The sequence below is a fragment of the Coccinella septempunctata genome, chromosome 5 (genome assembly GCF_907165205.1).
Source record: "Coccinella septempunctata chromosome 5, icCocSept1.1, whole genome shotgun sequence".
NCBI classification, from domain to species: domain Eukaryota; kingdom Metazoa; phylum Arthropoda; class Insecta; order Coleoptera; family Coccinellidae; genus Coccinella; species Coccinella septempunctata.
Window position 1 is genome coordinate 9,976,597 of NC_058193.1, and position 72,089 is coordinate 10,048,685.

The 72,089-nt window shown below is 39.0% G+C and overlaps 3 protein-coding genes across 3 annotated transcripts; all 3 read left to right on the forward strand.

Moving 5' to 3' along the window:
• The first annotated feature begins 10,056 nt into the window (after positions 1 to 10,056).
• Positions 10,057 to 11,304, forward strand: LOC123313990. The gene has a single exon (XM_044899103.1). It carries the CDS (start codon positions 10,057 to 10,059, stop codon positions 11,302 to 11,304), a length of 1,248 nt encoding a protein of 415 aa, XP_044755038.1.
• A 3,344-nt stretch (positions 11,305 to 14,648) lies between these two features.
• On the forward strand, positions 14,649 to 15,868 carry LOC123313991. Its single transcript, XM_044899104.1, has 2 exons — positions 14,649 to 15,764; positions 15,845 to 15,868. The coding sequence occupies exons 1-2, from the start codon at positions 14,649 to 14,651 to the stop codon at positions 15,866 to 15,868; spliced, it is 1,140 nt and encodes a 379-aa protein (XP_044755039.1).
• A 27,953-nt stretch (positions 15,869 to 43,821) lies between these two features.
• Positions 43,822 to 46,150, forward strand: LOC123313992. Its single transcript, XM_044899105.1, has 2 exons — positions 43,822 to 44,127; positions 44,589 to 46,150. The coding sequence occupies exon 2, from the start codon at positions 45,374 to 45,376 to the stop codon at positions 46,148 to 46,150; it is 777 nt and encodes a 258-aa protein (XP_044755040.1). The 5' UTR covers positions 43,822 to 44,127; positions 44,589 to 45,373.
• The last annotated feature ends 25,939 nt before the right edge of the window (positions 46,151 to 72,089 follow it).

Here is a 72,089-nt window from a genome sequence, read left to right on the forward strand (position 1 = left end):
CATTTACTGCTGAAATATCATATATTATTTGTGAATAAATTATTCAGACCACATATCAATAGAAGAGAGGCAGTCAGCAGTCACCCCAAAGTACGGATATTGTAATTTTATATAAATCAAAGAGCGTCGTCGTCAGATGTTCCACTACCTGACCTTTTAGCGTGGGTGCTGATTCATATACACCATCAAAACTAACTCATATTTAATTATGATCCATTACAAATCTTTTGCCGATTTTCGTCGCCAGCTCTCGGAATATATGTCATTGTGATGTGTATGGCAATCGTATATTGGGTTCCAAGCAATGCATCCAAGCTCCAGTTTGCTCGTCACAAATGTATTGAACAGCAAAATCATAGTTTCCGGATCAGAAAATATCTGCAGAAAATACGCACGATGAATTCATACAATCTTGGCCTCGTACCAAGTAAATGATTAACATGAGGAACAAACTTTGATCAAAACAACGCCAAGATCTTTTATCTCCGTTTTTTTGCTCAGGACGCTGCCATCAAGACTATAACTATACAGTAAATAGTTCTTTTTCCTGGTGTACGTGGCGACATTGCACTCAAAAATGCTCAATGGTAGTTGATTTCTGCCACACCAAATCAAGAATGAGTCCACAAAGCACGCTGCAGGAAACGCAGTCTTCAATAGAGCCTATATCACCAAAGATTTTAAAATTGTCGGCATGAGCCCATACACGAATAGGATTAATTAGATGCATCCTCACTTGTTCAAACTTCCGGGGGTGGATAACTGGAGTGGAAGGCATCTAAAATTCCCTGATCGACTTTTTGTTCCAGATCGTAATGCGAGAGGTTTGGCCAATTAGTTTCGAACTGTTGTAAGTTTTGCTTCAGATGGATCTTAATGGTGGATCAGTTCCTCTTCTGTTATTTTATATTCGATTATCCTATGGTCAGAGATTGATGGTTTGGTCACCATTTCCCAAGCTTTAACACTTCTTCTGGAAGCTGCGTTGACCATTGTCACGTCCAGAACCCCTTTTCTTGCCCTAGTGACAGAACCAGGTGTTGTCCCCACGTTCTTGAGATAGTTCTTCATTCTGCCAGAGTTCTGCAGGCCAGAATAATCTCCAATTCAGTAACGTTATTAGTTCTCAGATCTAAAAATTCTTCAATCAGATTTACCATTCAAACTTTATGCCCTGGGTATGAAGCCCCCTGTTCGAACATTGATCCTTTTTATTTTTCACTTTTCTGTTCTTCGTTCACTACCACATTATTTTTGGCAGCGAAGGGAATACAACACAAGAAATTCTTTGAGTTTTTTTTTTCTGGCAGAACTTTATCGAGCTTTATTGCGTGTATATACACGCTTTTTCAACAACTTGGCATATGCCAAGTGGTTGAAAAAGCCTAATTGCAATATATGCGAGCTTTATCATTCTCGAAAACTGCTTTGGTCTCTGGAGGTACAAATGAGAGCTTCGGTTATTTGTCTATGCCATAAACTTCTCTCAGATGGAAGTAAGGAATTCGCATTGTGTCTCTCTATATACCCTGATAAAGTATGAATTCTGCAAGCAAACAAGATGTGCATAAGAGTTTTCGTCGATCACGACTAGCCCTGCAAGATGTTGAGGTGACCACTTGCATTATATTCTTCTTATACTACCTAGTATTCTAGTATCTAGTATCACTCCATCTTGATGAACAAATCCTCCCGTTTCCGACATCAGCTCAGACGACTCCAGAAGAGCAGAAGATGCTTTTTACAGCAAGTCATGGTCTTTCAATCTCTCGAAATATATAAAGTATATGTTTACTCATATGATATTCGAATGAAAACTTCAGTTGTGCTTGTCTAATCTGGCTTTTTAATATCTTTTGTTCTGCTGGCGTGATAGATTTTCCTACTAGCTTAAGATCGATTCATATGTCGGATATAAGCTTCTCCAAAGCACTCCAGCTCTTTGACTTTGATTTTATTATGAGCTACTATTCCCTTGAGTGGGTCTTGACCTCTCAATAATCTTATTCCATTTCCCACTTTTGTGTATAATGTTGGTATTGCAAACTTTGAAACCCCTGTCTTCCTGCATTCGAGGAAAGTATATCCTTTGTATCGAAGAGTTACAGTTATAGTTTGTTCGGCGCATCTGTCGAATCCTCCATACCTGCTACCGCGACCAAAGCGGTCTATTGTGGCACACAAACAAGCTCAAAGAGCTAAACTTCTACCTCCAGTACCATCTTCCAAAGGGAAGAGGTGATAACAGAGGAGTCCATGAGTTCCCCTAGAACCAGCCTGAGCGAACCTTGTCTGCCGCTGGGCAGTCACTGGGGATATGCTCAATGGTTTCGTCCTCGTATAAGCAAAGAGAGTCCTTGTATATCGAAGAGCTAGGATGCTCTTCATTCGCCGTCCATTTAACTGCCCTGAGAGAGTGGTTGACTCTCCAGACTGCCAAATTGTTCGTAGGATAAACTAACAACTGTGCAGTTAATGCATTACTCATTTAAGTTATCTCCAGAGCACCACTCTCTCACATTCATTCGTTATAAAAAAAAACGAAAATGAAATATATAACTTTTTAAAAATTATTACATAATCACTAAAGCTCTTCTTGACAAAAAGACACTTAAAGAGTGTTTGAAACATTCTGAAATACGATTCCCCAAGTGAGCAGTCGACAAACTAAGAATGACAGCCATCATAAATATAGAGGTGTTTTGAAAGATGAAAGTTGTAATAACTGAAGCCAATGTTATAATACGATCACGTCATCGAGTTCGAATAATCCTGCTGTACCAGATTCTAAAACATATGTGGCAACTACGCTGGACGCAACAACATGCTAATGGTGAACGATTGAATAAAATTCGGACGCAGCATTGTGCTACATATGAAAACAAAATATACGCCGGACGCACTAATGGTAGGACCATGAAAGGACGCAATAATGTGCGTATATCAACTTCTTTGTTAATAAAGATATTTGAGATCTGAAACGACCAAACTACTTAATTTTTTGCGTAGATTAATATACTTCGATCAGATTCCACCTAGGTAGCGTATTTCTGGGAGACGCAATAAGGTTGCTTTTTGAAAGGACGCAATAAAGTATGCCAGATGTAAATATATATATATATATATTTTTTTAATTTCACACAGTTGTGGGATTCACCAGGTTACCCGGACCCGTGAGCCAAGGGCAACCTTGCTAGTTACTAATAAGGATATATAACCTGTCGGATTATGCCAACCGTTCCCAGTATTACGGCCTTCTGCATCCATGCTATGGTGTTTGGAGGCAGGTTAAGTTCTTCTATATGTGCGGAACTTTTTCGGTGGACCAGCCCATTGGCGCTTATGATCAAGGGAATTATTGTGACCGACTTCAACTTCCACATGTCTCTGATCTGACGAGCGAGGACGTTATATTTGGTGATCTTCTCCCCATATGCCTTCGACAAGTTGTTATCCAGGGGCACCGAAAAATCGATGATATGTGCGGTTTTCTTGGTCTTATTCCACACCACCATGTCTGGCCTGTTGTGTTCCGCACCCCTGTCAGTCACCACGGTCAGATCCCAGTAGATCTTCGTTTGGTCATTCTCTAGTACCGCCTGTGGGCTATACAAGTGGTGAGGGGTGAAGTGCGGTAGTAGTTCTTCTCGGAGACATATAAGTTGGTGCACTACCTTCCCCATATCGTTATGCCGGGCCAGGTATTTTGTACCAGCTATTTGTGAGCATCCTGAAGAGAGATGCTGAATTGTTTCTTCAGCAATGTTGCAGAGGCGGCATTTAGTTGTTTCAACCTGCAATTTCATTATGTGTTTCGCGTACACTCTAGTTGGCACTACCTGGTCTTGAATCGCCATTAATGTTCCTTCGGTTTGTGGGTATAAATAGCCTTGCATGAGGTAAGTATGTGATTTTGTTCTGTCCACTTCTTCCTGTTGCAGGCTGGCATAGAATCTGCCATGAAGTGATTTAGACTGCCAGCTCTGTTTGAGCCTTTCTAACCTATTTTCCATTTCAGGTTCTACCGGTGGCGATGTTCCTGCTCTATTGGATGTTTGCTGGTAAGTAGCCACCCATTGGTGTACAGGGTTATTTCTCTTGCGAAAATAGTCTATAATGTTCCTCTCTTCTCTCTGACAGGTATCTTCAAGACTGCTCAATCCACGTCCGCCCGTTCTTCGAGGTAGGTATATTCTTTCCACGGCTGAATTAGGGTGGAGCAAGCCATGTTTGGTGAGTGTTGTTCTAATCTTTTGGTCAATTCTTTGTAAATCTGTTTTTGACCATGACAGCACACCAGCGGTATAAGTGAACGCTGGTACGGCCCACATGTTGATTGCCGTTATAATGTTCTTTGCCGACAGCTGTGTCCCGAGTATTTTCCGCGTTCTTCTGAGGAGTTCACTTTCGGTTTCACGTTTATTTTCTTGCTGACGTATTTCATAAGTTTGTTGGATGCCCAAGTATTTGTAGCTGTCCTCAACTCCTTAACTTCTTACTTCCCGACCATCTCCCAGTTTAATGTTTTGTTGTCTAACCAGCTTTCCTCTCTTGACTTCCACAACTGCACATTTCTCCAACCCCAACGACATACCGATATCGCCGCTAAACTTCCTTACCAGCTCTAGTTCTCCCTCCAACTGTTTTCGTCCTCTGGCGAAGAGCTTTAAGTCATCCACGTAGAACAAATGTGAAAGGATAGTGTTACTATCAATGGCGTAACCGTATGCTGATCTGTTCAGCATACTACTGATGGGGTTCATGGCTGCACAGAACCATGAGGGACTGAAGCTGTCACCCTGAAAAATCCCTCTTGCTATCCTGATCTCACCAGTTTGGTAGGACAAGGTTTCGTGTTTAACTGTCAGCTTTGTGCGCCACGTGGTCATAAGGTGTTTCAGTAGTTGGATTGCTCGAGGGTTGATTTTATATATTTGAAGCACTTGGAGTAGCCAGGTGTGAGGGACGGAATCGAAAGCCTTGCGGTAGTCTATCCAAGCCACGGATAGGTTTTTCAACCTTTTCCTTGCCTGTTTCGTGATCGCATTGTCTATAACAAGAAGTTCCTTAGCTCCTCTGCCGTTTTTGTTGCAGCCATTCTGTTCCCAGGCTAGTAGTTTGTTGTTCTTTAAGTGTGTGACTATTTTGAAACCTATTGTAGATGTTAAAATCTTGTACGCTGATGGAAGACACGTGATTGGTCTGTAGTTCTTGGGGTCAGACAATTTTTCTGTTTTGGGAAGCATGCAGGTCGCACCTTGGGTGAAGTATTTTGGGATGCTCTCCGGACTTTGCAGCGACTCTTGAAAAAGTCTGGCCAACACTTTATGTGTTGACTTGAGGGACTTCCACCAATAGTTATGTATGTTGTCAACGCCCGGGGTGGTCCAGTTTTTCATTCTGCGGATAGTGTTATTGACGTCTTCTGTAGTTATTGTTATTGGTGCCATTTCTTCTAGATCAGTTTGTTCTTCGATTAGAGTTTTTATCCACGGTGCATCCTTATTGTGCACTTCGCTTCGTGACCATATATTCGACCAGTACTCTTGCATCTCTGTTGGTTTCGGAGGGATATCTTCGGGATGTTTTTGTTGTTCATCGAGGCTCCTGAAGAACTCTTTCTGGTTATTCGTGAATAGGTTATTTTCCCGGTGTCTCTGAGTTCTCTTATGGTATCTTCGCATTCGGCTCCCCAAAGCTGCGATCTTCTGCTTCATGGTCTCCATGTGTACTTTCAGGTGTTGGTGGTATTTGTCATCACTTTTCTTCAGTTTTCTCCTATCTGCGTACTTCTGTACTTTCTTCTCAAGTTTTTTGGATGGTTTCGTGGTGTTCAGGTAGCTGTGTATGACTCCTATCTCTCGTCGGATGTTCGTGATCTTTTTTTCGATTCTCTACTCCCATGGGGGCTTGTTGTTTCGTTGTTGGTGCGTTATTTTGGGGTTCGTCGTCTTCGTTGGTTGGATCACGTTGGCTACGGTGGCTGCACAGTATACCTTGTGGCACAAGTCTTCCAAGTTAGTCGAGTTGCTGAATGTTCTGTCAAGGGCTTCATCAATGGCTTTCATCATTGTGGTGGTATCTTTACTGTTGGTCAGTTTGGTTATTCTGGGTCGTCTAGTTATCTCAACTCCATTCCATTCAAGGTCAGCTGCCTGGAACATAGTGAGTATCTCCAGGGTTGTCTCATCATCTTCGATTCGTTCGTGCTGTGATTGTATATTGGTTCCTTCCTGTTGTGTGTTACTTTCTTGCTGTTGTTGTGAGCTGTTTTGTTGTTGTTGTGAGCTGTCTTGTTGTAGGTTCAGGCTTCTTCGGTGGATGCTCCTTCTTATGTTGTTGATTGCTTTGACTGGTGATTTTCTGATCGATTCCGCCTTTATCATCTCGAGTTCGTCCGGGGAGAGAAGCTTTCTCGTCTTTATGTTCTTGACCTGTGCGACCAAATGTTTGCCGGTAAATATTTTGTCTGGGTAGTTTTCTGTCCAGAGTTCCACCAGTTTCTCCGCGTACTTTTTTGTCTGTGTTTCTCCTTCGGTAACTTTGTAATATGCATTGATGAGACTTAAGTTCATTGTTCTAGTCCAATGCTGCCTACGTGCACGGGTTGAAGCGGGATTGTTTTGTGTAGGCTCTATTGAACCTCTACTCGACACATCCAAGCTGTTACCCTGTGTGGATGTCCTCGACGTACTTGGCCTTGTGGTTCCGTTTCGCAAAGAGGCGCCTCTTGCTTCACCTACATCTGCTAGGGGTTGTATCAATCTTCCCCTCAGCGCAACCTCGACGCTGGGGGCGGTATCCGAGGCTTCGTTAATTTTGTCGTAAGCGAAAGGGTTTCACGGTGGAAGGGGTGCTAACTCTTAACACCGGTTGACTCAGGTACGCGGGGACGTCACTCCCCGAAGGCCGAAGCCCGTATATATATATATATATATATATATATATATATATATATATATATATATATATATATATATATACATATATATATATATATATATATATATATATATATATATATATATATAAATAAATTAGTTTTATCGGGTATGTGGTCTAATTCCAAGTAAAACAGCCAATAAGTTCTGTATTTATCTTTACTTCTCAATATTTCGTTGACAGTTGTCAACTTCTTCAGGAGAAACTGCAAAATAATGAAACGTGAAAAACAAGACAAAAACACAAAACGGCATTACTTACAAGATGTACCAAAACATTAATCAATAATATCGACTGCAATTAACATTAATAATGACAAATTTCTCAGAAATCAGCTTAAAAAACATGAAAAATCCCCAGTCATTATACATTACATAGCTAACGGTGGAACGATACTACGCTGTAGGCACAATACGCCATCTCATGAGAAGACAACAAAATGAAGACACAGAACCATCTATGTTTTAATTTTTAAATTACTATAAAATATTCAAGAGGTCACTATAAATCGCACTCATACGGTCCGTGTCCGATTTAAAGTTCACTGCATTTTGCTGCTTGCCAATCTGTAACATTTCGAGGAATAACCTATTTCTGTAATTCGAATCTGTCTCCAACACTCTGATATCATCAAACCCGAAAGCAAAACTGTGCCCAGTTTCTTGGCAGTGTCTAACTAAAGCACACGAGTTCTTTCCAATACGGCAATCACTTCTATGTTGAGTGATTCTTTGTTTCAACCATTGTTGCGTTTGGCCCACGTAACAACCATCACAATGTTGACATGAGATCTTATATACTGCATTAGTGCATAATTCTATTGGTGTCCTTTCCTTGGTCCTCGAGAACAGGTCACCTACCTTCGTTAAATTATATTTGGCGAGTTTGATGTTTTCAAATTTGTTCAAAACTCCTATAAGGTTGGGTGTCAAATCTTTAACGAATGGAATCCTCATGAATTTAAAACTGTTTGTTTGTTCAGTTGTTGTTGTCAACCTTGATTCCCTATTGTGTATCAATCTGTTGAGGGTATTTTTAGGGTAACCGTTATTCTGAAAAATCTCAAACAACCTACGAAGGTTCTTTTTCAGCAATGATTCATCTGAGATATAGCATACTCTATTTTTTAATTCTTTAATCATGTTTATTTTTTGATTATAAGGGTGCTGGGAGTGAAAATTTATGAATCTGCCCGATGCAGTGGGCTTCTGGTACCAATCCAGAAGAATCCTATTATTTTCACTCCTAATTACTCGAGTATCTAAGAAGGGTAGGCTGTTATCCCTTTCAACTTCCATAGTGAATTTCAAATTTGCGTTAAATCCGTTGAATGTATCCAAAATGAATGCTGTTTTATCCGCTGGGATTGCACAAAACAGATCGTCAACAAACTTGTAAAAGAAGGGTATGTGGAACCAAATTGTTGGTAAAACCATGTCTAATAGATAGTCTAAGATGATGGTTGCCAAAATGGCGCTCAACGGTGACCCCATTGGTGTGCCGAATATTTGCTCATAAAATTCACCGTCAAAGACAAAGTATGCGTTGTTGAATATGAACTCAATGATCTCAATGAAGCTCTCCCTGCTTAAGGTAGTGTGGGGTTTTATCAGATCCCAGTTTTTTCGCAGAATTTCTAATATGAGATCCAACGGGATATTCGTAAAAAGGGATACTACGTCCAGTGAAATCAGGATATATCCTTCTGGCAGGGTTACATCCCTCATTTTGTCAACAAACGCAAACGTATCTTTAATGTTATATTCATTTCTATCATGGAATGAAACTTTCAAGATGTCAGCGATGAATTTTGAAATCTTATATGTTAAAGTATTAACAGAACTTACAATGGGGCGCATAGGTATGTTCTCCTTATGAATCTTCGGTAGGGTATAGAGTTTCGGATGGGCAGAATTATATATTGTCAATTGTTTTAGTTGTGGGTCAGTTATTTCCTTCAATCGGTGTAATCTCCTTAATAATTCATTCAATTTCTTCTGTGCAGCTGCCGTAGGGTCCCTTCTCAAAGTTCTGTAAGTCCTTTCATCAGCAAGAAGGACTTTAGTCTTTTCGATGTAACTTTGTTTGTTTATGGCGACTGTGCTGCCACCTTTATCCGCCCTAACAATATAAAGTTCAGGATTATTCTTCAGAAATTTTTGTGTTTTCCTAAATAATCTTTGTAAATGAGTCTGCTTGACGCCGTCTGATCTATGATTGAAGTTTGTTATGATGTTAGTGGTTTGTGCTCTGGTTATATCTCTCTGTTCTTGAGGAACCTCACTCAAAATATTTTCCACGTCCATTAACACGTTTTTAATTAATGATCTTTTGTTAATGTATCCTACACTGAAGTCTGGACCCAACGATAAAAAATCAGACACATCCCTGGGGATCTCTATATCAGACAAATTCCTAAACCAATTTGAATTGTCTTGAAACAGGACGTTATCTCTTAACTGGGCTCTACACAACTTCTCAAATTTGATCATGTTAACAGATTTGACTTTCTTGAATAATGTGTTAAATGACCTATTAATATTATAATATATTTTGAGTGAGGTTCCTCAAGAACAGAGAGATATAACCAGAGCACAAACCACTAACATCATAACAAACTTCAATCATAGATCAGACGGCGTCAAGCAGACTCATTTACAAAGATTATTTAGGAAAACACAAAAATTTCTGAAGAATAATCCTGAACTTTATATTGTTAGGGCGGATAAAGGTGGCAGCACAGTCGCCATAAACAAACAAAGTTACATCGAAAAGACTAAAGTCCTTCTTGCTGATGAAAGGACTTACAGAACTTTGAGAAGGGACCCTACGGCAGCTGCACAGAAGAAATTGAATGAATTATTAAGGAGATTACACCGATTGAAGGAAATAACTGACCCACAACTAAAACAATTGACAATATATAATTCTGCCCATCCGAAACTCTATACCCTACCGAAGATTCATAAGGAGAACATACCTATGCGCCCCATTGTAAGTTCTGTTAATACTTTAACATATAAGATTTCAAAATTCATCGCTGACATCTTGAAAGTTTCATTCCATGATAGAAATGAATATAACATTAAAGATACGTTTGCGTTTGTTGACAAAATGAGGGATGTAACCCTGCCAGAAGGATATATCCTGATTTCACTGGACGTAGTATCCCTTTTTACGAATATCCCGTTGGATCTCATATTAGAAATTCTGCGAAAAAACTGGGATCTGATAAAACCCCACACTACCTTAAGCAGGGAGAGCTTCATTGAGATCATTGAGTTCATATTCAACAACGCATACTTTGTCTTTGACGGTGAATTTTATGAGCAAATATTCGGCACACCAATGGGGTCACCGTTGAGCGCCATTTTGGCAACCATCATCTTAGACTATCTATTAGACATGGTTTTACCAACAATTTGGTTCCACATACCCTTCTTTTACAAGTTTGTTGACGATCTGTTTTGTGCAATCCCAGCGGATAAAACAGCATTCATTTTGGATACATTCAACGGATTTAACGCAAATTTGAAATTCACTATGGAAGTTGAAAGGGATAACAGCCTACCCTTCTTAGATACTCGAGTAATTAGGAGTGAAAATAATAGGATTCTTCTGGATTGGTACCAGAAGCCCACTGCATCGGGCAGATTCATAAATTTTCACTCCCAGCACCCTTATAATCAAAAAATAAACATGATTAAAGAATTAAAAAATAGAGTATGCTATATCTCAGATGAATCATTGCTGAAAAAGAACCTTCGTAGGTTGTTTGAGATTTTTCAGAATAACGGTTACCCTAAAAATACCCTCAACAGATTGATACACAATAGGGAATCAAGGTTGACAACAACAACTGAACAAACAAACAGTTTTAAATTCATGAGGATTCCATTCGTTAAAGATTTGACACCCAACCTTATAGGAGTTTTGAACAAATTTGAAAACATCAAACTCGCCAAATATAATTTAACGAAGGTAGGTGACCTGTTCTCGAGGACCAAGGAAAGGACACCAATAGAATTATGCACTAATGCAGTATATAAGATCTCATGTCAACATTGTGATGGTTGTTACGTGGGCCAAACGCAACAATGGTTGAAACAAAGAATCACTCAACATAGAAGTGATTGCCGTATTGGAAAGAACTCGTGTGCTTTAGTTAGACACTGCCAAGAAACTGGGCACAGTTTTGCTTTCGGGTTTGATGATATCAGAGTGTTGGAGACAGATTCGAATTACAGAAATAGGTTATTCCTCGAAATGTTACAGATTGGCAAGCAGCAAAATGCAGTGAACTTTAAATCGGACACGGACCGTATGAGTGCGATTTATAGTGACCTCTTGAATATTTTATAGTAATTTAAAAATTAAAACATAGATGGTTCTGTGTCTTCATTTTGTTGTCTTCTCATGAGATGGCGTATTGTGCCTACAGCGTAGTATCGTTCCACCGTTAGCTATGTAATGTATAATGACTGGGGATTTTTCATGTTTTTTAAGCTGATTTCTGAGAAATTTGTCATTATTAATGTTAATTGCAGTCGATATTATTGATTAATGTTTTGGTACATCTTGTAAGTAATGCCGTTTTGTGTTTTTGTCTTGTTTTTCACGTTTCATTATTTTGCAGTTTCTCCTGAAGAAGTTGACAACTGTCAACGAAATATTGAGAAGTAAAGATAAATACAGAACTTATTGGCTGTTTTACTTGGAATTAGACCACATACCCGATAAAACTAATTTATTTAAATAATATATGGTCGATAAGAACACTACACACTATATATATATATATATATATATATATATATGTATATATATATATATATATATGTATATATATATATATATGTATATATATATATATATATATATATATATATATATATATATATATATATATATATATATATATATATATATATATATATATATATATATATATATATATATCTCATCCTCATCCTGCAAACAAAAATGAACGAGAAAGGAAGGAAAGAACAACGACAAAAGCCCCCTTGGGAGGAGCGCTTGGAAAAGCGGATCACGAGGCTGAGAAAGGAGGTAGGCATTCTTCACCAGTACCTAAACAACGAAAAGGTGAGCAGGAAAGTACAGAACAAGCTGAAAAAATACACGAAGAAAATGGGGTTGAAAGAAAGGGACGCACAATACAAAATGAAATTACGGACACATTACGAAATGCTCAAGCAGAAGATAGCCGCCTTGGGAAATCGCTTGAGAAGGTACCACAAGAGGACTCAAAGGTTCCAACAGAACAACCAATTCACCAACAACCAGAAAACGTTCTTTCAAAGATTAGATCAAAAGAGCCATAACAAAGATCATAGACCCCCAAACCCAGAAGAAATGAGAAAGCACTGGTCGTCCTTATGGTCAACAGAGAAAGAACACAACAGAAATGCCCCATGGATTGAAGCCGAGAGGGTGACGCACCGCGGTCTACAGGAAATGCCTAGAGTAACAGTGAGCGAGGAAGATGTGAAGGAAACAACAAGGAGGATGAAGAACTGGGTATCCCCCGGCATAGACGGAATCCACAACTATTGGTGGAAGGCGCTGACATCTTCTCACAAGGCTATGGCACGTCTTATAAGTGAGGCACTCGAAAACCCTGAGAACATCCCCGCATATTTCACTAAAGGAAAAACAATTATGATACCCAAAAAGGGAGACCTGACACAACCTCAAAATTATAGGCCCATCACCTGCCTACCGTCCGCCTATAAAATTTTGACTTCCACGTTGGCCCATAAGATCAACACTCACCTCAAAAATAACAACATTATGTGCTGGGAGCAAAATGGGTGCAAAAGCAAGAGTCGTGGCAGCAAAGAACTCCTAGTTATAGACAGAGCGATCACCAAACAAGCAAAGAAGAGGAACAAGAACATAAACATGGCCTGGATAGACTACCAGAAGGCTTATGACTCTGTCCCACACACTTGGCTGATCGAGGTATTTGAAATCTACAAGATTGAAAAGAGGGTGATAAACTTGCTGAAACTTCTAATGACCACATGGAGGACAACCCTTACAATGAACGATGGCATCAATACATACGAAACACCTGAGATAAGAATCAGAAGAGGCATTTTCCAGGGAGATGGTCTGAGTCCTCCCTGGTTCTGTTTGGCGCTTAATATTCTGAGTGGGATACTGAACCGATCAGCATACGGCTACGCCATCGATGTTCGAACAAAGATCACACATTTATTCTATATGGACGATCTGAAGCTCTACGCAAGGGGAAGAGCACAACTAGAGGGGGAGTTGGAGCTGGTGAGAAACTTCAGTGAGGACGTGGGGATGAAACTAGGATTGGATAAGTGAAGAAAGAGCTAAAACAGAATTACTTAGAAGGGTTAAACTGATTCTGAAGTCACAGCTGTCCTCAAAAAATAAACTAATGGCCATAAACATCTGGGCAATTCCATCGTTCACCTACACAGTAGGAATACTCACCTGGTCTAAAACGGATCTGCAATTGATGGACAGAAAAATTCGAACTACAAAGACCCAGTTCGACCTGCTTCATCCTAACTCGGCCACTGAAAGACTGTACTTACCGAGAAAAGAAGGAGGACGAGGCCTCAGCTCAATTGAAGAGATCTGCAAGAAAGAAAAAATGAACATCAAGAAATATTTCCGAAACAGCAACTTACCGGTGCATCAATGGGTAACAACACAGGAAAGCATGACAGAGGGAACGAACGATGATGAGCAGGACTGTACGGAATCAGCAGAACATCTAAGGCAGAGCTGGCAGAACAAACAATTACATGGTAGGTTCTATGCAAGTCTACACCAAGAAGAAGTAGATATAGCAGCATCCAACACGTACCTGACCCAGGGTTACCTCTTTCCACAAACTGAGGGAACTGTTTTTGCTATCCAGGATCAGGTAGTACCCACCCGAAATTATTGTAAAATAATTTTGAAACAACAAGTAAACAACACAAACTGTCGGCTGTGCAATAAAGCAGAAGAGACCATTCACTATCTACTATCAGGTTGTTCAACGATAGCTAGCACAAAGTATATGTCACGACATAATAATATGGGGAAAGTGGTACATCAAAACATATGCCTGAGTAAAAACCTGATCAAACATTTCACGCCGCACCATCTCTACGTCCCGGAAGCAGTGTTAGAAAACGACAGAACAAAGGTGTACTGGGACCTTACGATAACGACCGACTTGGGAACTGAGCACAACCGACCGGATATGGTCATATGGGATAAAATAGGCAAAACTGCAACGATCATCGACTTTGCAGTCCCACATGATCAAAACATGAGCAAAACGTACGCGGAGAAGATCAGAAAATACGAAACATTATCAAGACAGATGCGAGATATGTGGAGGTTAAAAAGAGTGGAGATAATGCCACTAATCATAAGCGCCAATGGACTGGTCCTAAAGAGAACTGTCAGTCATCTTGAGGAACTTGGAATGCACCCTTCGACTATATCATGGATGCAGAAGGCGGTACTACTGGGGACAGTCAACATCGTCCGTCAGGTCATCTTCCCTCACTGAGACACAACAGATTATCTCTTGGCATGAAAGTGTCCGAGATGCTCTGTAGGATTTGCCACTTACGTGTGAACTTTAAAAAAAAAAAATATATATATATATATAATTACATAATGAAACGGCTGAAGATTATTTAATGATGTTCGCTGACCCCACATCGAAGTATCAGACAAAGAACAACAGCCTTGTCAAGGATCTCAAAGACCAAGCATACATCAGCGCCACCACGGCGAGACAATTGAATAACTACAAAGGCATTTCTCCCACTATCTACGGTCTACCAAAGATCCATAAAGAGGGAACTCCTCTCAGACCTATCGTCTCCACCATTAAATCCCCAACAAGTGAACTCAGCAAGTTTGTTGCCGACATCCACAAGTCAGCTTTCAAGGACGACTTCCACACTTGGGCAGTCAAGGATTCTTTCGATTTTGCAGAGAGGATTAATAACTTGCAGATTCCTCCAGACCATGAGATCCTTTCGTTGGATGTGATCAGTCTTTTCACCAATATTTCCTGGGAGTTAACGGAGAAGATAATAGTGGACAATTGGAGCAGGATTGAGGCTGTCACGAATATTCCTAGGCCTAAATTTGTTAACCTATTGAAGTTTCTGTTCGATTCCAACTATTTCAAATACAAAGGTGAATTTTACTCTCAAATCTTTGGGTGCCCGATGGGCAGCATCCTCAGCCCAACTTTGGCAGCTCTGGTGATGACGGTGTTGATCGGATACTGCCTTGGCAAACTATCTTTCATTCCAGCATTCTTGTTCCAGTATGTTGATGACATTATATTGGCCATTCCTTCAAATATGAAAAAAGAACTCCTAAGGATCTTCAACTCCTTTAACCCACATATACAGTTTACCATAGAAGAAGAGAAAGACAGATTTGTCCCATTCCTAGATACCAAAGTGATACGTTCTGAGGACAACACAGTCAAGCTGGATTGGTACAGAAAGCCGACCAGCTCAGGAAGATATGTCCACTTCAATTCAAGCCATGATTGGCAAATGAAGATCAACGTTGTTAACAACCTAAAAAACAGAATAATGGGCCTTACTCACATGGATTTCAAACAGAGTGCTCTGAACAAATTATATGACATCCTAAAAGATAATGGATATCCCCACGGCCTGCTTAAGAAGTTGATATTCTCGACATCCAATCGACGGATCTCACCTGATCCTCCTGAACATCCTCCTACTACACTGCCTGAACAAAGACAGGACGCTCCCCACGAGAGCTCACATGTAAGCCAAATAAAGTTTGCATCTCTGCCTTCATTGCCTGGTTTGACCAGTAAACTGGTTCACATTTTTTCCTCTATTAGCAACGTGAAAATTGCCAGATATAACGTTTTCCGCAATAAGTTTCTCTTCACCAATCTCAAAGACAGAGCGGATGTTCTTTCCAGCTCTGATTGTGTCTACTCAGTGAGATGTTTAGACTGTGATGGGGTCTATATCGGACAAACCTCCCAATCCCTAAAAAGAAGATTCGCGGTTCACAAAAGCGACGTCAGACTACACCCTGACAGATGTGCCCTTGCTTTGCATGCTGCGAGAGCTGGTCACGTTTTCGATTTCGATAATCCGAAGATACTGTATTCTTGCTCAAATAACACCAAGCGGGTTTTTTTGGAAATGTGCTATATTAATGAGCAATCAAATCCTGTCAATAAGCGTACCGACATTAAGGGTCTTAGCAACATTTATAATTATTTGCTCGCTTTGGACTCCAAAAGCGACATCTCTCCTCAACTCTCACAAACTTTATAATGTCATCCCACAAAATATGAGGATGGTAATTGTTCTCACTTTCGCTTTGGACTCCGGGGCGACATCTCTATTCCAAAACTCAAAACCTATTTCACTTTTAAAGAAAAAGATTTGACAGATTGTCATAGTTCTCTGTGGTCTGAGGATTTGTCTGTCCTCTGTGTCAACTTTTGGCGCCAATGTGCTTGTAACCTAGTTTAGCGATCTTTTTGACACGATTTTATTTGTGTTATTACTTAGAGAATATTCATGTAGTTTCTCGAGATTGATGTAGTTTTCTTCCTTCCAATGATTTGTAATTGGTTGGACACATGCTGATTGTTTCTTTGCCATTCTTTCCACAACTAGTCAAACGTAAGTTTTTGTCTTGATGATTTTTTAGTCTGTTAGATTTTAGAGGTTTTTATTAACTTTTTTTAGCATCCTGATGAAGGACCTAAACAAGTGTCCGAAATATAGATGTACATGACAAATGGTTGTTTGATTTGTCTACATAGCCCCTTTATGCCGAGTACCCAATAATTATATATATATATATATATATATATATATATATATATATATATATATATATATATATATATATATATATATATATATATATATATATATATATATATATATATATATATATATATATATATATATATATATATATATATATATATATATATATATATATATATATATATATATATATATATATATTTATCCAGCATACTATGTTGCGTCCATACATTGTCTTTGGGCCATACACTATTGCGTCCTGAATAATACTGCGTCCGTATACCGGACGCAGCATTGTTTTTCAAAGGTTTCTCTGGTATTTCGAGGGATTCAACGACAGGGGTGGTCGCAAATCGTGAAGGACGTCGAGAGCTATCTTTGGAACAACTATGGATTTCATTCATCTTTTGATAAAAGAGTTATTCTATGTTGAAAAACATATCTCCAGACGCAGTAAAGTGCTTCTCATGAAACCTAAAGTATATTTTTAGTTCACGCAAATTCCGCTTCGGGGGCGCTTCAAATGATGAAAACTGATATACAGTCAATATACATCTTTCACACGACGCATAATGTTACGTCCTAAATCTGGCAACTGTGTATACAAGTAAACCAAGTTGTATTTGCACAACTGAAATGATTTAGCTTCCTAGGCTCCAAGGTCATTCCGAAAGTCTGTTAGGTGAATAATTGGATTCTGTCTCTAGAGCAATAGCAGGTCAGATTGAAGTGCCCTTATGGTGTTCTTTTGACTGATATTGTCATTATTATTTTTTCGAATGAAAAAAAAAATATTTCTCACATGAATTTCATTCCACTTCAATTAGAAATCAAACGATAACACTTTCCAGAGAATTATCGGATTTATAAATTGACATGAAAGGTATCGCTTTATCCGCTTATGCTTATGTCATCTCATTTCACTTGTGAATTAAATTTTTTTTATTCCACTGGATGAATAAACGTCAACTTCCCTTGTTGCTAGAGGCAAGTGTATTTGCCTCTACATTTCCTTCAGTTCCCGAGGGACCAGGAACCTAGCTATAGAGTCATACGGTCATACAGAGCAGTTTTTGTTGATCGGTCGTCCTGTAGGCCATCTGGCATTTGTGAATTGGTGTATTCTCCAGATTCTATGTTCTTATGTTGTTATCTACTACTTTCTTCATCGTCTTCAATAGAAACGATGTTGAATTAATTGTTCTTGAAGATTGTGGGTCCCCATTTTGGTGTGAAGGGAACTTTTGTCCTTGTCCATTTTCTGTGTATATGACTCATTCTAAGCAGCTTCTGGTTATCTTCAGAAGATGAAGACGAATCTCTTCTAGGATTTTTCTTCACACTTCTGGTGATCTATATAGATTGAAGCTGTTCATTGCCCACTCCAAACATCGTCTTTTAAATATCCCAATCTTCCTTACGAGGATTCTTGGTCTATATTGCTGTATCGATTCTAGTTATGGGTTTACTACCTGTGAAGGTTGTTTTGGGAAAACTGAAAGATCGTTCCTGTTCTCCTTCGGTGAATTATCCATCTGGCTTATTGAGCGATATTGTGAGGGTTGATTACTCCTTTTGCCATGACCTTTTGTATTCTGTGTGTTGTGGGATTAGAAGTGACATTACCACAAAAATTAAAAAGTTCTACAAATTATGTCAACTCTTGTATATATGTAGTGTCCTTGTAATATATTAATTAATAAGGACTGTCTGTCAAAGTGTATATCACAAAGATGCGAGATCTGATTGAATTTAGAACAAATCAGACTGTACACATATGACTGAAACAATATATTTGTTCTGGGCGAGGTAAGCTTGAACAAGCGTACGGGTCTAAAACTTGGGCGTCCTACATGAAATCCTACTCTAGCGAGTAGATGTGCCATTCAATGGTCCATGAAGGAACCTCAAACAAACAACGCCCTTCCTGACATCAAGCTTAACTGCACCGAATTTATTCAACAAAACAGCATGATCTTACTCTAAAAAACTTCTCTGAACAGCCTCCATTAGTCCGAGAGCTGGCAACGAAATTCGGCAAAAGTTTTGTACTGGCGCATAATTTAATATGATTTAGTACTGAGGGTGTACATAAGTCAGCACCCACTCTCAAGGTCAGTTAGTGGAACACCTAGCGGCGACGCGCTTTGATGTAGGTATATGAAATTACAACACACTCTACAAGTATTTTGTAATGATTGAAAATTGTCACTAGTTCATAGAACAGAAAACTTGAAAAAGTGGTCAGATCTCATTTTAGTGAAACGCGGTGGGTCAGTACACCACATAAGTTGCTGCTTTGACGATGTTGTTTCAAAAGAATTGTATTGGCTGAAACTGCATTTACTGCTCAAATATCATATATTATTTGTGAATAAAATATTCAGACCACATATCAATAGAAGAGAGGCAGTCAGCAGTCACCCCAAAGTACGGATATTGTAATTTTATATCAATCAAAGAGCGTCGCCGTCAGATGTTCCACTACCTGACCTTTTAGCGTGGGTGCTGATTCATATACACCATCAAAACTAACTCATATTTAATTATGATCCATTACAAATCTTTTGCCGATTTTCGTCGCCAGCTCTCGGAATATATGTCATTGTGATGTGTATGGCAATCGTATATTGGGTTCCAAGCAATGCATCCAAACTCCAGTTTGTTCGTCACAAATGTATTGAACAGCAAAATCATGGTTTCCGGATCAGAAAATATCTGCTATTACGCACGATGAATTCAGACAATCTTGGCCTCGTACCAAGTAAATGATTAACATGAGGAACAAATGTAAAACTTTGATCAAAACAACGCCAAGATCTTTCATCTCCGTTTTTTTGCTCAGGACGCTGCCATCAAGACTATAACTATACAGTAAATAGTTCTTTTTCCTGGTGTACGTGGCGACATTGCACTCAAAAATGCTCAATGGTAGTTGATTTCTGCCACACCAAATCAAGAATGAGTCCACAAAGCACGCTGCAGAAAACGCAGTCTTCAATAGAGCCTATATCACCAAAGATTTTAAAATCGTCGGCATCAGCCCATGCACGAATAGGATTAATTAGATGCATCCTCACTTGTTCAAACTTCAGGGAGTGGATAACTGGAGTGGAAGGCCTCTAAAATTCCCTGATCGACTTTTTGAACCAGATCGTAATGCGAGAGGTTTGGCCAATTAGTTTCGAACTGTTGTAAGTTTTGCTTCAGATGGATCTTAATGGTGGATCAGTTCCTCTTCTGTTATTTTATATTCGATTATCCTATGGTCAGAGATTGATGGTTTGGTCACCATTTCCCAAGCTTTAACACTTCTTCTGGAAGCTGCGTTGACCATTGTCACGTCCAGAACCCCTTTTCTTGCCCTAGTGACAGAACCAGGTGTTGTCCCCATGTTCTTGAGATAGTTCTTCATTCTGCCAGAGTTTTGCAGGCCAGAATAATCTCCAATTCAGTAACGTTATTAGTTCTCAGATCTAAAAATTCTTCAATCAGATTTACCATTCAAACTTTATGCCCTGGGTATGAAGCCCCCTATTCGAACATTGATCCTTTGTATTTTTCACTTTTCTGTTCTTCGTTCACTACCACATTATTTTTGCCAGCGAAGGGAATACAACACAGGAAATTCTTTGAGCTCTTTTTCTGGCAGAACTTTATGGAGCTTTATTGCGTGTATATACACGCTTTTTCAACAACTTGGCATATGCCAAGTTGTTGAAAAAGCCTAATTGCAATATATGCGAGCTTTATCATTCTCAAAAACTGCTTTGGTCTTTGGAGGTACAAATGAGAGCTTTGGCTATTTGTCTATGCCATAAACTTCTCTCAGATGGAAGTAAGGAATTCGCATTGTGTCTCTCTATATACCCTGATAAAGTATGAATTCTGCAAGCGGACAAGATGTGCATAAGAGTTTTCGTCGATCACGGCTAGCCCTGCAAGATGTTGAGGTGACCACTTGCATTATATTCTCCTTATACTACCTAGTATTCTAGTATCTAGTATCACTCCATCTTGATGAACAAATCCTCCCGTTTCCGACATCAGCTCAGCCGACTCCAGAAAAGCAGAAGATGATTTTTACAGCAAGTCATGGTCTTTCAATCTCTTGAAATATATAAAGTATATGTTTACTTATATGATATTCGAATGAAAACTGCAGTTTTGCTTGTCTAATCTGGCTTTGTAATATCTTTTGTTCTGGTGGCGTGATAGATTTTCTTACTAGCTCAAGATCGATTCATATGTCGGATATTAGCTTCTCCAAAGCACTTCAGCTCTTTGACTTTGATTTTATGATGATCTACTATTCCCTTGAGTGGGTCTTGACCTCTCAATAATCTTATTCCATTTCCAACTTTTGTGAATAATGTTGGTATTGCAAACTTTGAAACCCCTGTCTTCCTGCATTCAAGGAAAGTATATCCTTTGTATCGAAGAGTTACAGTTACAGTTTGTTCGGCGCATCTGTCGAATACCCCAGACCTGCTACCGCGACCAAAGCGGTCTATTGTGGCACACAAACAAGCTCAAAGAGCTAAACTTGTACCTCCAGTGCCATCTTCCAAAGGGAAGAGGTGATAACAGAGGAGGAGTAGTTCATGAGTTCCCCTAGAACCAGCCTGAGCGAACCTTGTCTGCCGCTGGGCAGTCACTGAGGATATGCTCAATGGTTTCGTCCTCCTATAAGCAAAGAGAGTCCTTGTATATCGAAGAGCTAGGATGGAGGCTACAATTCATATTCAAACTCTTCTATCGAACTCGAGAATTTCATTCGCCGTCCAATTTAACTACCCTGAGAGAGTATTTGACTCTCCAGACTGCCGAATTGTTCGTAGGAGGAACTAACAACTGTGCAGTTAATGCATTCCTAATTTAAGTTATCTCCAGAGCACCACTCTTTCACATTCATTTAATATAAAAAAAACGAAAATGTCCACAAACTAAGGATGATAGCCATCATAAATATAGAGGTGTTTTGAAAGATGAAAGTTGTAATAACTGGAGCCAATGTTATAATACGATCACGTCATCGAGTTCGAATAATCCTACTGTACCAGATTCTAAAACATATGTGGCAACTACGCTGGACGCAACAACATGCTAATGGTGAAAGATTGAATAAAATTCGGACGCAGCATGGTGCTACATATGAAAACAAAATATACGCCGGACGCACTAATGGTAGGACCATGAAAGGACGCAATAATGTGCGTATATCAACTTCTTTATTAATAAAGATATTTGAGATCTGAAACGACCAAATTACGTAATTTTTTGCGTAGATTAATATACTTCGATCAGATTCCACCTAGGTAGCGTATTTCTGGGAGACGCAATAAGGTTGCTTTTTGAAAGGACGCAATAAAGTATGCCAGATGTAAATATATATATATATATATATATATATATATATATATATATATATATATATATATATATATATATATATATATATATATAAATATATATATATATATATATATATATATATATATATATATATATATATATATATATATATATATATATATATATATATATATATATATATATATATATATATATATATATATATATATATATATATATATATGTCTAATGAGGAGAAAAGACTAAAATTTCACCCCTACACGGAGAAAGGGGAATGGCGTATACCAATACTGATAAGGCAGATTCATTGGCGGACTCGAGAATAAATTACAGGATAGACGACGATTGTGAAGATTTGGAAGAACTGGTTGAAGAAAATGAAGATGAATTATCAGCGGCTGCTGAAATAGACAAACCAACATCTCCAAATGAAATCAGGCAAATAATTAGAAGTTTGAAGAAGAGGAAAGCTCCCGGAAACGATAATATAACTAATGTTATGTTGAAGAAATTACCTAGAAAAGGTATAGCTGCTCTAACAAATATCGCGAATGTAATTATGAGGACAGAACACTACCCAGAAAAATAGAAAACAGCGGAAGTCATAGTGTTCAATAAACCATTCAAAGAGAAGAAGTTCCCACAAAACTACAGACCGATAAGTCTACTGTCGGCGTTAGGAAAAGTATACTTCATTCAAATTTATTTTAGCAGTCGGTTGGCCATGAAATAATTTTCTCAAGTTTTTGTAACTAGAACGAAGTTAGGTTGGCACTCATGAAATGTCGTTAATGTCATAACGCCGTTGCCACAACTAATATCAATTTTTATTACGAAAATTCGAAAATGCCGAAAGTGATTGAAAAAAGAGACAGGGTTTCAGGAAGTGCTATTTAGAATTCAGGTCCACTCATTCAAATAGTTATACCCTGATATTCTAAAATCCACAATACGTCAGACGATAGCGAACATATTCAATGTAAGAGAATTTATATAATGTTTCATCTGAATCTAAAAGACTTATATTTCAGCTGAATATTTCCACAATCAGAAAGATTGTGCATGAAGAGTATGACAAAGAATTTCGTTCTCTTGGGAGACCCAAAAAAGTGGTGGCATTTGGGAATTTTATGTTTGAGTGAATTAATGCGAAAAGTTTACTACAGGATTTTCGATAAATGTCATCGGAGAATAAGTTCCCTAAAATGGATTTTTCTATTTTTCATTTGACTTGTCCTATACAATGTAAATGTCTTAAGGTACTAATAAATACCTAGTTATTATAATTACATCAATGTATTAAGATGAATAGCCACAAACACGCGCAAGTTGCCCTGTTACTTGTTTATTCATGTGAAATTTTTGTTCAACGATGAGGTTGCATCTTAACTGGAAACTTCCTTCAACTCCTTTTACTTATATTGATGCAAAATGATTTTTGTTGAAGAATTTAACATTCTTGTAATTATCTGTTTATCCCTTCGGGAGATACCTATTCCCAACCACTTCATCATATGCATTTCATCTTCGGGTTAATATTTTTAAGAGCCAAAGAAGATAACGAACATTAACTCTCCTCAAGCTAGTGCTTATTATGATATTATACTGATCTCTTATATTTTCCATGCAAATAACTGGATTTGGTATGCCTTCAATCAGTTTGTATAAACTTCAATTATGTTGGTCACATATTTTCCGGAGAGATTCGACATTGTGATAAAATATGTAATTACAGAAACTTTTACGTAGAACGGGCAACATAGCGTTGATTTAAAACCCAAAAATGTTTTGACAAGCTTCATAACCCCACATTTTCGTACTATACAGAGTGAAATGTGTCAAATTTCCATGGCCAACCGACTGCTAAAATAAAGTTGAATGAAGTATAGTAGAAAGAATTATTGCCACGAGGCTAAATGAGGGAACCGAAAATCTTAAACTAATACCACCAGAACAGTACGGATTCAGAAGAGAGCATTCAACAGAGCAACAATTATTAAGGCTCACATAATACATTACAGAGGGATTTCAAAATAAACAAGCTACAGGTCTTGTTTTACTAGACGTCGACAGAGTATGGCATGAAGGATTGATATATAAGATGAGATGTGCTGGATATTCGATCAAAATATGCGAGTTGATACGGAATTATCTCAAAAATAGAAGATTTTACGTGAAAGTGGAAGAAGAATGCTCCACAACAAGAGATGTAGAGGCTGGAGTACCCCAAGGGTCAGTACTTTGGCCACTTCTGTACAACATATACATTCAAGATATTCCGAAGAATCCAAGAACCATGCTAACGTTATATGATGACGACACAGGCATAGCAACTCGATACCGCAATCCAGAAGTAATAGAACGACTTCTACAAGAAACGATTGACGAAACAAATGACTGGTGCATAAAGTGGAAAATCAAGCTCAATGGACGAAAGAGCAAAGCAATATTACTAGAGAAGAAAAGACTGCGACCCACAACGAATCTAGAAGTTGACGGCGAAGAAATTGCCACATCAAAAGAATTCAGGCCACTGAAAAGAAGCTGCTACGATGTGCAATAGATGCACCTTGGTTTGTCAGGAATAAACAGCTTTATAGGCACCTAAAATGGGAAACCATAATGGAATTCATGAACAGAGAAGCAGAGAAATTATTCGAAACAGCGAAAAACCACCCGAATCAAGAACTCTGGAGACTAGTGGACTACGACCCAGAAGAAGACAAAAGGAGAATGCGAGTTTACCGAAAGGGACCAAGAGATCAATTAAGAAGAGATTAAAATAAGAACCTATTGCATTTATAGGGGTTTTCTTTATCAATTTGTCTAAGCAGAGAAACACAGTTTAAATAACTTCTAATAGCTTTTATTCAACGTCTAAAACTTCTAACTTCTAAGCCTCTTAAACTGCTCTCAGACTCGGACTCTCGATAAAAAGGGGCGATTGCTAGGTTAGCCATCGGGACATCAACTCGATCCATAGACAGTCGATACTTCAACTCATTCAGTTCACATTGCTGTGTGAGAACTCGACAAGAGCGGACGTGTTGTAAAAGAGAAAGTGAAAGAAAAAGTCGAAGTGAAAGTGTACACTAGCGAAGCTACGGAATTTTTGATTCCGTCTATGAAACTTCCGTAGTTTTTTGTAAATTCTATAAATGTATGTGTTATAGAGCGGAAATTCGTTCAAATTCAGTGTATTCAGTGTCCGAGTCCAGATCATTGATCGATGGTTCCACGGATATCACTGGTGAGTCGATTTATTTTTCTGATAATATAGAAAATATATAACCTAGCCACATAGCTTAATAGTAACATAGTAGTGAGGATTTCCAATATTTCATTATTATTCAGAAATACCTCATATAGTTCAAAACGGACAAAAAGCCATGTCGGAGGTCTCAGACAATGAGAGCTCCTACTGACACCGAAGAATTCAGCAATGGAGAAGCAGAGGAGCTTGTAAAGCTCAAAGAAGAGAATGGGCAGTTGAAGGCTCAAATAAATAAACTAACTGAAAGCGTGGCTCAGTTAGTCGGGGAGATACGCCTCTTGAGAGAGGAAGTTAATAAAAGCAAAGCCCCTCAAACCCCTAGTTTTGCTGAAATTGCAAAACAGATTGCGGCACAGAAATCCCCCACATTTGCAGAAATTGCAAAGCCGGTAGCGGTCCCCAAAAATACCTCCAAACAGGTAGTAGCTCCAGAACCGGAAATAAAGAAAAATTTCGCAACTCAAGTTGCAAAAACCCAGAACGCGCCCTCAAAACGCGCGCGTAAAGAAAGTTCATCTTCAGACGAAGAGACCGCAAAAAAAGCTAAGGAGTTGCATAAAAAAGATGAAATTCCACCCATCACGACGATGGGTACAGCCGATTGGGTAGAGATCTCAAAAGCTCTCTACATGAAGAAATTCAGCTACAACAGAGCAACCGTCGTAAAGGACGGAATCAGGATCGTAGCCTCGACTGTGGACGAGTACAGGAACATTACGAAATATTTTGACCAGATTGGTAAGGAGTACTTCACCTACCAGATGGAGGAAGAGAAAAAGATCTACGCAATCATAAGGCATCTCTCAATAGATGCTGACCTAGATATTATCAAAAATGATCTCAAAGTCTGAGGAATCCATTACGCCGAGGTGTCCAGAATGACATCCAATAAAACCAAAAAGCTTATACCCTTATACCTGGTCAAAACTTAGAGAAGGGAGATTTTCGAAATAAGACGCCTTTACAATCTCTGCATTGTAGTGGAATCAAAAAAAAGGGCAGAAAATCCAAACCAATGCTGCAGATACGGACATGCCCAAAACAAGTGCTCTTTCCCAGACATATGCGTTAAATACTTGGGCAATCATTGCACAAAAGATTGCGAACTTACCAGAAAAGGTGAGGAGAGAAATGCCACATGCATTCTGTGCGGTGAAGAAGGCCATCCAGCAAGCCACAAAGGATGTAGCGAATTCAAATTGGTGTCAAGGAAGAGGAAAAGAGGCCAGAAATCGGCTCAGCAAAGCACGATTCCTCAAAAAGTCCAGGAGAAAAAGAAGCCCACCCTCTCCAAAGTAGACGACAAGAAAAAAGAATTACCTAAACTAGTAAAGAAGAAGGAGCAACAGAAAATGCCCCAAGCAAAACCTACGATCAACAAAACAAAAGAACACAGAAAAGTCTCTGAATCCGCCGACGATGTAGACACTTTTACTGAAAAAATTTTCAACAAAATTATGTTGAAAATTGAAAGAGAGATGGAGAAAAAACTCCAAGGAATGTTCAGTAAACTGAATTAATGGAACATACAACTAGGAAAAAATTCCCTTAAAATAGTCTCCTGGAACATAAACGGGGTCAGAACTCGAAAATCCGAGATAGAAGAAATAATAATATCAGAGAGAAAACCTGATATTATAGCCTTACAGGAAACAAGAATACAACCAAATACGCGATTGAACATCATAAATTATGAGATATATAGATGTGACAGAATCGCAAAAAGTGGGGGAGGTGTTGCTTTACTGGTTAGACGAGATCTGAAACCATAGATTAAATAGATGGAACATAAGCTATTTTCCAGACTGTTCATTTTTCCAATAATTCCCACTCCATGCAACCACCAATGAAATGAATTTTCGCTTGTATTCCCCTCCTGATCGCTTCAAAATTACTAAGACGGCGTGTGTACTCGTAATTGTCAAAATATTATTTCAATCATTCACGATTCACTTATTCCGGTAAGTTTTGGATATTTTATTCTTGTTTGAGTACAGGACTTTATGAAATCAGGGGAGGGAGTTAGGGGACGCCAGGGTCGAATTCTGTTTGAATACGATCTTATGATTTGTGCTTACATTGAAATGTTGAGTTTGCACATTAAAATAATTGATTTAAATTTTAGTTTTCCAAGAAATAAAACCAGACGACCAGACCAGACTGGGTCTTGAAAACAATTTACACTTCTCTTGTAATTTACACTCCAGACTTCAGTATAATGAGAGAAATCGACTTTTACTGTTAATTTGAAAAAGATACTACCATCCAGAGTGAGGTAAGATAGGTACATTACCACTTTTTTAACTCGCTTTCTTGTCTGAATATCACTTTGTTTGGAATTTTGCAAGTGATTTCTGACAACTTCTAGTTTTGAGGTGAACTTGAAATTTGGTAGATTCTCTTTCTCCTATAATAAATCATGCTTTTTTATATAAACATCCTTCCTGGTTTCAAGATGAACAGTAGAACGAGATTTTAATTGCTTTAACAATGCTTTAATTATAGCCAATACTGTGCCTGCCATCAGTACTGGAGTTTTTGAAGAAAATGGAAGGAAAATGGGATCAAAATTATCAAACATGAATGCCAGTTCAGGATTTGCAGAAATGAAAGTGTCTTGTAGTTCAAGAATAAATTAAGTAAGATACATACCCACCCAGGGTGTTACAAAAAATTCTCTAAACTACTATGGTTAATAGAACTCGTCTTAGGAATGAAAATCCATAAAAATGAGTAAAGGTCATGTTTTGAGGCACACGGCGTTGAACCTTTTTTGATAATCAAAAAAGTTTTCTTCATTTGTAACATGTATTTCAATGGCAATGTAAAAATTATGCTACTACTGTAATTATGAACACAATATTATGACCATTCAAATGGAGCTCGGATATTCCCATTAATTATTGAATGAAAATGTCTGTTATCAGGATATTGTGAAATTTCAGTTGAAAAATTTTTGCAGGAATAAACACGCGGAGAACAGAAATTGAAAAACAGCCAATTGAAGTCGAAACCGATTTAAGACGACGAGTGTGTCGTCAGTACTTCAAGAAATAATTGGCTACCCTACAAGCCGTTGTCTATTCATTGGGAGGAAAAATTGAAGATGAAAGCTTGAAAAGCCGAGGCAAATACCTTATGAAAAATTTCTTTGAAGACAGCTGCATGCATAAAAAACATAAATATGGCGATGACCTCAAACAATTTGCTTTAGAGTAACATTATTATTCAGTTAAAGCTTACAGTTTCGTTAAAATTGTTCTTAATTATGATGCACTTCAACATCCAGAAGCACTTTTGAGGTGGTATGAAAATTTGAAGGGGGAAGCAGGTTGTTGAAGTATTTGAGTTGCTGAGAATGAAAGTTTAAAACACTGCTTATTAGTTGATATGCAATATAACTTAATTGAATTTATATCTGCCCATAAAAGAAAAAAATGATGCTTTATCACGAATTTAGGGATTCTTTCATGGCTAACTCTATGCAAAAAGAAATCATTTCTTTTTGATTTCACAATCATTGGTAGATGTTTATAGTATAACATTACTTTTTCATTCCGCCTAATCTGTTCAAAAGACTTGAGAATTTCTTCAATGAACAAACTCTTTCAGATTCTCATTATACAAATTCCATAAAATTCTGCTGCTTCCACTTCTATTGATCTGAGAATTAACCATTTTGAAGGGAATTAATTTGATGAAAGTAATTTTTAGTTTTTAGTATATACTTGGTGAATAAAATTTCAAATCTGTATGTAGGTTAAGGTCATATTGACCATTAGTGTATGGTAACATTGTATTCAAAATAAATTCTTTTTCCCACAAGGTGTTTTGGTATTACTAGTTCTATATCCCTTTGAATAGTTGTCATAAAAAAAATACTCGAAATCTTTGCATTAAAACATACTTATTTTCCATTCGATATAAAATTATTGCCGACTAGCTGAAATATTCAGTGCAAGTAGTTCTGAATCAGCCCCTGTCCAGTTCCCCCACCCAAAGAATCCAAATTCATATTTATGGCAGTATTTTGTGAATGCGTTTTTGTCGAAATGCTCTATCTCCTGTTTTATTAATCTATGTCTGAAACACTATTTTAAAGGAAGATCTGACGAGTCACAAATAGAAACAGTGACGATTGTTGCTGAAATAAATCGACAAAGAGTCGAGGTCACATCGGCATATAAAAGACCCCCAAATAACTTATTGGAAGAAGAAATCAACAACTTTCTAGATGGAACAAACCCGAACATCTGCATCGGAGATTTTAATTGCAAATCTCCAGAATGGAACAGCAGGATGGAAAACAGAAATGGCAGAAAACTGAAAGATCTCGCTGAAAAACATGAAGCTATCGTTATTGGACCTGAAGAACCAACGTACCTAGCATTCGGAAATGGATTACCAGATATAATTGATATAGCAATTATGAAAAATATCACTAGAGAATTCTCGATAAAGACCTTGTGGGACGGAACCTCTAAACACAACCCCATCGAATTAACAATAGGAGAAGGTCCAAGAAGAGAACTAAGGCAAACAAGAGAATACACCGACTGGACTAAATATAGCCATCTGATACAATCGGAGGTAACAGAAATACCAACAATCAACACACCGGAAGACCTAGAAAGCGCCGTTAATAAACTAGAAAAGAATATACCTACTAGATGCCTACAAAAAGAGCACAAAGAAAATAACGAGACCATCCACACGGTGATACACCCAGAGAAATCAAAGATCTCATCAGGGAAAATCGGAGACTGAGGCTCGGTACTTTCACGTGCGAATAACTAAATTTATTCGATAGATAAGTCTTATTCTTAGGATAAGTTAACATGCAGTCTTGTCAGTTTCAGATAGTGTTATTCATCGAACAAATCTGTCATTGAAACTGAATTAAAAGTGTTTATTTGTCATAGATCGAATGTCGGTACGTCATTATTGGTTGTATTTTTTAGATTCTTGATAGATGGTGATATTCTTTGTGTGATTTCCACGAAATATTTGCTTTCTAGTTGGAATTATGACAATTTCGACAATGCGGTGTCTTATTTTACATTAATCAGTGAAAAGTAGTATACCGTGTTTTCATAGAATTGTTATTAGTCAAATAATTTCATCTGAAAGCACCGAAATAAGATATCCTTCAGATAGGAAATTATTTGACAGATACTTATTGATATTGAATAAAATTTATTCGAAGGTGAAAGTACCGGGCCTAAGAAAAACATACAGGCTCAACAAAACAGATATAAATAAGAGAAATCTAAACTGACACAGCCAAGTTCTAAAAAATGCCACGAAGGACATGAGAACAAATAGAGGGATACTACTGGATAGTTCAAGAACTAAATACTATCGATCATTCTGCATGGAAAATGCAAAAATGTCTGAGAAGAGAAAAGACTAAAATACCACCTCTCCACGGAGAAAGGGGACTGGCATATACGTATATCGATAAAGCAGAAGCACTGGCGGACTCGATAGAAAGAGAATCGAGAATTAATTACAGACCTGATGACGATAATGATGATCTGGAAGAACTAGTTGAGAACAACGAAGAAGAAATGGACGAACCACCAGTAGACGACAAAATAGAAAAACCAACTTCTCCATTTGAAATAAAAGAGATAATCAGATGCTTGAAAAATAGGAAAGCTCCCGGAAGTAATAGAATAACGAATGCTATGTTGAAGAAATTACCTAAAAAAGGTATATTTGCAAACGGTATAATGAGGACTGAACACTATCCGAAAAAGTGTAAAACTGCAGAAGTCATAGTGTTCAACAAACCAGGCAAAGATGAAAAATTCCCCCAATACTACAGGCCGATAAGTTTATTGTCCGCTCTAGGAAAAGTAGTAGAAAGAGTAATCGGTAGGAGGCTTACAGAAGAAACTGAAAATCTAATCTTAATCTCATTCCAGCAGAGCAATTCGGATTCAGAAGAGATCACTCAACAGAACAGCAATTACTGAGACTCACAGAATACATAACAGAAGGATTCCAAAATAAAAAAGCAATTGGTCTTGTACTACTAGATGTCGCCAGAGCATTCGACAGAGTATGGCATAAAGGATTGATTTACAAAATGAGATATGCTGGATATTCAATCAAACTGTGCAAGATGATTAGGATTCATTTGAGGAACAGAAAATTCTACGTGAAAGGGGAAGGAGAAAACTCCACAATCAGATATATGGAAGAAGGGGTGCCTCAAGGTTCAGTACTTGGCCGTAACTGTATAACATATATATTCACGTTATACCAAAATCTCCAAGGACTATGCGGACACTATTTGCCGACGACACGGGAATCCTAGAAGGAATATTACAAGAAGCTATAGATGAAATAAATGACTCGTGCATTAAATGGAAAATAAAGCTCAACGGACAAGAGGGCCAAGCGATATTACTCCAAAAGAGGAGACTGAGAACTACAACACATCTAGAAGTAGATGGAGAAGAAATCGAATGGAAAAACAAAGCGAAATATTTAGGTATCACCCTAGACAAAGGTCTAACTTGGAGAAGCCATATCAAACAAGCCGTTGACAAAACCAAGGCAGCGATGAATATGCTCTACCCGCTGATAGGTAGAAAGAGCCACATGTCAAATGAGACAAAATTGAAAATAATCAAAGCCGTTGCTAGACAGCAACTGACATAAGTCAGTTATGTCAGCACCTGATCCATAAGGATCCATAAGGATTAGGTGCTTGGGGATTCGCGGCAAAGAGCCATATACAAAGAATTCAGGCAACAGAAAACAAGCTACTACGATGTGCCATAGATGCGCCTTGGTTTGTCAGGAACAAACAGATATATCGAGATTTGAAGTGGGAAACCATCACTGAATTTATGAAGAGGAAAGCTGAAAAGTTATTCGAAACAGCGAAGGAACATCCGAACGAAGAACTCAGGAGACTAGTGGACTACGATCCGGAGGAAGAATGAGAATTTACAAAAGGAGACCGCGAGATCAATTGAGGAGAGATTAAAATGAGAACGGAAACTTATTAAAACTATACTAAGAAGAGATATCCGAAATGGACGAACATGTAAACCCTAGCACGACAATGTGCAAGAAGAAATTAACCGATCAAGGGATAAATGGTTTATAGGCAATGCCCGGAACCAATGTAAAGCAGGTTAGGTTTAGTGGGTCGCGAACTCAGGAGAGTGAGTAACCCCACAGTGTTTTCTAGAAATGGGTTCCTCTAGGCGAGAGATAGAGCCCCGTGTTTTCACGGTCGCAGATTCCCCCTGATAAAAGAAAAGATACTTCTACTTCTTTTCCTTCCCAAGGATCTAGAGTTACTCTTAGGGAGCTTCTGGTGGTGTAATGTTGGTTGCCGCTCTAATATGTGTCCGGATGAAGTAATACTCTAACACTCCCTCCCTTCATCGGACTGCAACCAGCATTCTCTCTTCAAAATTCACTCTAAAAATAAAATTCAATTATTTCGCATTCTAACTATCGAAACATTCTATTTATCAAAACATGATTTTTTGGGTTAGTTTCATATGAGCATCTGATGGTAAAGGTTTCGTCATTATGTCGGCTACATTCTCTTTAGTTGGGATCCATCTCACTGTGACTTTCTTCTCTTCAACACACTGTTTTATGAAATCACCGTGTGTTTCAGCCATATGTCGCCTGAGTCCAGTCCTCTCTCTCTGTAGCAAATCATCGTTTATTCTATCTAATTGGTCATCGAATACCTTTAATTTATGACTACCATCCTTCTTCCTGCAGTCTCCAGCGGATTTGTTGTCACACCAGATTGTCACCGGAAATAGAGTTTTTCCTATCATAAATCTGAGTGCCTTATCAAGGGATATCAATTCCTGACAAGCATAGCTCATGGCCCGGTATTCGGCTTGACAAGTGGACAGTGTGACATAGGTCTGCTTGTGACTTCTCCAAGCTATCACATCTCCAAAAAGCCTAATGACATAAACCCCAGTTGATGCAGAGTCCCCATGATCCCTGAAACTCGCATCTGTGAATGCCTCTAAGTCTTCGGTTTGAGAAGTGAACTTGAGACCAGATCTCAAATGTAATGTAATGTCTGGCCGTGTTCCATTTGAGAGATACATCAAGCTACCGATTGCTTCTCTATGAGGAACTCTTTTTTTTTCATTTTCATCTCTTCCTTCGTCCTAATTCTCTAGTCGATTCTTCTTAATCCTATTCTAATATTTATGGTATAGTTAGATTGATCTATTTTTATATACCTTTCTTCTCGGTTTCTTTCTATATTTATACCTAGGAAACTTTTAGGTTTTCCCAGGTCCTTCATTTGAAATGCTGCGTTCAAATGGACTTTTATTTCTTCCAGCTTTTGTATGTCATTACTAGCCATCAATATATCGTCTACATATATGACTAGTAGTGTCATTTTACCATTTTTCCTCCAAGTGTATAGACATGGCTCGAGTAGATCATTTTCTAGACCCAGTTTCTGGATCTCTTCAGTGAACATCTTGTCCCATCTCTTAGAGCTTATTTTCAGTCCATAAAGAGCTTTCTGTAGTTTGCATGCATACATGGGATCTTTTAATCTTACTATCGATGTCTACCCCATCTGGGATCTCCATGTATATATCTTCCCCTATGATGCCATTCAAGAAAGCTGTTTTGACATCTAATTGGCAAGCATGTAAATCATACTTGTTAATTATTGCAAGTGTAGCTCTAATTACAGGAAGTCTAGACACAGGTGCATATGTCTCTTTGAGGTCATAAGTGTTTTTGTCCTTGAAGCCTCTGATGACTAATCTCGCCTTGTAACGTGTAACACCATTTGCCTCTTATTTCTTCTTAAACACCCATTTAGAGTCGATGATATTGGCCCATTTTCCTGATATTTGTAATTCCTCTCTATCTACCTTAGAATATAGAATAACAGGAAGGAGCATATTGCTCATTTCAATTTGACCGGAATAGAGGAGAAATATGGCCGACATATATTCCCGTTTCAACAGTGGCGTAGGACAATGAAGTTTCCAAAAAACTAACTTCAATAGTCAGTTGATTCTGATTAATCAAAAAAATTAGAACAGCACTGACGTAAAGTCAGAAGCTTTTTCACGCTCGATGAAACTGATAATCAAAGCGGAAATTCACCCCGCCTAACACTGCTTGGCTATATACTTAATGGTATTAAGGTTTATGACTTAACATCACCTACGCCCATGGAGTGTTATTGTCATGGGATAATCTTGTTATGTCATGAAATTCAGAAACTCATAATTACTACCTGATATTCAGCTTAAAAATTACCTACCTATGAATTATTCACTCTTAAATATCCAAAATCCTTATTTCCAGCAAATTTCAAGAATCCAAATTACCAAAATTAAGTTAAAACAGCACTTTGTTCATTTGGCCACAGATAACAGAATCATTTGACTTCCAAGTCTGCCACTTTTCAAATCAGAACTTGGAAGACCAATATGGCCGTTTCCGTCGCACAATTCCCGTCACATTTATTCGAAGTTAATTTCCTCTTTTATGGCTCTTTTCCATAGGTGACCTTCTCTAGAAATTTATTGGCTCTCTATTCAACGAAGCAATAAGACAATGTCTCATTTCCTCTTTTCTATCAGTTTTCTTATATTTATCGATAGAAGTGTTCTCGATATAATTGAGAAACCTTGCATAGCTTATGTCTTCTAAGGGTTTCTCTCGACAGTGCAAGATATGCACCCATCGGATGTACCTATTAAAATATATTTGTCTTTGTTTTTTGACACTTTTTCATTTCGTCTCCACATAACTTGTTATTTTGGATAGGATTTGAAATAAAGAACCATTATTATGACTTTAGCCTTGCGGCTTTCACACTCCTCTCCAGAGGAAAATTCACTTATCCCAGATATCTCAGATATCAAAAGGATTAAGCTCTGTTGGAGCCCTTTCCAGGTTTTCGGGCTCGTGGTGGTGGTCGGGTTCGTGTCGCTCCTCGGCTCCCTGCTGTAGGTGTGATTCCTGCTCCACCCGCACTTCCTGTCGGAGCAGACGGTGTTCCTCTGAATTTCCCATTGTTCAAAATCGAGGGTGTTATGATTTTGTAATTAAAGAGTAGTGGACTGTATGAAAAGATAATTGAGTTGGAGATGGTATAAAAACATTTATTGAGTATCGTTCACAATCATAAAATGAATATGTCACCTGCATGAAGCTAATACAGTAAAAGCAACTAATATTAACCACATCTATAGACTCAGAGAGACATTATTCAACCAAAAACAAGAGATGGTCCAGAGCAGTTCAAATGAGAAGTCACTTGATGTCAGACTTAGACGTTGAGGACTTCAATAAATCCAATATCAACACAACGGTTACACAGTGATAGAGCAATCAATTGAAAATTGATTGCGAGAGCCTCTTTATTCTATCAGAAAACGCGAAGGTTAGAATACTGAATTTTAAAGAGAAGACGCGAGAGTACAGAGAAATAGGCCAGAGGTGAAACTGCAATGTCTAAGTCTGATCATCAACGAGAAATCGATACATTAAATTTGAGTTGATCAATAAGTACAATGTAATAAGTATGAGCAGAACAAGAGTCGCACAAGTTAAATGAGAAGCACAGAATTAATGAATTTGAGAAGCACTAGAATATTAAAAATAATATGAAAAGGGCAATAAATTCTAATTAAATGAGAAGCTCAATAATAATTAATTAAATGAAAAGGACAATCATAATTAATCTGAGAAGAACATAGTATAATTCATATACATTGAGATGATCTTGAAGAGTGCAAAAAATTTATCATTGAATTCAACATTAACAGAGGCGAACTGCTTACAAGTGAGCACGATTAGAACGTTCATCAGAAAAACAGAAGAAACAATTGATAAATTAAGAGAAGTCAAGAGAGTACTGAGTCAAATCACTAATCGTAGATTTTTGAGATGTGCTGAAGGCTGAGAAAACTAACATGTATGTTGAGTCCGATGAATGAATATAGAAAAGAATCAAGGAGAGTACATATTATAAAGAGTAGACCATACCAAATGAGTAGACACGAGTACTCGAGCAGACTTTCCAGGGTGGAGCCTAGGTCGAGGTGTATCGAGCAATATCAATGATCGTTTAACTGAAGTTGAGGTGTTCACATCCTGTTGTGAGGAAAACAGCTACATCCAGGGTCCACCCTGGAGAATATGAGGATTCATTCATCTGAAACTCAACAACAGTAATTAGTCATATGTACATAGAGGTGATCATAAGAGTTGTCTTAAAAATGATTAAACTGATTCTAATAAAAAGGAATATTATGAGCAGACAATGAATCAGCAATCAATTTTATTGAGATGGACTTGAGAAGTTTCAATCCTGGTGCTACATACCCATTTTCATTTGAGAAGATCTAGAGAAGTCTGAAAATCTATATAAATTATGAAATATAATAAAATATATATTTCTGAGAAGGCAATGGTTCGATTTGTCTTGAGTGGACATTTCAGTTGAGCGGTGCTAGCAAGGATTATGAATCTATTTCAAGATTCTGAAATCTCTTGCACGTGGACTTATTTCATGAAAATGAAATTATCATGAAAATGGTGTAATTAATAATTTTCAGTAGTCTGAGAGTACTTTACCTTATGAGAAGAACAATTTAGCTCCAGGATTGTGCGAGAAGACTTAAAAAATTGAGAACAACTAAAGAGGTGAACTTAAAATGAGGTGTTACAAATCAAGATGATAGCAGCGAGAAGTCAATTCAACGAAGCTAACAAAGAGAATCTTAAGAAAATGTGTAATTGTGTAGTTTTTCACTTCGGAAAAACACTGAGAGTGGGGCCGCTGCGTCGTTCAACCAGCGCACCGAAGAATCGGGGTACCATACGTGGCCACCGGAGCTGGTCAGGAGCGTCGACTAGAGAGAGGTCGGAGGGGGGCTTCGCTCAATTTTTAACATTCCGCCCGCCATAACTAACAGCGTTAGTTATCGAGATGACTAGAGAGGTTGAAATTCCTTTTTCGTTGCTTCGTCTGAAGAGTTGACTGGTAGAATTGCTTTCTTCGAGATTGGTCGGGTTAGAGTGGACGTGGAGGTCTTGAGGGTACCCTGAAGCATGGTCATTCCTCGCCCTAATGGCCACTTAGAAGGAGGTAATCGCTCGTCAGTGATGAGAAAGGGACGAGATGGTCTGACACGTTGTTCTGGTAATTGTCCCATGAGTTATTAAGCTCTTATACCTCGTTGCCTTGCACAGATAACACACTTCAGGATGTGGGATTTCACTGGGGCTCTTCTTCCAATGATCCGATATTGTTGTCGGATGGTGGACAGTGTGAGTTGTGTACCTCCATGGAGTGTTCGTTTGTGAGCAGAATTTATAATCAGAGAAGTCAATTGAGAAGCTCGTGGAATTTTTGCAGGATGCTTGCTATCTGGGTCTAGGATAGCGTTGGTGATTCGTCCGCCTACACGAATTACACCCTGTAATGAACCCCAGTTTTCTGAGGAAAATTGGAATTCATTTTAGTGTATTCCTTTCGTTTTACATTTCCGTTTTTGAAAATATTTTAATTCTCGAATATTCAGTACGTTCATTCCGATAGGCAGAGTAAATGTAAAAAACCGTTTATCTGTGTTTAACGTTGTTTTTCTTGCATGCCGTTGAAGATTTCGACGTTTTTCTGATGTTGATATGCGATAAACCGGAGCTGACGACGTTTTTCATTCTTGTCGCATTCTGGAATTTTCAGATTTTTACCGTGAGGGGGGATTCGCCTATAAAAGCAAATTTTCCTCCGCGACGGTCACTTTTTTGCACTTCACTTCAGTACTTCGACTTTTGACTTTTCGCTCTTTGACTTCAGTTTTTAACGTGGTGACTTCTGCTTTTGATTAGGTTCTTTTACTTCAGTTAGTTTATGCTCCGTATTTTCTGAGTTTCGCCGTTTAAGAATAATTTTGTGTTGCATCAGTGCTATTAAGAGTTGATTTTTAGTTTTTTTTTCTTTTCTTTCCTTTGATTTTTCGCGAGTGCCTGAAACGAAGGAGGTAGGTCTTCGTCTGTACCGTCCAGTTTCTTTGTTAGACCTACACCGGTTACTTCTTTGACTTTGACACTGCTGTACTGTATCGTTTTATGTTGTATTTTATCGTTCTTTACCTTGTTTCGCGAGTCTGACTTTTCCCTTCGCTATCAGTCATGGTGCGCAAGCCCTTGGGGTACTGAAGGGAAAGTCCCGTCAACCCCCCCTGTCCGCGTTCCGCGTCATAAGTGTTGAATCCGCAATCTCTTCTTTTCTATCAGTCATGACGCGTTATAGCCCTTGGGGTAGAGAATAAGAGATACCGCTCGTAGTCAGTGAAATCAGGTAGTTGCGCTGGAAATAGACCTATTCTTCGCTATCAGTCATGGTGCGTTATAGCCCTTGGGGTAGCGAATAAAAGTCTCGAATGGATCAGCCTTGGTTGTGTTTTATTTCTGGAGAAATACAATTACATCCCGATACCGTATAGCAAGTCCTTAGTATTCATTCCGTCAGTTCTGGTTGGCGCATTTCATTGAACCTTTGATTTTTCACTGCACCCGGTATAAACTTTATAAAGTGCTCGTGACCGGATAGAATTTCCCGAATGTATGTTCGCTTATAGGTTCGCTCATATTTCATACCTACACATATCTCCCTTGTACATATAATCAGTTTCCGAAGGTGTGAATACTTTTACATCATTTGATTTTGACTACTTCGTTATCGCTACCACCCTAGATAGCGGCGAACTCTGTCTCCGACTGGCAGCTACTCTGGTAGGTTTGCTATTCTTCCTAGTGAAAAGAATAGCTGGCGCTCGAGATAAGTTTTCTCCGAGGTAACCACGTTACAAAAAATGGCGCCCGAGCAGTGACAGTGCAAAATCTGGTAGGAAACAACAGAGGTGAGAAACATTAACCGTCAGTGAGTGAATTCCCGAAACAGTGAGTAACTATTTCTTGAACGGAAAACTGTGAAAAATGAACTTGATCTGTGTTTTATTCCCTGCCACCCTGTATTGAACTGTTATACTGTGAATTGAATTGGACTATATTTTGGAAATTTTCCTATTGTTGAACCCTATTGAAAATTATTCCCGATTTCTTATTATTTCTGATTTATTGAATTGAACTGTTTTAATTTCGTATTGAAGGTGAGTGAATTTTCGAACATTGAAAATTTATTGTCACAATTGGTAAAATTTAATAGGTTTGATTTACCAATCAGTTTAATAGAGAGTCACCTATTACCCTGTTGATAACTTGTCTACCTGCTTTTATTTTCTTTTGACCTGTACTGTTGAAACTTACCAATTATTTCTGATTTTTCTGAAAACTGAAATTCGATTATTGTGATTTATTTTCTGGATATTGAACTTGAAAGACTGTTCGGAATTTAACCTGTGCGTTCTGGTGCGATCCGAATTTCGGGAAATTTTCCGGATTATACGAAACGACTTGCGAGTGTGTGCGGCATTTCCCGAATATTTTCGGACTTTGGTGGGACTGATTGAAATTTTTTTCGAGTAACGTTGGACTTGTAAAATTTTTAGTGTGATATATCGGGACTTAGATTGCTTTTGGTGCGCCGGGACTTGAACTTAGACTTTTTTCTGATACACCGGGACTTAGACTTCATTTTTTTTTGGCTTACACCGTGTTAAAAATTGAGCGAAGCCCTCCTCCGACCTCTCTCTAGTCTACGCTCCTGACCAGCTCCGGTGGCCGCGTATGGTACTCCGATTCGGCGGTGCGCTGGTTGAACGACGCAGCGGCCCCACTTTCAGTGTTTTTCAGGAGTGAAAAACCACACATTTACATATTTTTCTTAAGATTCTCTTTGTTAGCTCCGTTGAATTGACTTCGCGCTGCTATCAATGTGATTTTGTAACACCTCATTTAAGTTCACCTCTTTTAGTTGTTCTCAATTTTCAAATCATCTCGCATCAATCCTGGTGCTAAATTGTTCATCTCATAAGGTAAAGTACACTCAGACTGCTCAAAATTATAAATTACACCATTTTCATGATAATTTCATTCTAAAGAAATTAGTCCACGTGCAAGAGATTCAGAATCTAGAAATAGATTCCGAATCCTTGCTAGTACTGCTCAACTGAATCGTCTACTCAACTCAACTCGAACTATTGTCTTCTCAGAACTGTATATTTTATTATATTTCATAATTTATATAGATTTTCAGAATTCTCTAGATCTTCTCACATGAAAATGGGTATGTAGCACCAGGATTGAAACTTCTCAAGTCCATCTCAATAAAAATGATTACTGATTCATTGTCTGCTCATAATATTCCTTATTATTAGAATCAGTTCAATCATTTTTAAGACAACTCTTATGATCACCTCGTTATACATATGACTAATTCATGGTGTTGAGTTTCAGATGAATGAATCCTCATCTTCTCCAGGGTGGACCCTGGATGTAGCTGTTTTCTTCAGAACAGGATGAACACCTCAACTTTCGTTAAGCGATCAATGATAATGCTCGATACACCTCGACCTAGGCTCCACCCTGGAAAGTCTGCTCGAACACTCATGTCTACTCACTTGGTATGGTCTACTCTTTATAATATGTACTCTCATTGTTTCTCTTCTATATTCATTCATCGGACTCAACATGCATGTTAGTTTTCTCAGCCTTCAGCACATCTCAAAATCTACGATTAGAGATTTATTCAACTCAGTACTCTCATGACTTCTCTTAATTTATCAATTGTTTCTTCTATTTTTCTGATGAACGTTCTAATCGTGCTTACTTGTAAGCAGTTCGTCTCTGTAAATGCTGAATTCATTGATAAATTTTTGCACTCTTCAAGATCATCTCAATGTATATGAATTATACTTTGTTCTTCTCATATTAATTATGATTGTCCTTTTCATTTAATGAATTATTATCGAACTTCTCATTTAATTAGAATTTATTGCCCTTTTCATATTATTTTTAATATTCTAGTGCTTCTCAAATTCATTAATTCTGTGCTTCTCATTTAACTTGTGCTACTCTTGTTCTGCTCATACTTACATTAACATTATTGATCTACTCAAATTTAATGTATCGATTTCTCGTTGATGATCAGACTTAGACATTGCAGTTTCACCTCGGGCCTATTTCTCTGTACTCTCGCGTCTTCTCTTTAAAATTCAATATTCTAACCTTCGCGTTTTCTGATAGAAAAAGGAGGCTCTCGCAATCAATTTTCAATTGATTGCCCTATCACTGTGTAACCGTTGTGTTGATATTGAATTTATTGAACTCCTCAACGTCTAAGTCTGACATCAAGTGACTTCTCATTTGAACTGCTCTAGACCATCTCTTGTTTTTAATTGGATATTGTCTCTCTGAGTTTATAGATGTTGTTAATATTAGTTGCTTTTTACTGTATTAGCTTCATGCAGGTGACATATTCATTTTATGGTTGTGAATGATTCTTAATAAATGTTTTTATACCATCTCCAACTCAATTATCTTTTAATACAGTCCACTACTCTTTAATTAAAAATCATAACACCCTCGATTTTTTAACATTTGGTCCTTCGAGCCGGATAATTGAGTTGGAATTTTATCATCGTTCACTAATCATAGTTCTCCTCTCTGCCCTCTCATGGAATTGTGCACCTCGACCAAGAATACTTTGAGTAAGATAAATTCTTTCTTAATAAGCCTGCTCATACCTTCATCTCCACAAGCATTCGTCATCTCAAGGAGTCTCTCGAGCCACCTCAAACGCCATCTCAACCGGTTGCTTCGTCCTCGTCTGCTCAGACATCTCATTACCAGTTTTCTCTGGCGACTACTCAAGTAATTCAACTCCTCAATTTCTAATGCTGAATGCCTCCATTACCTCAGATCTTCTCTTCAGTCGACTCCTCTGAAGTAGATCTGTCGCTTGGCTCTCACTGGCACACCTCACTTCCCATAGCTTGGGGAAGTCTCATTTCTCAATACGAGGACAACCATCTCCTCTTGGCTGCTCTTTGCTATAAGATCTTCTCGACCCCTCAATGTTCGTCTCAAACAAGTCCTCGTTTCTATTATGAGACCCAGCTCTATACCAAAACCTCGTACTCTCACGATGTCACCTCTAATGTCACCTCTTCCAAAGTCCCCTCTAAGATCTGCTCAAAAATAGCCTTCTCATTTAATGGCCAAAACGGCCACACGACCCCCTCAGCCGAGCCGTCTCACCAAAGTCACCTCAAGCCTTCTCATCCAAGCCAACTCAAAAGACCAGCGAAGCCAAGCCAGTCACCTCGAAAAGGGCCTAAAGTGCTCAGGCAGTCATCAAAACCCCTCGAAGACAGCTCATCTCATTATCAACCGCTCATCACACCAGTCATCTCGTACAACGCAAGACTCCTCGACGAATCTGGATCGGAACTCTCGTTCATCTCGGAAGACTTCTCAAGACAGCTCAGCCTTCCTCGAAGCCAATCCAAAGTCACCATCGTTGGAATTGGTGGAGCCGCCTCAAGATCAAGAGGATCAGTATTGATCACACTGAAATCTCTTCACAATCACAAAACCGTGAATATAAATGCTCATATCTTGTCATCTCCATTTACTAATCTACCATCTTCCAATTGTTGCACACGACAACGTTTGCCACACCTCGACAATTTGAAGCTCGCCGATCCAGAGTTCTACACCTCAAGGCCAATCGACATCATATTGGGTGCTGATGTCTATGGTTCCATCATTCTTCCTCAACTCCGACAAGGGCCACATGGGTCAACTCCAACAGCTCAGCTCTCGATCTTTGGATGGTTGGTCCTAGGTCCAATATGCCCTCATCAAGAAGTCTGCTCAAGTGTGTCTCCTCAATACCATGCCACTCAAGAATCTGACCTTCAAAGCCTTCTCGAAAAGTTCTGGGAACAAGAAGAAGTCAAGTCCACCTCCGTAAGTCACCTCACTGCTGACGAGCAGGAATGTGAAGACCACTTCAAGACCACTCACTCTCGACTTCCTTCTGAACGATACATGGTAAGACTCCCATTAAAATCATCATCTAATCTTTTGGGATCTTCCAGACAACGTGCCTTCCGATGCCTCCAAAGACAATTTCGCAAGTTCGAGGGAAACCAAGAATATTGCCAGCTGTACACGGACTTCCTCACTGAATACGAACAACTCAAGCACATGAAGAAGGCTCCCTCAGACATCTCGCATCCCAGATACTATTTGCCGCATCATGGAATTCTCAAATCAGACAGCTCCTCCACCAAATTGCGAGTAGTGTTCAATGGTTCCAGTCCCACCTCAACAGGCCTCTCACTGAACGACATCATGCACACAGGAGCGAAACTTCAGTTAGATGTTATTGATGTATTGTTCTAGGTACTGTAACGATACGATCGTTACAATTTTTTCTTTTTGAAATTCAAATTTATTCATTACATATTTGTTGTACCGCCACTGCATTTGTACGTGTATCGAAGAATTCAGATTTGCAGATGGGCGCATGTTTTCAATCTGATAAGATATTAATCGGTTATTCGAAGATTTTATTCTTTCTTTTCTGCTTTGTCTGGTGAATGAGATAAGTCATCAGAGTTGAGTTCTTGATATAGATATTTTTTGGTATTAAATTTTGAGATTTAGTTAGTATTTCATAGTTTCTATTGGTTTAGTGAAACTCAATTAAAAATTGAGGTAAGATGCCTTTATATTTTAAAATATATATATATTTTTTTTGTTTTTACAATCTCCTCTGCCCAACAAAGATTTTTTTTTCAAACGAAATTCGATTCATCCTTGCCGTTCAGGTTCATTTTCATTCACTTCAAAATTAATTTTTTTATAGATTTCATTATTCAGATCATTTTCATATTCAAAATCTCACGCCATATAAAATAAATCTTCACTAAAATGTTCCCTTCAATTCAATTCACTCATTAAAAATTTTTCATTCCATATTCATAATTCAATGTAACGGTTAAAATCAGTTCCAATTTTATTTGCTAGATTATTATTATTTTATTTTTGAAAAATGGCTGTCGATTCACATATGTAATTTTTTTATACTTGAGTACACAACTTTTTATGCGAAACATGGACGGCAAGGACAATAATATGTTCTACTGAACGGTCTCTGAAAGAAATTAATTTTACAGTTTTTGGGTGAAGCCCAGATTTTCGATTTGAATATATATTTCCAAGTTGAACTTCGTTGACCAACATCCAACTTCGAAGAATCAATCACACCTGAAAACTGTGGTGATCAGAACCTGGAAATCCTTATATGGTGCTGTGTACAGTATCGTACCAAATCAGATGGTTCTTCCTGCATAGGAGCACTTCACCTGGATTTTAATTGCTAATGGAAGTATTCTGTTATATATTTTGTTATTTCATTCGATATCCAATTTATATAATTTCGTATGCTCTATTTCATTTTGCATTTGAGACATTGCGCTTCGAAGCTATTCATAATAATTTTCATTGTTTAAATCCAATTGTAAGCAGCTATTTTTCAATATTTCACTCTTAACTTTTTATTCTTATTTGAGCAATTTAGTCTATCTTATTAATAAATCTCTGAAAGTGGATAAATTTGTTTTTGTGTGGGAACCAAAGCCTTCGAAATTGCTTTCTATTTTGAAAATAGGTTCCGGGCTAGCTACAACCTATTAACCCCGACCACCTCTCCGACTGAAGCTAGTAACTAACAGATCTCTGAAGAGAGGAAAAACACTTAATTGGTTACACAATTTTTGGCGCCCAACGTGGGGCAAATTTTTCGTATTTTGCATCCTTTGTTAAAATTTCTGCAATTTTGAAGGCTCCTCACACAATCACATATCCATAGGTATCTTTTTCACATTGCAAAAGATAGCACGACAAGCGATTATCTCAGCTGGTATTTGTCTCCACAACATTCTTCACTTTAGTCTTCATTATGGTTAAATTAAATCCAAATCATTTGAGAAGTTTCGAACTAACCTATGAAATATCAATAAGAGGTATTGTTCCCCCCACTACTGTTCAGGAAAAACGGAAAGTTTTAAGAGGTCTTTTATCTCAGGAAAATTCCGACAGGAGTTTTGTTGAGATATCAGACACATATAAGTTTGATGAGAATGTTAAAGAAATTGGTGACACTTTAAATGACATTGAAGCTTTGCTGCAACATCTTAGTGATAAATCTTCTGATGATGATAAAAAGTTGGAGTCTAGAATAACTCACGCGACAGGGCGAATTTCGAGGTTGTTCGCACAATCAGAATCTGAAAACAATGTTAAACAAGAACTTTTGAAAAGAGTATTAATTTTGGAAGCGGATCTTTCTGATAGGCATGTTAATAGAGATCCAATTGTTCAATCGCCATCTCATTCATCACAAAATAACAATCCATTACAATCATCAACTCCAACTCATCATAGTGCAGCAGGTTTCTCGGTGCCTACTAAAAAGGTCCCAGTTTATAAATGGGGTATAAAGAAATTTTCTGGAAAAGAAGATTTATTATCTTTTTTAGAATTGATTGACTCGTTAAAATCCTCAAGGGGTTGTGATAATGCCGATCTTTTTGATTCAGCTGCCGATCTTTTTGAAGGTGATGCTTGGACGTGGTGGCATAATAACTTTCTGAAGAATAGATTTAGTGATTGGTCTGATCTAGTTTCTAAACTAAAATCGACTTTCTTCATAGTAGTCATGATGAAATTAAGTTAGCCGAGATCAAGTCAAGAAAGCAATCAATTAGAGAATCAGTAACTATGTTCATCACAGATATGGAATGTCAATTCAATAGATTAAATTCTCCACCTTCTGAAAAGGAGATTGTTGGAATCATAAAAAATAATTTATTACCCGATTATGTGAAAGCTTTAGTTTTTCAGGATGTTGAGACTATTACGGATTTAACTTCCCTTTGTAAAAAAGTTGAAGATGTTCTGTCACTCAATCTTCCTTCAGGTCCTAGAAGGACTATTGTCTCCGCAATTTCTTCTAATGTAAAATGCTGGAATTGTAATATGTCAGGGCATGTTTTTTCGGATTGTCAAAAAGAAATGAGGAAGTTTTGCTTTTTATGCGGAAAAGTTGATTTTACCTGAGATGTCTAAAACTCTGGTGTATTCACTGATTCGATTTTGTTTTTAATTTCGTGGGGATATGGGATCAGTTTCGTTTCTCCTACTGTAGGTAGCGCTGTTTGGAATTTGACAGTGCATTGTCAATTGATATTTGAAAATAATTTGAATACTTGCTACGACTCACGAATATGTTCTATTTATAAACGATTATTGGTGTGTGAAAATGAATTAGTTTCGAGAAAGGGATGTAGAACATTCATTTATTCAACATGTCGTTCAGTTTTCTGTATGGACAATCAAGAACTACAGCTAAGAATTCGGTGTTGTTGGAATTTGAAGCAGAACCAACCACCATAAAACTAAGTTTTATGGAAACTTCAGCAATGTTTCAAAGAAACTGTATTGGAAATACGTAATGTGAATTGTGAGCATGTATTGAGAATCAGAAATACATAAATCTATTCGAATCTGTTACTTAAAATATTCTTCCTGATAGATATAGTGAAAATTCCCTTTCCGTCAACTGAATATATTGGATATTTGACCAATCAACTGTGTTTTATTAATATCATATTGAATTATCCCCCCTCACGAATTCAATTTGTCAAACGGAAATTATCTTGAAGAAAAATAGTAAATACTCCTTCGAACCCTTATTCGATAGTGTTGAAAATATTGAAGGATTTGTTTTTACAAAGAAAATTAAAGTGTAAATCACAAATAATCCTTAACAGCTGACAAAATGGGCCGGTTCATATTTTGAACTCGTTGATCGATATTCGATATATGAACGCAAAACAAAATAAAACGAGAGATCATTGGACTTCCTTTGGTAGAACAAGGATAGAACGAAGCAAATGACATGGTGGCGCCGCCACGAAACTGATCCCATATCCCCGATTTTCTGAAATGTTGATGCTTGCAAAAAGTGACAAGTGCACACACCAGTGTTTTAGACATCTTAATTTTACCAAACGTAACTGCCCTAACTGTTCAAAAAACGCGAGCAGGTACTGCAATCAGGCAGACGTTGCAGGACCTTCGGGAGAAAAAGCAAAGCCTGCCAACAAAGTTCAGAACGGGACCAAGTAATTCATATAGATTTCGAGTCTGAAAGGAGAGGGTGGCGTGAATGGCTCATCACAGTTGAAAATTTTTATGGTAACAAAGTTATACCAACAAAACCACCTCTTTCGGACTTGAAGTCTTCAAAATGTCATCCTGTTGAGATGAGTCCAGTTTTGGCTAATAAATTTGGTGATAATCGTCCTTACATATCGGTTAAAGTATTCAATGATTCGGTAACAGCTTTGTTGGACAGTGGGAGCAACGTTTCAATCCTGGGTAATTCGGCTCTCTTTTTGTTGAAGAAATATAATTTGTCCTTGAATTATGATATATCTGTTCAGGTCTCGACAGCAGATGGACAAGAGCAGAACACACTAGGTTTTATTCATGTTCCTATTTGTTTAGAGGGTACATCGAAAACAATAAAACTTTTGGTTGTTCCTTCTATTACGCACAAATTAATTTTGGGGATGGACTTTATCCGATGTTTTGAACTGTCCATAGATTTTAGGGATAATTCATTCAATTCAGAAATGTTGAATATTTCTGCGATTCGTGCTATACATGGCACTGAATCTCTGACTAAAGAGCAAAAAGCTCAACTCGATAGTGTTGTCAATTTGTTCGAGAATATCAGCCCTAAAGATAAAATTGGTAAAACTCATTTATATACCCATCACATAGACACCCAGGGTTCGAAACCAATAAAGCAGAGGCAATATCCTTTGTCTCCAGCTATGTTGAAGATTTTGAATAATGAGGTAGACAAGATGTTGAAATTGGACATAATCAGACCGGTAACTGAATGTTCTCCGTGGTTAAGTCCTTTGTGGTTAGTCAAAAAGAAGGACGGTTCATATAGGGTGTGCTTCGACGGTCGTAAGTTAAATTCTATCACGTTGCCGGATAGTTATCCTATGCCCTTAATAGATTCTATTATCAGCAAAGTTCGAGATGCACAATATCTTTCCTCATTAGATTTGAAACAAGCCTTCTTCCAAATTCCTTTAGACGAAGAATCTCAATTGAAAACAACTTTTGCTATTCCTGGTAGAGGTCTCTTCTGCTTTAAAGTTGTATGTTTCGGTTTGAATAATAGCGCCCAAGCTATGTGTAGGTTAATGGATAGAGTTATAGGTCCTTCATTGGAACCTTATGTATTTTATTATATTGATGATATTATTGTAGTAACCCCAGATTTCGAAACTCATATTCGTGTGTTGAAAGAACTGTACTCAAAGCTTAGTAACGCTAACTTGACTGTTAATTTCGATAAATGTAAATTTTGTCGGTCTTCATTGAATTTCCTTGGTTTTGTTGTGGATAAGGATGGGCTGAGAACAGACCCCGATAAAATTCAAGCAGTATTAGAATATCCCACTCCTACAAATACTACTCAAGTCAGACGATTAATTGGTTTAATTGGGTATTACAGGAGATTTTTGGAGAATAGCTCAACAATCTGCGCTCCTATCACCGATCTTCTCAAAGGAAGAAAGAAGGGGCAACCTATTGTTTGGACAACGGAGGCCGATGAAGCATTCACAAACATTAAGAAAATGTTGACTACTGCTCCAATACTTGCCAGTCCTGACTTCTCAAAACGTTTCTTCGTTGCTGCTGATGCTAGTAATTATGGAGTAGGAGGAGTTTTATTCCAGGAAGAAAATGGCTTTGAGCATCCTATAGCTTACTGTAGTAAGTCCCTTAACAAATGTCAAAGAAATTATACCACTACAGAGAAGGAACTATTGGGTATAGTTTTCTCTATCGACAAATTCAGACCTTACATTGAAGGTACTGAATTTACTGTTATCACTGATCATTCATCCTTAAAGTGGTTGAATTCGATGAAGGATCCATCTCCACGTTTAGCCAGATGGATAACAAAGTTGTCACAACATAAGTTTGATATCGTCCATAGAAGCGGCTCTCTCAATAAGGTGGCAGATTCTCTATCCAGAATTCCGGAAAGCCATAAAGACGAGATTGCTGTGCTGGATCTGAAGGATATGAAAACTGACACTTGGTATCGACGGATGCTGTGTGAAGTCCAGAAAAATCCTCAAAAGTATCCTGATTTCAAAGTAGAAGGTGAAGTTTTATACAAACATATACTTCCTCAATCTAGACTTTGTGACGATTCTCCAGAGTGGAAAATTGTCATTCCAAGTCCTCATAGGAAAGAAGTCATGAATATGTATCATGATGATCCTCTTGCTGCTCATTTGGGTATTTATAAAACATTGTCACGTATATCACAACTATATTATTGGCCAAGAATGAGGAAACACGTGAGAAACTATATTTTGAACTGTAAAGTCTGTGCTTCTTGTAAAAGTAGTAATCTTCCTCAGGCAGGACTTATGGGCAAAAATAGGGACATACGTTTTCCATTTCAATTAATATCGGCTGATTTATTAGGACCTTATCCTAGATCGAAAAGCGGCAATAGATATCTTTTAGTAGTAACTGACTGGTTCACTAAATTTGTCTTCATACATCCCTTAGCGAAAGCAACTAGTAAGTCTATCGTGAAATTCCTAGAATATAATATATTTTTGATATTCGGAGTACCTCAAATTTTCGTTGCCGATAACGGACCTCAGTTTATTTCTAGTGAATTCAAAAATTTGATGAATAAATATAAAGTACAGAAAATTTGGTTCAATGCTCGATATTTTCCACAGGCGAACCCAACTAGTTAATAAGACTATTGTAACTGCTATAAGATCTTATATACGGGATGATCACAAACTCTGGGACGAAAATATCCATCAAATAGCACAAGCTATTCGCCTGGCTAAACATGAGGTCACTAAGTTACCCCCTTCATATTTATGTTTTATGAGGAACGTCCCAACTGATGGTTCATTCTATGGAAAGATTTCGGAAAGAGATAATAATTTCATAGAAATTTCTAGGAATGTATTAGACCCCGAAGTTCAGCTTAAAGTCCCTGAACTACTCGAGGATGTCAGAAAGCGGTTGTTGCATTCGCATGAATTAAATAAGGGTCGATATAATTTAAGACGTAGGGATGTCAGATTCCGAGTGGGAGACAGGGTTTGGAAGAAGAATTTTATGTTATCCAATGCAGCTAATGATTTTTCCTCTAAATTAGCACCTAAGTATATTCCTTGTGTTGTTCATAGAGTTCTTTCACCCTTGGTATACAATTTGAGGGATCTCAATGGAAATGACTTGGGTAATTTTCATGTTAGCCATTTGAAGTTAGATATTAGTGATAGTGGCACTGATGATCAGAACGACAATTATTAGTACCTAATATAATTTTCATTTTTTTAATTAGTTCATATTTTTTTGTGTGTTGAGGTCATTTATTTGATTTTCAGCTTAGTGTTTTATTTTTGAATTTTCTCAATTGATAAACTTGGACGGACAGATTTAGCTGGGGCTCTCAGTTAAATATTGAATTCCCAGATTTTCGGTTATTTTGGCGTAGAGATTATGCATTGAGTATGTAAGTGAGTTTATAACTTGCATAAATATTCTGTCTGTCCGAAATTTGTCAGAAGCGATTGATTACTATTCAGTGTATTTTTGGATAGATTTTTCAGCTGCTTTTGTTTAAATTCACAATATTTTCAGATTTTCTCGTTTTGTAATTGATTCGAATAGATTAGCTCCAATAATTTTACCTTATGTAGTATTTTGAGTATGAGATAGTATCTCACTGGCGCCCAACTTTAGTTTTTTTTTTGTTGTTCTTTCTACCTTTTAATGTCGTTCTGATCTGATGTCCTATTTTGTCGTGGGTTATAAATTATAATGAAAAGGGAGGTAGGGAGGAGAGTCAGGTTGGTTGTGTATAGTTTCTTGAAGCTATATACTGCCAACCTTGAACTGTTCACTGAGTGGTTAATTTTAGAACTTTTTCAAACCAAATTAAAGAAGAACCGTAGAACTGTTCTCTTTTTAGCTACTCATATCATTGAGAGGTATCCATCATGAAATATCCTTGAATTATTTGTGATTCGTTGTTGTAATTGTATATTTTGTTCAGAAATCTGGTGTGGGGACAAATATCTTTTATATATTGTAATGCCCATTAGTAATATTTTTTTTTTTATTTGGACTGAAGAGGATACAGACCCAAACTTCCTGTAGCGCACTGTCCAATAGGTTTGCTGACCATCTAGCATTCCATTAATTTCTATTTCAATATTTAAAAATTAAAATTTTTTCCACTTTCAGGGTTTTATGCACTGATTTTTTTTTTTTTTTGGTGGGTAGAGGAGATGTGTAACGATACGATCGTTACAATTTTTTCTTTTTGAAATTCAAATTTATTCATTACATATTTGTTGTACCGCCACTGCATTTGTACGTGTATCGAAGAATTCAGATTTGCAGATGGGCGCATGTTTTCAATCTGATAAGATATTAATCGGTTATTCGAAGATTTTATTCTTTCTTTTCTGCTTTGTCTGGTGAATGAGATAAGTCATCAGAGTTGAGTTCTTGATATAGATATTTTTTGGTATTAAATTTTGAGATTTAGTTAGTATTTCATAGTTTCTATTGGTTTAGTGAAACTCAATTAAAAATTGAGGTAAGATGCCTTTATATTTTAAAATATATATATTTTTTTTTTGTTTTTACAATCTCCTCTGCCCAACAAAGATTTTTTTTTCAAACGAAATTCGATTCATCCTTGCCGTTCAGGTTCATTTTCATTCACTTCAAAATTAATTTTTTTATAGATTTCATTATTCAGATCATTTTCATATTCAAAATCTCACGCCATATAAAATAAATCTTCACTAAAATGTTCCCTTCAATTCAATTCACTCATTAAAAATTTTTCATTCCATATTCATAATTCAATGTAACGGTTAAAATCAGTTCCAATTTTATTTGCTAGATTATTATTATTTTATTTTTGAAAAATGGCTGTCGATTCACATATGTAATTTTTTTATACTTGAGTACACAACTTTTTATGCGAAACATGGACGGCAAGGACAATAATATGTTCTACTGAACGGTCTCTGAAAGAAATTAATTTTACAGTTTTTGGGTGAAGCCCAGATTTTCGATTTGAATATATATTTCCAAGTTGAACTTCGTTGACCAACATCCAACTTCGAAGAATCAATCACACCTGAAAACTGTGGTGATCAGAACCTGGAAATCCTTATATGGTGCTGTGTACAGTATCGTACCAAATCAGATGGTTCTTCCTGCATAGGAGCACTTCACCTGGATTTTAATTGCTAATGGAAGTATTCTGTTATATATTTTGTTATTTCATTCGATATCCAATTTATATAATTTCTTATGCTCTATTTCATTTTGCATTTGAGACATTGCGCTTCGAAGCTATTCATAATAATTTTCATTGTTTAAATCCAATTGTAAGCAGCTATTTTTCAATATTTCACTCTTAACTTTTTATTCTTATTTGAGCAATTTAGTCTATCTTATTAATAAATCTCTGAAAGTGGATAAATTTGTTTTTGTGTGGGAACCAAAGCCTTCGAAATTGCTTTCTATTTTGAAAATAGGTTCCGGGCTAGCTACAACCTATTAACCCCGACCACCTCTCCGACTGAAGCTAGTAACTAACAGATCTCTGAAGAGAGGAAAAACACTTAATTGGTTACAGTACGTCGCTTTAAATTTGTGTTTTCCACAGACATCACGAAGATGTACAGACAGATCATGGTGCATCCAGACGATTGGGATCTCCAATGCATTCTCTGGCGAAACTCAGAAAATGAGATAGCGACGTACCACCTCACCACCGTCACCTATGGAACCAAGGCTGCTCCTTTCTTGGCCATTCGAGTCCTCCTCCAACTCATCGAAGATGAAGGTCACAAGTATCCACTCGCCATTCCACCACTCATCAAAGGTCGCTATGTTGATGATATATATGGTGGTGCAGACACGAAAGAAAAACTCTCAGAAATCGCTATCGACTTGAAAAATCTCTGCATGGCGGGCGGCCTCCCCTTAGCAAAGTGGCAATCGATCTCTCCAAGTACGCTCAAGATGGTAACCGAGGAAGAAATGATACCATCGTCGATCTCATTTGACGACTGTCCTACTTCAACGAAACTTTTAGGCCTACTCTGGTATCCTCAAGAGGATTACTTCTCATTCAAGATCAACTCAAGCTCATCTGGGTCTGTGGTAACTAAACGTACTATGTTATCTCATATCGCTCAACTCTTTGATCCACTTGGTTTAGTATCCCCTGTCAAGATCAGGGCCAAAATGTTGTTGCAGGAACTTTGGCTCCAGAAACTGTCATGGGACGAACCACTGTCACCTCAACTCACAGAAAGATGGTGTAACATCAGAGAAGATCTCAAATCATTGGCCAATGTACGAGCTCCTCGCTGGGTAGGCACCCAAGAAAATACTACCATAGAACTTCACGGCTTCTCTGATGCTTCTCAACTTGCCATGGCAGCAGTCCTCTATCTCGTAGTCCGCTCACCGTCCACAGGATACAAAGTCACATTGCTCTGCTCGAAAACAAAAGTAACGCCTTTGAAACGCCTCACAATCCCGCGACTCGAACTCACAGCATCTCTCATCCTGGCCAGGTTAACTAATTATGCCCATCGTGTTTTAGATACACAGATACACTCAACGACTTTTTGGACGGACTCAACAGTCTCTCTCTCGTGGATCACTTCTCACCCAGCACACTGGAAGGACTTTGTTCGAAACAGGGTAGAGCTCATCCAAGACCTAACTCCAACTGCGCAATGGAGATACGTTTCCGGCAAGGAAAATCCAGCGGACAGTGCTTCTCGTGGCTTCTCGTCATCTCAACTACTGAACAGCACTCTATGGTGGACGGGACCACCATGGATTTCCAAGTCACCAGATTCCTGGCCCAATCGTCAGCCGGCAACGACAATTGACCCCGAATCTGAAGCAAGACCCACCAAGAACCTCCTCACGGCCGTAACTCAAGACTACTCGTGGGATCTTATATACAGGTATTCTTCTCTCAATAAACTGTTAAGAATCACCTCTCTCTGTTTGAGAGTCCTCGCCCGACTCAGACACTCCTCAACTCTGAACTTCTCAACTCCGCTCACCTCAACTGACTTGGAAAAATCAAGGATCTATTGGATCAAGGCTACTCAACAAGTGTATTTTCCTCAAGAACTCAAGGCTCTTCAAAATGGTACTGCTCTGTCATCCTCACATGTGTTCAGTAGACTCACTGCGTTCATCGACCATGAAGGTGTCATTCGTGTAGGCGGACGAATCACCAACGCTCTATTAGACCCAGATAGCAAGCATCCTGCAACAATTCCTCGAGCTTCTCAATTGACTTCTCTGATTATAGATTCTGCTCACAAACAAACACTCCATGGAGGTACACAACTCACACCGTCCACCATCCGACAACAATATTGGATCATTGGAAGAAGAGCCCCAGTGAAATCCCACATCCTGAAGTGTGTTATATGTGCAAGGCAACGAGGTACAAGAGCTCAACAACTCATGGGACAATTACCAGAACAACGTCTCAGACCATCTCGTCCCTTTCTCATCACTGACGAGCGATTACCTCCTTGTAAGTGGCCATTAGGGCGAGTAATGACCATGCACCCAGGGTCCCCTCAAGACCTCCACGTCCACTCTAACTAGACCGATCTCGAAGCTTGCAATTCTGCCAGTCTCCTCTCCAGAAGCAACCAAGAAGGAATTTCAACCTCTCTAGTCATCTCGATAACTAACGCTGTTAGTTATGGCGGGCGGAATGTTAAAAATTGAGCGAAGCCCTCCTCCGACCTCTCTCTAGTCTACGCTCCTGACCAGCTCCGGTGGCCGCGTATGGTACTCCGATTCGGCGGTGCGCTGGTTGAACGACGCAGCGGCCCCACTTTCAGTGTTTTTCAGGAGTGAAAAACCACACATTTACATATTTTTCTTAAGATTCTCTTTGTTAGCTCCGTTGAATTGACTTCGCGCTGCTATCAATGTGATTTTGTAACACCTCATTTAAGTTCACCTCTTTTAGTTGTTCTCAATTTTCAAATCATCTCGCATCAATCCTGGTGCTAAATTGTTCATCTCATAAGGTAAAGTACACTCAGAATGCTCAAAATTATAAATTACACCATTTTCATGATAATTTCATTCTAAAGAAATTAGTCCACGTGCAAGAGATTCAGAATCTAGAAATAGATTCCGAATCCTTGCTAGTACTGCTCAACTGAATCGTCTACTCAACTCAACTCGAACTATTGTCTTCTCAGAACTTATATTTTATTATATTTCATAATTTATATAGATTTTCAGACTTCTCTAGATCTTCTCACATGAAAATGGGTATGTAGCACCAGGATTGAAACTTCTCAAGTCCATCTCAATAAAAATGATTATTGATTCATTGTCTGCTCATAATATTCCTTATTATTAGAATCAGTTTAATCATTTTTAAGACAACTCTTATGATCACCTCGTTATACATATGACTAATTCATGGTGTTGTGTTTCAGATGAATGAATCCTCATCTTCTCCAGGGTGGACCCTGGATGTAGCTGTTTTCTTCAGAACAGGATGAACACCTCAACTTTCGTTAAGCGATCAATGATAATGCTCGATACACCTCGACCTAGGCTCCACCCTGGAAAGTCTGCTCGAACACTCATGTCTACTCACTTGGTATGGTCTACTCTTTATAATATGTACTCTCATTGTTTCTCTTCTATATTCATTCATCGGACTCAACATGCATGTTAGTTTTCTCAGCCTTCAGCACATCTCAAAATCTACGATTAGAGATTTATTCAACTCAGTACTCTCATGACTTCTCTTAATTTATCAATTGTTTCTTCTATTTTTCTGATGAACGTTCTAATCGTGCTTACTTGTAAGCAGTTCGTCTCTGTAAATGCTGAATTCATTGATAAATTTTTGCACTCTTCAAGATCATCTCAATGTATATGAATTATACTTTGTTCTTCTCATATTAATTATGATTGTCCTTTTCATTTAATGAATTATTATCGAACTTCTCATTTAATTAGAATTTATTGCCCTTTTCATATTATTTTTAATATTCTAGTGCTTCTCAAATTCATTAATTCTGTGCTTCTCATTTAACTTGTGCTACTCTTGTTCTGCTCATACTTACATTAACATTATTGATCTACTCAAATTTAATGTATCGATTTCTCGTTGATGATCAGACTTAGACATTGCAGTTTCACCTCGGGCCTATTTCTCTGTACTCTCGCGTCTTCTCTTTAAAATTCAATATTCTAACCTTCGCGTTTTCTGATAGAAAAAGGAGGCTCTCGCAATCAATTTTCAATTGATTGCCCTATCACTGTGTAACCGTTGTGTTGATATTGAATTTATTGAACTCCTCAACGTCTAAGTCTGACATCAAGTGACTTCTCATTTGAACTGCTCTAGACCATCTCTTGTTTTTAATTGGATATTATCTCTCTGAGTTTATAGATGTTGTTAATATTAGTTGCTTTTTACTGTATTAGCTTCATGCAGGTGACATATTCATTTTATGGTTGTGAATGATTCTTAATAAATGTTTTTATACCATCTCTAACTCAATTATCTTTTAATACAGTCCACTACTCTTTAATTAAAAATCATAACACCCTCGATTTTTTAACACACCGATACCCACTTCGAATAGGTTGGCTAACGATTAACTTACCGGGTCGGACTTGGAACTTAAACGGATTGTGAAAGACATACCGAGTGTGAAATATTGGTGCGTTCTGAATCGGACTAAGTTGAATATAATATGTCGATCATGGATGTGAACCGGTTACTCAGTGATGAACTTACATACGAATAACAACTGAGAGGACAATCCATACCGGGTACTGTGATGACTAAACGGAGTCTGCTACGACAAGTACTTCACTCTAATGAACCTCTACTACCCCCAACATCATTGAATCCTGCCTCGGAGATTGAGATTTGCCAAAATAAACTCACCGATTTGGTGGAATCCCTTCAGAACTTCAATCATGAGAATGCGGCTAACGAATTCTCGCGAATTTACACCAGATTAAATCACATTCAAGGAAGGCTGGACTTAATTGTCACTGCAGACACAACACAGTTACAGCTAATTGAACAAATGAAAGCGACTTCAGATAAGGCGTTAGAAGCACTGAAGGAGCTGCGTAAGAAGAGTAATCCTGAACAGCCGCAGCCATCCAACCGAGATCAGAGGTCTCTTTTAGATGTGGAGGTGCCCAGTTCACCTGGAGTGTCACCGATCCAGCCGGAGAGGATGTCAAGGGTTGAGACATCACTGATCGACTTGGGAGATGGCGTCGATCCTCCTGTAGTGGTCAGGGTCTCACGTACTGGTGCACCTGTAAGGAATCCAACATAAGAAGAGGTCATGAATGAGACAAGACAGACATGTAGAGCATTACTGCGACAATTACCAGCGATACCTCTCACACAGTCACAGGACTGTGGGACAACAACACCTGAGGGTCCGACACAGGGTAGATGGATTAATCCTACACGAAGGGTGTCTTTCCCAAACTTACCTGCACCTTGGATGAATCCTGACCGGCCAGTTGTCGCGGCACCTGCCGGATCGGAGCCGGAGTCCCGGTCAACAGTACCAACTGTCCCGGTACACAAGTGGAACCTTTCCTTTGATGGCACTGGAAGTGTGACCGGATTTCTTGAAGAAGTGGAGAGGCTGGCCGAATCCCGTAAAGTATCCCTGAAAGAAGTTTTTGAATCAGTTTATGGATTACTACGAAAGGATGCAAGGGATTGGTTCATTCCCAGGAGAGGTACTTTCGAGGACTGGAAAGAAGCATTTCTGCCTGTCAACTATGAGGAGAATCTGTTGGAGGAAATAAAAAGACGAACACAAGGACCTGAAGAAAAGCTGCTTTTGTATGTTACCCGGATGCAGAACTTATTCCAGAAACTCACCTATACAAAACCATCCGAGGTGGAGCAGATCCGGCTTATCCGACAGAGGTTGATTCCGCCCTAACAGCAGGCCTTGGCCTTTCAGGAGACCAATACATATGATGAACTTCTTCGTAAGGGAAAGGTTTTTGAACTGGTCCAGTGGCAGATGAGCCAGTACACCCGGCCACCCTCGAAGCCAGGTTTCGTGGAAGAACCTCACCTGACGTACACTCCCCGTCAGCTGAACCGATATCAGGCGAGTTTTTCTGTGATACCGGAGAACAGGTTCACCAAACAACTGATCACAGGGAATCAGTCACGCCGACACCAGCCAACCAGACACGACTTTCCCCGTCGGGGAAAAGCCGTCCAAAGCCACCCAGATCCAGAGAGTCAATAGTCCAGCAGCAGGAATCACACCGTCCGACTCCTGGAGACAGGTCCGAAGGTAGATCCGGAACTTCAACACCGCAACCCCCCAGTCGAGACGAAAATAGCCAGGCTGACCGGACCGAATCATCATCAGGGAGGAGAGTGTCCTTCCAGACACAGTGTTTCCGATGTGGTGGATATGGCCACATGCGTCGAGAATGTCGCAGGCCACCGAAAATTTTCTGTTCTCGATGCCAAAGGGAGAACATTCTCTCACGAGACTGCCCGTGTTCGGAAAACTGAAGGGGAAATTGGAGACGGAGTCGACCACATCTCCCGGAATCTTGACTCCACTGGCACCGACCACCTGTAATGACAATCGACCGTTAGTAGAGGTCAAAATAGCCGGCAAACACTTCCGAGCACTGATAGATACTGGAGCGACCAGGAGTTTTTGCAGTCAGGCCGTATCCGATCAGTGTGAACGTAAAGGAATCACAGGACAAACAATGCACAACAGTTTCGCAGTAATAGCGAACGGACAAACCACCGTCACACCGAAACTGTACGCCACCACCGTGCAAATTTCCGATTACACCCTGCCTGATTTGAAATTCTTACTGGTACCAAACTTACCGGTTGGCATTATTCTGGGGATGGATGTTCTGTCGACTTTCAAGTTTTCCGTAAATCTCAGTACCGCCGAGTGCTTTCTGGAAGGCCGACTGATCTCGAAACCGATGACTCCCGTCGAAACCACCGCAGAAGTTCACACCGCCGAGGAGCACCTGTTGGAACTGACGGAATCTCAGAAACAAGAGCTGGAGGCATTTCTGACCGAGGAATTAAAGAAGTTCGAAGACCTGTATGGTACAACCGACCTGATTGAACACAAGATCAAACTGAAACCGGGCACCGAACCGATCAAACAACGATACCGACCCCTAAACCCGAAAATGCAGGAGATCTTCAATCAGGAAGTGGACCGTATGCTGGCTGAGGGAGTGATTGAACCCTCCAAGTCACCGTGGAGTTCACCTGTTGTATTGGTCAAGAAGAAAGACGGAAAATACCGTTTTTGCATCGACTTCCGTGCTGTTAACCAAGTGTCTGTGAAAGATGCATACCCGTTGCCGTACATTTCTGGGATTCTGGATAAACTCCGAAAAGCGAAGTACATCTCCACGCTGGACCTAAAACAAGGATACTGGCAAATACCATTAACCAAAGAGAGTCGTCCGATTACTGCATTTACCGTCCCCGGAAGAGGACTGTTCCAGTTCACCGTGATGCCGTTCGGTTTGCATGCAAGCCCAGCCACCTTCCAGAGATTCCTAGACACCGTCATTGGCCCAGAAATGGAACCGGAGGCGTTCGCTTACCTGGACGATATAGTTGTCCTGGGGGAAACTTTCGAGGAGCACCTGGAGAATTTAAGAGAAGTATTCCGACGGTTGAGAGAAGCCAATCTTCGTCTCAATCCCGACAAGTGTGACTTTGTGCGAAAATAATTGAAATACCTTGGACATGTCGTCACCTCCGATGGCATCTGTACCGATCCCGACAAAGTTTCTTCGATAGTGTCTTTGCCAACACCGAAAACCGTCCGAGAACTGCGTCGATTTCTTGGAGTTGCCAGCTGGTACCGTCGTTTCATAGAGAACTTCTCCGATTTAGTTTCTCCGTTGACTCGGTTGCTGCAGAAGAAACACCGTTGGAAATGAGGAGAAGACCAGCAGAAGGCCTTCGAGCTTTTGAAACACAAACTCACAGAATCTCCGATACTGGCTTGTCCAGACTTCACCCAACCGTTCGTTCTGCAAACCGACGCCAGTGACATGGGCCTTGGAGGTGCCCTAACACAAGTGATCGATGGAGAGGAGAGAGTAATCGCCTATGTGAGCCGAACACTAAACCCCGCAGAGAAAAATTACTCCGTCTCAGAAAAGGAATGTCTCGCCATAGTATTTTCAATAGAGAAACTACGACCGTACCTAGAAGGATTCCATTTCACAGTAATTTCCGATCACATGAGTCTGAAATGGCTAAACTCCATCAAGTCACCGTCCGGAAGAATTGCTCGATGGGCCGTTTTCCTTCAGCAATTCGACTTTGAAGCCCAGTACCGTAAAGGATCGATGAACAAAGTAGCCGACAGCCGAAACCCGTTGCGGTCCCTGGATTCCGTATGTTTGTCCGAGATAGAAACAACCCAGTGCAAATGGTACAGCAAGAAGTTACAGGAGGTGGAAAAAGACCCAGCAAATTTTCCTGACTACGCCGTTGAAAATGGAAAACTGTTGCGACATTTCTGGGACTCATTCGACTTCACAGAAAAGGGAACCGGCCAACCCTGGAAACTCTGTGTACCGACCGAACAGCGAACCGAAGTACTGCAGGAAAACCACGACTCAGAATTAGCAGGTCACATGGGGATTGCCAAGACGATTGCACGGATAGCCAGAAACTACTACTGGCCAGGAATGTTTAGAGACATTGTGAAATACGTGAGAAACTGCACATCGTGCCAAAAGTACAAAGTTTCGCAACAGAAAACCCCTGGTAAGATGCAACCACACCGAATGGCGGATGCGCCGTTCAAAGAAGTATCCACGGACATTGTAGGACCATTGCCACGGTCAAAAAAGGGAAACTCCTACATCGTGGTAATGCAAGAACGGTTCACAAAGTGGGTAGAGTGTCGTCCGTTGCGGAAAGCTACCGCCAAAACTGTTTATTCGGCCCTCTACGAACAAGTTATCCTGAAATATGGTTGCCCAAAACTAGTAATATCCGACAACGGAGTACAATTCGACAGCAGACTATTCAAGAACAGTCTCCGAGAGCTGAACATCGCTCACCGTTTCACGCCACCGTATACTCCTCAGTGCAACCCTGTGGAAAGAGCTAACCGTACCCTGAAGATTATGATAGCACAGTTTTGTGAAGCCGATCAACGAACCTGGGATGAAAAGATAGGAGAGTTAACGTTCGCCATCAACACCGCTAAACAGGAGTCTACTGGATTCACACCGGCATTTTTAAATTATGAAAGGGAACTAGAAGTCCCGAGGGCGATTTATTCGACAAACCCCCACAATCAAGAAATGAACGGAGAATCCAACCGTCCAGAAGAAGAAAATAGAGACATGACTTACCGTACTCAACAGATCAGACATCTCCAGGAGGCTTATGAGTTCGTCCGTACTAAACTATACCGTGCCTTCCAACAACAGGCTCACCACTACAATCTTCGACGAAGAGAAGTCCGATCCCAATAAACACACACACGTGTATTATACGTTTATATGTGGTGGGAGGCGTTGATTCAAGGTTACTCGTTGAATTTTGTAACGTTATTTCGAAACCTAAGTTCCACCATAGGTTGATTTCACATATAATCAACGTTTATGATCAAGCTGGTTACTGAATCCACTAACATGAAACGTTGTTATTTTAGTGCACCCTCAACGTGTATTCAATAGGAAGTGAGAAACATCGAATTAACGTTGAATACGATACCATTCAACAACTCGTTACTGTAGTCACCAATATGTAACATTTCTTTAGCGTACTTCCTCAACGTATATTCAATAGGAAATAAATAACATTACATCAACGTTGTATACGAAATCATTCAACAACGCGTTACTGTAGTCACCAATAAGTGGTCTCGTTGGCAGCGATGTAGGGTAGGACGCCAGAGGTAGCAGGTTCGAATCCCGTCGGTGATGGATGTTTGCGGTTGTCTCGATTAACCTAGTGTGGGAAAAGATATAATGTTGGCTAATGGGAACTATTACAAGACTAGTGGATGCTGGGCAGAAAAAAAATAAATATTTATTTTAGAATCAACATTTGAATTTCGTATTGTTGCAACGTTATTTCAATCGAATGGCAACGTTATATTCTCGTAGAATTTCCATTCCGAAAACATTGTCCTCTACGTTACTGTACCACTAGAACGAAACGTATTTCCTAACGACATTTTGCCGGTTTCTCAACGTAGCGTTACTTGAAGAACTCAACGTTACTTCCACGTATCTGTGTTTATTGGGATACCATGTGGGAGATCAAGTTCTACGCCGGGACCGTCCTTTATCCTCGGCCGTTGACAGTTTCGCCGCCAAGTTGGCTCCGAAGTTTTCCGGACCGTTTACCGTCGTTAACCCTTTACCGCATGATATATTAAATAAGTGAAAAAAAATTTTTTTTTCGGAATATATGGTTTAATTTAGGGTTCAAAATTGATTATAATATTTTTTTATCATCAAAAAGTACCTATTTAAAATTTTTTTTTCAAAAACCATATATGGTTTCGTATGCATTGAAGCTTCAAACCCCTTGGACATATATGGTTTCGTATGCACACAAAGCCAAATGATGAGTGATATCAAAAGCTTGACGAAAATTAAGTATTGAAGAATGTTATACAAAATTATTGATGAAACTTTATCAAACAATTCCTCTTGTCATTATAACATAATGACACTTCCATGGCGACTTGTTGATGGTCATAGACATATAGACATGGAGTGTGACTTCCCTTTCTATCTATGCATGAAATTCGGTCAAAAAACTGACAGAGAGAAACTGAACATCAGGCATGCAGTGGTCTTTTTCCAGAATTTTGATTGGTCCACACTCCCCTCTATGTGAAAAAAAAAAGAGACAGGTAAATCCCGACGATCATTTCTCTCTTTCTATAAAGAAGCCAATTTCATGATGACATTGCTCAGTCCATGTCGCTATGTCTATGTTGATGGTGAACTGGTCACTGAATTAGCCAATGGACGACCTCGTTCACGAGGAAGAGCCTTTTGCTTAGCGCAGGTGTTCCGAAACGGCTTGTTTGAAGGCGAACAAAGATAAATAAGAGGTTTTTTTTGCCACAAAATCCACGCAGGGTCTACTTCACCACTAAGAAAGAAAAAGACAGCCTAGCATGAAGAAAACCTGAAGCAAAACCATATTCGCGTGCGTAATTGATAATCATGCTTGTGTGCATACGAAACCACATAAGTCTTAGCGAAGAAGCGAAGAGTGCATACGAACCCAGATATGGTTCCGAAACAATTGTTGTTGAAAATGGGTGAAATTTGAAAGAAAGTGAAAATCTAGTATAGTACATACGAACTAGAGGTTATGACAAAAAACAAAACATTTTTTGTTGCTTGAAAAACTCACCTTTTTATTTTTATTTATCTTTGCAAAGTTGAGAATCGCACCTGAATGTCAACATTTACTCACAATGTCTGGAAAAGTGAGATTATATCCAAGTGGCATGTGATCATGGACAAAATGGATGTGTTTTGTTATTGCTAATGGTATAACAAATACACTGCGTTTGGATCCATACGTTAATTTTTCATTTTTTTAGAATAAATAAACTGTGAACATGTCAAACCATTTATGGTTTCGTATGCGGTAAAGGGTTAAAGTTGTTTCACCTGTCGTCTACGACCTGAAAGATACAGAGGGTAGAAAAATCACTAACATACACATTAAAGATTTAAAACCATTTCATGCATAATATATATTACTGTCATGATCCGTTAACCGTTCTATAGAAATAACCTCTGCAAGGAGGAAATCCGTTATTTTTTTCCGTTACCGAATATATATATTTTTATTTTCTGTTACCGATTATATTATTAGTTTCCGTTTACCTGTTTGAATAACTGTAGTTGCTCGACCAACCAGAACCAGTGCATCCAGACAATCTGTCTCCAAGAATCAGCGGATAGAACCACCCCGGAAGAAGTTGAACAAGTTCCGCATGCCAGCCAGTAGGGAATTAGCCCTCCGTACCTGTGCAAGATGCAGAGGTCACCAGCAAGGAGAAATCACATAAATCTGAAGCCCGTTATTAAACATAGTTATAACCGATAATTCCGTTCAAATTCCGTACATGCACCACCGTTGACCGAAATATTGCATCTACAGATTTTCATCCGTTCAGCATGCAATTAAATATAAATTAAACCTGTTAAAACTGTCTGAAAAATCTGCTATTTATGTAAGGAATATTAATAAAGGATACTGTTTCACATTTCAACTGAGTATATCCGTTTATAATGCATCTAACCAATTTCTATTCTGAACTGAATCGAAATTATGGTACCGTCAATTTAACACTGTCTACCTGGAGAAAACACCGTCTACCTGAAAACAGAATACAGAGAAAAACCGTTTCAAGAAGAAAGGTGGACCACGAGGAACGATGAAGATCGGAGAATTTATTGTTAGAAATTACCCACCTGCAAGTCTCATACCGGCTCCGAGAGTCCCAACGTCAGTGCAACCAGGTCAGAAGGGGCAGACCAGTCCATTGCGCCCCCACGTCGAGTTGTCGGAGGCTTTCCACCTGTTGCAGCTTCCAAGAATCCTGGTTAACCTACAAAACCACGATGGAATTCCAACATCCGCCAAACACAGTTAAATTGGGTACTCACCGAAGGGATGAAACATGGCACGTTTCCGACCAGCGATGAAGATGGATTTCCACATGGAAAAAGAAGATTTTCCACTATAATACACCATGTACCGGCGTACTGTCCTTGAACAAAATGGCGGAGACCTGCGCCGAACGCTGACGTTTCTGCGTGCGCATTGGAACTACCACTGCCAACCATAGAGAGGAATAGGTACTTCATTGACAAGGTTGTAAGTCTGGTCACGTGCACATATAGGTGGCGCGCGAGAAAGTAAGGTCATTATTTCTGGGGGTAGATAGAGTCGTGAAATTAAACTCACTATTTCATCGTAAGTTAATTTCTTCCGAGCTACAGGGGTTGTAATGAACCCCAGTTTTCTGAGGACAATTGGAATTCATTTTAGTGCATTCCTTTCGTTTTACATTTCCGTTTTAGAAAATATTTTAATTCTCGAATATTCAGTACGTTCATTCCGATAGGCAGAGTAAATGTGTAAAAACCGATTATCAGTGTTTAACGTTGTTTTTCTTGCATGCCGTTGAAGATTTCGACGTTTTTCTGATGTTGATATGCGATAAACCGGAGCTGACGACGTTTTTCATTCTTGTCGCATTCTGGAATTTTCAGATTTTTACCGTGAGGGGGGATTTGCCTATAAAAGCAAATTTTCCCCCGCGACGGTCACTTTTTTGCACTTTGCTTCAGTACTTCGACTTTTGACTTTTCGCTCTTTGACTTCAGTCTTTAACGTGGTGACTTCTTCTTTTGATTCGGTTCTTTTACTTCAGTTAGTTTATGCTCCGTATTTTCTGAGTTTCGCCGTTTAAGAATAATTTTGTGTTGCATCATTGCTATTGAGAATTGATTTTTAGTTTTTTTTTCTTTTCTTTCCTTTGATTTTTCGCGAGTGCCTGAAACGAAGGAGGTAGGTCTTCGTCTGTACCGTCCAGTTTCTTTGTTAGACCTACACCGGTTACTTCTTTGACTTTGACACTGCTGTATTGTATCGTTTTCTGTTGTATTTTATCGTTCTTTACCCTGTTTCGCGAGTCTGACTTTTTCCTTCGCTATCAGTCATGGTGCGCAAGCCCTTGGGGTACTGAAGGGAAAGTCCCGTCAACCCCCCCTGTCCGCGTTCCGCGTCATAAGTATTGAATCCGCAATCTCTTCTTTTCTATCAGTCATGGCGCGTTATAGCCCTTGGGGTAGAGAATAAGAGATACTGCTCGTAGTCAGTGAAATCCCGTAGTTGCACTGGAAATAGACCTATTCTTCGCTATCATTCATGGTGCGTTATAGCCCTTGGGGTAGCGAATAAAAGTCTCGAATAGATCAGCCCTGGTTGTGTTTTATTTCTGGAGAAAAACAATTACATCCCGATACCGCATTTCATTGAACCTTTGATTTTTCACTGCACCCGGTATAAACTTTATGAAGTGCTCGTGACCGGATAGAATTTCCCGAATGTATGTTCGCTTATAGGTTCGCTCATATTTCATACCTACACATATCTCCCTTGTACATATAATCAGTTTCCGAAGGTGTGAATACTTTTACATCATTTGATTTTGACTACTTCGTTATCGCTACCACCCTAGATAGCGGCGAACTCTGTCTCCGACTGGCAGCTACTCTGGTAGGTTTGCTATTCTTCCTAGTGAAAAGAATAGCTGGCGCTCGAGATAAGTTTTCTCCGAGGTAACCACGTTACAACCCTCATGATCGATGAACACAGTGAGTCTACTGAACACATGTGAGGATGACAGAGCAGTACCATTTGAAGAGCCTTGAGTTCTTGAGGAAAATACACTTGTTGAGTAGCCTTGATCCAATAGATCCTTGATTTTTCCAAGTCAGTTGAGGTGAGCGGAGTTGAGAAGTTCAGACTTGAGGAGTATCTGAGTCGGGCGAGGACTCTTAAACAAAGAGAGGTGATTCTTAACAGTTTATGGAGAGAAGAATACCTGTATATAAGATCCCACGAGTAGTCTTGAGTTACGGCCGTGAGGAGGTTCTTGGTGGGTCTTGCTTCAGATTCGGGGTCAATTGTCGTTGCCGGCTGACGATTGGGCCAGGAATCTGTTGACTTGGAAATCTATGGTGGTCCCGTCCACCATAGAGTGCTGTTCAGTAGTTGAGATGACGAAAAGCCACAAGAAGCACAGTCCGCTGGATTTTCCTTGCCGAAAACGTATCTCCATTGCGCAGTTGGAGTTAGGTCTTGGATGAGCTCTACCCTGTTTCGAACAAAGTCCGTCCAGCGAGCTGGGTGAGATGTGATCCACGTGAGAGAGACTGTTGAGGCCGTCCACTAAGTCGTTGAGTGTATCTGTGTATCTAAAACACGATGAGCATAATTAGTTAACTTGGCCAAGATGAGAGATGCTGAGAGTTCAAGTCGCGGGATTGTGTACTAGGAGAGTTCGATTGCCACTTTGCTAAGGGGAGGCTGCCCGCCATGCAGAGGTTTTTCAAGTCGAGAGCGATTTCTGAGAGTTCTTTCGTGTCTGCACCACCATAGATATCATCAACATAGCGACCTTTGGTGAGTGGTGGAATGGCGAGTGGATACTTGTGACCTTCATCTTCGATGAGCTGGAGGAGGACTCGAATGGCCAAGCAGCCTTGGTTCCATAGGTGACGGTGGTGAGGTGGTACGTCGCTATCTCATCTTCTGAGTTTCGCCAGAGAATGCATTGGAGATCTCAATCGTCTGGATGCACCATGATCTGTCTATACATCTTCGTGATGTCTGTGGAAAACACAGATATAACATCTAACTGAAGTTTCGCTCCTGTGTGCATGATGTCGTTCAGTGAGAGGCCTGTTGAGGTGGGACTGGAACCATTGAACACTACTCGCAATTTGGTGGAGGAGCTGTCTGGTTTGAGAATTCCATGATGCGGCAAATAGTATCTGGGATGTGAGATGTCTGAGGGAGCCTTCTTCATGTGCTTGAGTTGTTCGTATTCAGTGAGGAAGTCCGTGTAGAGCTGGCAATATTCTTGGTTTCCCTCGAACTTGCGAAATTGTCTTTGGAGGCATCGGAAGGCACGTTGTCTGGAAGATCCCAAAAGATTAGATGATGATTTTAATGGGAGTCTTACCATGTATCGTCCAGAAGGAAGTCGAGAGTGAGTGGTCTTGAAATGGTCTTCACATTTCTGCTCGTCAGCAGTGAGGTGACTTACGGAGGTGGTCTTGACTTCTTCTTGTTCCCAGAACTTTTCGAGAAGGCTTTGAAGGTCAGATTCTTGAGTGGCATGGTATTCAGGAGACACACTTGAGCAGATTTCTTGATGAGGGCATATTGGACCTAGGACCAACCATCCAAAGATCGAGAGCTGAGCTGTTGGAGTTGACCCATCTGGCACTTGTCGGAGTTGAGGAAGAATGATGGAACCATAGACATCAGCACCCAATATGATGTCGATTGGCCTTGAGGTGTAGAACTCTGGATCGGCGAGCTTCGAATTATCGAGGTGTGGCAAACGTGGTCGTATGCAACAATTGAAAGATGGTAGATTAGTAAATGGAGATGACAAGATATGAGCATTTATATTCACGGTTTTGTGATTGTGAAGAGATTTCAGTGTGATCAATACTGATCCCCTTGATCTTGAGGCGGCTCCACCAATTCCAACGATGGTGACTTTGGATTGGCCTCGAGGAAGGCTGAGCTGTCTTGAGAAGTCTTCAGAGATGAACGAGAGTTCCGATCAGGAATCGATGAGGAGTCTTGCGTTGTACGAGATGACTGGTGTGATGAGCGGTCGATAATGAGATGAGCTGTCTTCGAGGGGTTTTGATGACTGCCTGAGCACTTAAGGCTCTTTTTGAGGTGTCTGGCTTGGCTCTGCTGGTCTTCTGAGTAGGCTTGGATGAGGAGGCTTGAAGTGACTTTAGTGAGACGGCTCGACTGAGGTGGTCGTGGGGCCGTTTTGGCCGTTAAACGAGGAGGCGCGATGCTTGAGAAGATCTTAGAGGACACTCTCGACGAGGCGACATTAGAGCCGGCATAGTGAAAATACGAAGATTTCGGTGTAGAGCTGGGTCTCATAACAGAAACGAGGACTTGTTTGAGACGATCTTATCGCAAAGAGCAGCCAAGAGGAGATGTTTGTCCTCGTATTGAGAAATGAGACTTCCCCAAGTAATGGGAAGTGAGGTGCCAGTGAAAGCCAAGCGACAGGTCAGTTTCAGAGGAGTCGGCTGAAGAGAAGATCTGAAGTAATGGAGGCATTCAGGATTAGAAATTGAGGAGTCGAATTACGAGGGACTGGGAGAGGTCCAACTTGAGTAGCCGCCAGAGAAGACTGGTAATGAGATGTCTGAGCAAACAAGGACGAAGCAACCGGTTGAGATGGCGTTTGAGGTGGCTCGAGAGACTCCTTGCGATGACGAATGCTTGATGAGATGAATGCATGAGCAGGCTTATTAAGAAGGGAATTATCTTACTCAAAGTATTCGTGGTTGAGGTGCACAATTTCACGAGAGGGCAGAGGGGAGAAATATGATTAGTGAACGATGATAAAATTCCAACTCAACTATCCGGCTCGAAGGACCAAATGTTCAAAATCGAGGGTGTTATGATTTTGTAATTAAAGAGAAGTGGACTGTATGAAAAGATAATTGAGTTGGAGATGGTATAAAAACATTTATTGAGTATCGTTCACAATCATAAAATGAATATGTCACCTGCATGAAGCTAATACAGTAAAAGCAACTAATATTAACCACATCTATAGACTCAGAGAGACATTATTCAACCAAAAACAAGAGATGGTCCAGAGCAGTTCAAATAAGAAGTCACTTGATGTCAGACTTAGACGTTGAGGAGTTCAATAAATCCAATATCAACACAACGGTTACACAGTGATAAAGCAATCAATTGAAAATTGATTGCGAGAGCCTCTTTATTCTATCAGAAAACGCGAAGGTTAGAATACTGAATTTTAAAGAGAAGACGCGAGAGTACAGAGAAATAGGCCAGAGGTGAAACTGCAATGTCTAAGTCTGATCATCAACGAGAAATCGATACATTAAATTTGAGTAGATCAATAAGTACAATGTAAGTATGAGCAGAACAAGAGTCGCACGAGTTAAATGAGAAGCACAGAATTAATGAATTTGAGAAGCACTAGAATATTTAAAATAATATGAAAAGGGCAATAAATTCTAATTAAATGAGAAGCTCAATAATAATAAATTAAATGAAAAGGACAATCATAATTAATCTGAGAAGAACATAGTATAATTCATATACATTGAGATGATCTTGAACAGTGCAAAAATTTATCATTGAATTCAACAGACGAACTGCTTACAAGTAAGCACGATTAGAACGTTCATCAGAAAAACAGAAGAAACAATTGATAAATTAAGAGAAGTCAAGAGAGTACTGAGTCAAATCCCTAATCGTAGATTTTTGAGATGTGCTGAAGGCTGAGAAAACTAACATGTATGTTGAGTCCGATGAATGAATATAGAAAAGAATCAAGGAGAGTACATATTATAAAGAGTAGACCATACCAAATGAGTAGACACGAGTACTCGAGCAGACTTTCCAGGATGGAGCCTAGGTCGAGGTGTATCGAGCAATATCAATGATCGTTTTAATCAAAGTTGAGGTGTTCACATCCTGTTCTGAGGAAAACAGCTACATCCAGGGTCCACCCTGGAAAATATGAGGGTTCATTCATCTGAAACTCAACAACAGTAATTAGTCATATGTACATAGAGGTGATCATAAGAGTTGTCTTAAAAATGATTACACTGATTCTAATAAAAAGAAATATTATGAGCAGACAATGAATCAGTAATCAATTCTATTGAGATGGACTTGAGAAGTTTCAGTCCTGGTGCTACATACCCATTTTCATGTGAGAAGATCTAGAGAAGTCTGAAAATCTATATAAATTATGAAATATAATAAAATACATATTTCTGAGAAGGCAATTGATCGATTTGTCTTGAGTGGACATTTCAGTTGAGCGGTGCTAGCAAGGATTATGAATCTATTTCAAGATTCTGAAATCTCTTGCACGTGGACTTATTTCATGAAAATGAAATTATCATGAAAATGATGAAATTAATAATTTTGATTAGTCTGAGAGTACTTTACTTTATGAGAAGAACAATTTAGCACCAGGATTGTGCGAGAAATCTTAAAAAATTGAGAACAACTAAAAGAGGTGAACTTAAAATGAGGTGTTACAAATCAAGATGATAGCAGCGAGAAGTCAATTCAACGAAGCTAACAAAGAGAATCTTAAGAAAATGTGTAATTGTGTAGTTTTTCACTTCGGAAAAACACTCAGAGTGGGGCCGCTGCGTCGTTCAACCAGCGCACCGAAGAATCGGGGTACCATACGTGGCCACCGGAGCTGGTCAGGAGCGTCTACTAGAGAGAGGTCGGAGGGGGGCTTCGCTCAATTTTTAACACCCATGTACTTGCGTACAGTTCTCGCCGTTCCCAGCAGTACCGCCTTCTGCATGACTTTATAAATATTTTCGTCCAACTGAAGGTTTCTCAAGTTCTCTAGTAGTTTCTTCGGTGTCAGGCCTGTAGATGAAATGACAATAGGGATGGTCTTTATATCTTTCAGCTTCCACTGTCTTCTGGTTTGTTCCTCGAGATCTCTGTATTTTGAAATTTTTTCAGTGTGTCTATCTAGAAGATTGTTATTATTTGGAATTGCCACGTCGATGAATAGTGCTGTGTCCTCATCTCTATTGAGCAATATGAGGTCTGGTCTATTGTGGGTTATTTTCCTGTC

Bases quoted from the DNA above. Each gene is read 5' to 3' on its own strand.
- LOC123313992 (XM_044899105.1), top strand. From the start codon at position 45,374: ATGGTTAAATTAAATCCAAATCATTTGAGAAGTTTCGAACTAACCTAT.
- LOC123313991 (XM_044899104.1), top strand. From the start codon at position 14,649: ATGTTCGCTGACCCCACATCGAAGTATCAGACAAAGAACAACAGCCTT. The intron at 15,765-15,844 runs GTAAGCCAAATA...TTCCTCTATTAG, and splicing joins CTCCCCACGAGAGCTCACAT to CAACGTGAAAATTGCCAGAT.
- LOC123313990 (XM_044899103.1), top strand. From the start codon at position 10,057: ATGAGGGATGTAACCCTGCCAGAAGGATATATCCTGATTTCACTGGAC.